The following is a 72,089-nucleotide window of genomic DNA, read 5'->3' as shown; positions in this document are numbered from 1 at the left end:
ATCAAGACGTCAATGTTATTCCCACAACAATCGATTCGATTCCACCACTACTATCACATGTAGTCTGTTCCTTTTTCTGCCTTTTATTGCTTTGACATGATTTAATTTATTTTATGCATACAATGAGGGTATTGTATGAAATAAGTTTGGGGTAGCAGGTCAAAATAGAATTTCAAGCATTTAAAAATTTTATTATAAAAAAATGATAGATTTTAAAAAATTTGAAAAATAATAGACTTCTAAAAATAGTCTAATTTAGAAAAAAAATCTAGTACATTTTAAAATTTTGAGAATATAGAGTTAGGACTAGTTTGATAGTGTTGTGCGATATGATTCATTAAGAACTCTAAAATTTAGTTGAGCCAATTTGTTATAATGTATTGTAGTTTCCCATTCCTAGTGAAATCATGAGACGAAAACGTAACCTTGTGTAGTTTGAGGGACATAAAAAATTAAGTTTTGCATCATGTACTTGAAATGTATCCAGGAGACAAAGTTGAGGGACCAATAAGGGTTGAGGTTAAGTTTCCTTGCTTAAGCATATGCTTTTACTTTTAGGTTTTTAGTTTAAAATAAAAAGTTGTCAAAGTTTAGAGAATAAAAGTTTACACAGTTTGAAGATCTTGTACATGTGAAGAAATAAGGCAAATTTCCATAAGCCATAAGCCATGGGCTATTGATTTATATTTTTTTCTTTATAGGTTATTTTTTCATATGTATGCTTGGGAAATTAACAAAAATTACCTCGAGGTTAAGAAAATGTCATGAGGATGTATTCGTAGGGATGCAGAAGTGAGTGTTGTTCAAAATAGATGACGATCGTTTATGAGGATTATTATTATTTACGATTTTGGAAATACTTAGGTAAAATTAGACACAAATGCATGCATTGAGGCAAGGCGTAATGAGTGAGTTCAAGTTGGATTGTTTTGTATAATGTTGGTGAGCAATGTTTTTGAAATAAGTTTTGCTTGGAGGCAAGCAAAAGACAAATGTAAGGTATTTTGATATTACTATATTTATACATATATTTATGCATTATTTTAATATATTTTAGCTATATTTTGGTTAAATACAAAGATATTTGGTGCTTATATTGTATAAATTCTTTTTTGTAGCCAAAGACGACATTCTTAAGAAAAAGGACCAAAGCTAGACAAAGTTGGAAACTTGGAGGTTGGAACATGCATCAAGAGGAGAAGAAGAATAGTAAACGTGCATAAGTTGTATGCCACATCGTGGCCATATGATTTCCACGACGTGGTTACATGTCAGATCCAATACCTTCCTCGGTGCTTGCATGAAGATTTGAGGCCCGCACGTTGTAAGTGTCTTCCACGACGTGGCAACCCTATTGCCACAACATGGAACCTGACATTTAGCAAGTATTTATATCGATTATTAGGTCAAATTTTACAGGGAGCTACTGATTTCATCGACCAAAAGCAACCAAAAACCTCTGAGAAACCCTTAGATGGCCTGATTTCGATTAGAGAATAAGGAAGAAATACATCAACATTAATCATTCGGTTTTCCTTGTTTTTACAATGTTTAATATAGCTTACTCTTCGATGATGTGTGTTTTAGGTACAAACATGAGCTAATACCTCTTTACTTCTGTTTAGATTAGATGAACCCTTTAACCATGTGTTGATTTCTTATTTTGTGAATTTATTACATGTCCTTCATGTTCTGTGTAATTGTATGATAATTCCTTTTGCATGAAGTTGTTACCTACTAGTTTATGATCATTAAATTGCTAGAGCCAGTGATAGAACATATCCGAGAATTAGGTGGTAAAAGTTATTTGTTATACTTGTGCTAGAGAGCATTAATGACTTATAATATGTTATTAATTTACTTGTCTTGATCATAGATAGGTAATTCTTAGATCTTATCATTCATAGTCCAAATAATCCTTAAAATCAATTTGGTGTTCTTAATTTGCTTTACCATAGAAATTGAAGTTCATAAATTGATATATGCTAGTTAATTGAATCATGATATCTAGTAAATTCTAATTTGGTAACCAATGTAATTAATCCATTAACTTGAAATCAATCATAGGAAAATGGCGGATTCGAAGCTAAACAAAAGTATATTTTTATTCTTGATTAAATATCTTTTTCTAGTTCTTTGTTTTTCATTTAAGTTTTATTAGTTGAGTGCTTAATTTAAGATTTTATGACCTTGAAAAATCAGATAAAAATCCCCTTTGAAAGTTTATTTCTTTAGTTTAAATTTTAGCATTTATTTTCTTAATTAGAATATTGTTCCCTATGTTCGATACATGACTTACTCTATTTTACTATTTCACGACTATATACACTGTCTATTGTGGTTTAGCTGGATAAAATAATTAGATTAATAAATTTAAAGCTTCTAAGTGATATATATATATATATATATATATATATATATATATATATATATATATATATATATATAGAGAGAGAGAGAGAGAGAGAGAGAGAGATCATTATTACTATTCATTTGTTTAGACTATTTCTAAACCATAAATCACAAATTCTAAATCAAATTACAACATTCAGAACATATTATACAAGATACTAAATAAAATCTCTATGAAAATAATATTATGTCCCTAACTATAGCACATTTTCATATTGATATCATCCTCCACAATTTTTTTTATCTAGTAGTTTTCATCGGTATAATTTTAAAGTTAAATAATAGTTATTTTATAGGTTGTGATTTTTGTTCCTTATTATATTTTTATATTTTTGGTCTTTTAGATATAAAAAATTTGGTTCGCTAAAAAAATATGTTGAAAAAATTTCTTACATTCTTACCTAAAATTATATATATATATATATATATATATATATATATATATATATATATATATATATATATATATATATATATATATATATATATGAGTTTAAAAATGATGGTATTAATTATATAATCAAAATAAATAATTATATCACGTGTAACTTATATATATATGTAGGAAGGATCATTTAAGAACTCAAAATTTTCCGAAAACCCAAGAACTAAAAGTGGAGCGTTGGCTCAAATTTTTGAACGAATTAGATGATTAGTGGCAAATTTTGTAAATATGACTAAATTTAATGGTATATTAGGTTCTTAGCAATAGACTACAGGGCAAAATCTGGTATAAAAAAATTAAAAAGATGAAATTAACTGTTAATTGAAATATCAATTACTCTCTCTTTCTCAATGTATTGTATATCGTGTTCTTCACCAAAATCCTCCCTCTTCGTTGACCGCTCCCTCCTCCCTCCAATATCCACCTTACCTCCGTCAACAACCACCACCTTCATTGAAGATCCCCGATTGATAGATTGAACAAAGAAGTGGCTGTGTCATTCTTCCCCCTCGAAGTTCTGTGCCCTAAAAAACAGTTAGAGGTCTGATCGCCTTGAACCTCCCGATTCTCCTTCGCCTCTGAGCTTCCGGTCTCCGATCCAGAGGACGACTCAATGTTCGGAAGCAGCAACACCGTCCGTTTAATAGTTACCGAGAATGAATCAATCAATCTGCAGCAACTGCCAACGGATAAAATTCTGGTTGCAAACAATGTTTTATGTCTTACTTTTACCAAGGTATTTATCTCTCTGATTATTTTTCTATATTATCTTCTTACTTTCATTTTCTTTTCACTCGTTACCCTACCCAATTAGTTAGTCCGTTGGATTTGAACTATTGTGTTTCTATGCCTCTGTAAATTGCTGCTTAAGAGACTTATTCGTTCGATTTCAAGAACAGAAGGTGATGATTCGAGTTGTGATGTTTACTTTGGAAGTAGGGTTTTAGGTTCTTTTGAGGTCAGAAGAAGTGACATCACATGGAGATCATTCTTTTGCGTGAATACATAAAGTGAGATTTGCTATAACTGATGTTGCCGATGTGAAAGCTTATCCTACCATTCTAGGATCAAAGGTGTGGTTGAGATTGTAGTGATCTAGCAGTTTACTTTTCTTACTAACTTTCAATTCGATAAGGGGAATTGGTGTCAAAATCTGATTTTTTTACAACCTTTTGAGGATAATGAAGTGATATATTTCAGTTTTGCTAATCATTCTTACATATCTATGCTGGTTATTTTGTATATCTAGGGCCAAAACTATGAATGGATGAATGTGTACATCAACAATTTGAACCCATCAAATGATGAATGGATTCGATTTTCTCCCCTGCCAATTTCAGGTTCTTATCATTTGTATTTTCTACAATATTTATCCATCCTGGGACAAAAAGTTGCAGCCTGCTTCCCTGAAAACTCATGAGTCAACCCTCCGTATTTGTGCACTGCACCTATTAAGGTTTGTTCTTTAATTTATGACATGGGTCCTAGATAGCTTTTGGATGTGCATTTTAAAAATGATTAATCATTTGCTAAAAGATAGGGATGGTTAGGAAATTTTACATATATCTCAATAATTAGTTATCTAGCAACAACTCGTTACATTATTATCCAAATTTAATTATTTTGACTCGAAATAATCTAAAAACCATAATCATAACCAGTTTACAAAATCACAACAATCAATTTAAAAGCCCATCCAAACACCTCCTTAATTAAATTTTCTTTTAACATTTTCAATAGTTTTGTAATATTTATTTGATGATGTTGATATTATGTAGATTCTGATAAGGATAGATCATCTGAAGATGTATTTGATGTATATGCAGATGCGGGTCATTCACAGCATGTCATTCACCTACAAGTTGAATACCATAGATTATGGTAAGCCAAACATGTATTAGCTAATGAATTCTGTAGGATGCACATGCTTTTGTGTCACAAGGTAATATATTGCTATTTCCTACTGTTTGATAACCTTCGTTCCTGATATAGGCTCATTTTGACTTTTGTTGTTGCTGTAATATTGTTATTTGAAACCTTATTAATATCATTCGTTTGAAGGTTATTCTTGATATTCTGGAAATGCTAAAAAATCCTGATGTCAATGCAATGCTTCATTAATTTGGATTCCAGGTGTGTAGTCTTAATTAATTTTAGATTTCTTAGGTTTTTTTTAATGTTTTTTATGAACACGTTTAATGTTATCCTACAGGTGTTTTATGAATTGTATTTGGATCTCCTCACATTAATTTGGATTCCAGGTATGTAGTCTCAATTATTGTCTTTTTTGTCGTATATAATATCCATTGTATTAATTTAGATGTGATTCATATATTTACATGTGAATTACATGTGACTCACATGTAAATCGCATGAGATTCACATGTAAATCATATGTGACTGACATGTAAATCTCATGTGATTAACATATTAATCACATGTAAATCATATATGAATGATATGTGATTCACATGTAAATCACAAGTGAATTACGTATATATGCACACATTCATATGTTAATCACATATAATTCACATATTAATCACATTTGATTCACATGTAATTCATATTTGATTGACATGTAATTCGTATTTGATTCACATATAATTAACATGTGATTCACATGTAAATCATATGCGGTTCACATGTAAATCACATGTGAATCACATATGATTCGTATGTGAATCGCATGTGATTCGTATGTGAATTGCATGTGATTCATATGTTAATCACATGAAAATCACAAATGTATTTTTGTGAGTGTTTTTGCATTAATCAAATTTTTTTTTCAATTTTCTTGTAGATTTTGGAAGAAATTGTGGTGAATATTGAAGAGGTGAAAAAAGATAAATTGTAGAAAATAAGGAAATATTAACACAAAGACATGAAAACGCTTTGAAATTTGTAGCGTTTTTTATTTTTTATATTTTATTTTGTATTGAATAAAATACTTATACTATTATGTTTATAGATTAATTAATAAAAATAAGATTTTTATGATTTATTTACGAATATTATAGTATTTTAATTGATTTTTAAAAATTTACTTTTTTTTGAAATAATTATAGTTTTTTTTAAATGGAGTTTTTTTTAAATGCAGTTTTATTTAAAAATGCAGCTTTTTTTTTTTAAATTGCTATTTTTTTTTGAAAAAATGCAGTTTTCTTTAAAAAATTGTAGTTTTTTTTTTTTTTTTTTTTTTTTTTTTTTTTAAAAAAAAGAATTGTAGTTTTTCGAATAAAAATAAAGATTTAAAAAATGAGAATTGCATTTTTTTAAAAAAAATATTTTTTTCATTTTTTTTAAATTCATGTTTTCTGAAAAAAATTAAAATATGTATATTTTTTTTAAATCCGAAATTTGATTTATTATGTTAATTTTTAGAACTTTTTATTAATATTTCCAATAGAAATAAAATTTAAACATTAAATAAGATCAGTAAGATGACGGTCATGCCCTTTATGAGTTAATTTTGATTTAACACTCCACTTTTACTTCTTGGGTTCTCGGAAACTATGAGTTCTCAACCGATCTCACATATATATTTCACACTTTTAGTTCTTTGATTAAACATTAAATAAGATCAGTAAGATGACGATGACATTTATTTAGATAATAGGTAGTGACTAGTTAATTAAAGATAGCTTGAACTTTTGACGTTTATAAGAGTATATATTTCACTATGGATACTTGGAGTTTAATGGAGAAAATGGTTCAAACTCCCTACTTGCTTCATTTATATGGCAAAACATACAGTTTGGTAACAAAAAAATAGGATTCTACGAAAGAAGTGACCGTTTAATGACTTTAAGCCAACCCACCATCTTGAGGACCCACGCCAAAACTGTCTATGGTGATCATGTAGAAGGTAAATTGTCAATATTTTTTGCGCATGGTTAACTTGGTTTGAAGTTTGAGCATTCGCTATGAAATTAAGTTAACATTGCAGGGACACTTTCTACTTCTTAAAAACGCTAGTCTAATGGAGTCCGATTTTCAGGAAACTATAATTCCCTCCATATTGATATCAAGTTATATAGTTGGATGTGCCGTGTGCGTTGTATTAAGTACTTTGTAGTAGTGATATGCTACAAGCCTACGACTGCCAACCATTGACTAATGATATTAACCTCGACTTGTATTAACTGATTATATTATTTCCCATTGTGGATGATAATGACATCCAAATTAAAGGTATATGTTTTGACGTCACGGAAGACAGAGATGAAACATGCAGAGTACATCATCATCAATTGTTGTACGTGTATCATGAATGGTATGGAAACATCCCTTAGTAACCACAAGTTCTAAAATATCTTGTCTCAATAAATTATTAAGAGGACAGCATTGCAATTTACACATCCAAAGAATCATCGTTCACGTGATTCTTTTATGTGTAGTTGTGTACCATGGATGGTATTGGTAGGGAACTTTACTAGGTGATACTATTAATTGAGGAAAACATGGAAATTGACTTCCTAGATATTCGAGATATTTAGATATTGAATCAAATTAGACCACACAAACATGGACGGACACTACTGGACTCAAACCATCTAAACCACAACTCTTATAAAAAAAAAAAAAAAAACTGCAACTTTATGTCGTTTTAACGTTAAAATCAACATATGAAAGCAAAATGGCAGATAGTTTTCATATGAATAATATCTCAAACCAGAAATATTATGACTTAGTCGTTAATACTGAATTTTTGTAACATCAAATCCTTTTCAATTCCAACCGTATAACAATACGAATAAATAAGTTACTCTTTTTATTTTGATACTAATATGTAGTATATAGCAATAATACTTTATATATCTATATTAAATAATACAAAAAAGGATATACAGCTTTAAAATATTTTAATATTCTCTGAAGATATATAGAAAAAAAAATTTATTAACTAAATTTGTGCAAGTGTTGAAGCCTATAGCAACACCATAGACTCTTGACCGAGACACCCACCATTTTGTTGTAGTGAATCGAGCGACTGAAATTTGCATTGGTTACCGTAGCTAAACTGCATTAGCCAATAGTTGGGCTTCATTTTCACGGTGAAACTCCATTTTGCAGGATGATTGGATTCGCCTTTTCAGCAAAATAGCATTTCCTTATGCTCTTTTGCTATTTTGCATAATAGAATTTTATCCATCAATTACGTTAAATAAAACCTCACACATAGGCTTAGCCCAAACAGAGCGCAGTGGAAAGGAGGGTGCAGGAACCGGAAACGCAGCTAGAACACTTATCGCCGGTACGTTTACGAGTGAAGGAGGCTACCAGCCTCCTCTCTCTTCACCCCATTAGCCAATTTTATTATTATTATTATTACTTTTATGTCCCTCCTCTTAAATTTTATATTTAAAAAAAATATATATATTTTTAAATTTAATGGCTAGAATTTGAATATATATATATATATAGTTAGGATCTTTTGCGAGCGGATATTTTTCCGTGAACTCCACAAACTTTCTTTTATGAATTTTTTTCTTAAAAAGGTGACTTAGGATATTAAGTTTGTCATATAGTAGTTAGTACATTCGCAAAAATAAAATATATAATAATAATAATAATAATAATAATTATTGAACAAAATGTGCACATATATCAAGTTATTTTTTATGAAGAAATGTACTTTTGACTTTCATGAATATATGCGCTTTTTATGTGTGCATATTTTTTTTCAAGATCTTTTTTTACGAACACAGTTTTATATGATTGATTTTATGCCCTAAGTCATCTTTTTAAGAAAAAAAATCATATGGAAAAGTTCGTACGAAAATATCAGTTTACAAAAGATCCTGACCTTATATATATATATATATATATATATATATATATATATATATATATATATATATATATATATATATATATATATATATATATATATATATATATATATATATATATATATATATATCTGTGTGTGTGAAAAGTGAATACACCCTTAAGGGTATATAAGATTAGGAACCAATAATCAAAACTATGTCGTTTGGTTTTGCTAAGTGAATATTTTCGTTCCTAGAAACACTGATAACTACCATTTCCTTCCTAAAAACACTAAGGTTCGATAGCGATTAACCTAAAAACACGAAGGTTCCATCGTTTCTTGGTTTCTTGATGTTGCTGATTCGTCATCGATCAATGTTAGAGCTTTACCGATATGATCTGGATTTTTGGTTTGGGAAATATTTGTACATGGTGTAATAGATAGGGTTAATGTTTACGAGATTGTTCTCTTCGCATTTTGGAAACAAAGAAGCTTGGATCCTCGTTCTCGGTCTTGACAATGCTGGCAAAAGCACTATACTTCATAGAGTAAATTACACAAATGGTCCCTATGGTTTGGGGTAATTTGCATGTTTGGTCCCTAACTTATTTTTTTAACGTGGAAGGTCCCTATAGTTTGTTTTTGTTGCGCGCTTGGTCTTTGTCTTACCTAAGAAGACTATTTTGCCCTTGATTTTTTAATCTATTTAAATAAAGTAGGGTATATAAGATAAGAGAAGGTGATGTGGAAGTAGGGTTGGGGTGTGTTTATTTAAATAAAGAAAAAAAAATCAAGGGCAAGTAGTCTTTTTAGGTAAGACATGGACTAAGCGCACAACAAAAACAAACAATAGGGACCTTCCGAATCAAAAAAATAAGTTAGGGACCAAACATGCAAGTTACCCAAAACCATAGAAACCATTTGTGTTATTTACTTTACTTTGTATGATCCTGTCTATTTCATTATCCCTAATCTTTTCTACAAGTTCGGTATTATATTGATTGTTAATTGGTGGATGATTTGGTGTTTAGATCTGCTGCTGATGGGTAAAGTTGTTTCTATTATTCCAAGTTGGTTCTCTTTCTTCATCCCAACTTTCTTATTAGCTTAATAACTCAAATTCCTAGTTTTAAAATAGGTTACATTATTGCATTATTGAAGCTAAATTATGGATTTAATTGTTTTTATCCGATGTGGAGACTTATGTACACCTTTTGTGCAAGTTCATGTTTGATCTATATGCCCAAGAATCATTATGAAGTGATACTGCTAATAAATATATGATCATATAAGGTCACATATTTATCAAGTTGGCACATTTTGTACATTTATTATTAATATGATTATTAATAAATAATATCAATTCTTGTATTTTAATTAGGGAATAATTATTTTTTTGTGAAAATAATAATTATAAGAGAGTATTAGTAGTTATTATTTCTGAATTAATAAGCCATTCAAAATATTTTGGACTAGTTGGATTCTGTTGTCTTTTGCCTAAAGATAAAGTTTATATTTTATAAACTTGGAGTCTATAAAAAAATAAAGAATCTTTCTTTTTAAAAGGCATAATGATGGTGTGGGTGGTTGCTTTTCAACCTTCCACCTTTTGTCTTCTATGCTTCTAAAGGCTACCATTACTTTAAATTATTTTAATGGTTAGGCCTTACTCTTCATGGGTTATGTAATAGATGCGCATGAGGCTTGCATTTTTGCATGAGTGAAGCTCTTCTTCTTACTCTCTTTTCTCTCTAGAACCGTGGGTTCTTCTTCTCTTCTTCCTCTCTCTCTCTCTCTCTTGAAGTTAGTTTGGTGTTTAGAAGACCTCTTGAGTTGTTCCATTTAGTGCTTATTTGATTTAAGCACTTAAAGGCTTTATATAGTCAAGAATACAAGAATGAACTAGCATTCCAAGTGTCTTACTCTAGATGGTGGATACTTATAAAGAAATCATACACTTTGATTTTTGCTATCTTCATCAACACCCCAAAACCAAGTGGGTTCACAGGCTTCAAAGGTTATCTCTAAAACATCCTATGATTGTTTTTATTTCATTCTAACCTCTAGAAATGGATCTAGGATGGTTTGATTTTGTTATGAACTAAATCTAAACTTCTTATTTTTAAAGTCTTCCGTTGCTAGTTTTTGTGAAAAACAAACTTATATTTCGTATCAAAACCCAACAGTGGTATCAGAGCTATCTTTTATATGTTAGAATGATTTTTTATGTTTGATAATCTTTGGTTTTTGTAAAAAAAGAACATGGATTTTTTTATTAAGAAAAATTCATATTTGTTTTCTTTGGCAACTTCTTGGTTAAAATTGTTTACTTTATATGTAACAATTTTTCATGCATTTTTGTTATATAAAAGTTTCCTAAGGAAAACAAAGAGTTTTTTTTTTATTATAATATTTGATATGTTGTTGTATATAAACAAGAAGGAAAGACTTAATAATTCTTGTGATGGCTAACAAAAATTATTACTAGATATGGCTTGGTTTATACACATTATAATGCATGCTTGTGATGTTTATTTTATGTTAAATGTATGTTATATTTTATTATGAAAATGGTTTTTACATGTCAAATAACATTTTTCCATAAGATAATATCACTTGGAGTTTGAGTAAAAAATATTTAAAAAAGAACATAAGATGTTTATAAATGGATATTTATAAAAACGTTTTACCGGTTACCGGTTAAAACTCAATTTTTTGAAAAAAGTTTTATTATAAAACTTATAAATACCCAACTTTAAAATATTTGAAATGGTTTAAAAGATGTTTAAACTTTATATAAACTCCATGTCTTTATGATAAATAACGATATATAATAAAACTAGTGATTATTTTTACGTCGAAACTTAATATATGATATTGGTGTTTTAAACATAACGCAACATGTTGATATTATGTTTTATGCATGTTAAATGAGATTTAAAACATAAGTATCATCACTCAAGTTTTGGTTTATCAAAACATGACTTTTATCATAAGATGCATTAAGTTGAGTTTATAAAATAAAATGAGTTTATTTTATAAATTCATGAAGTCATAAGTTTTTTGATTGTTAAAAGGAGATTTAAAATAGTGATTTTATAACTCATCCAAAAATATAGTTCTTAAGTATAAAATATAGTTTTCTTAAAACTATTATCGATTCTTAAAACTGATCTACGACTAAACTTTAAAATACCGGATTTTAGTTTATAATTGATTGCGGTTAATGGCAAATAAAATAAAATTATATTTTGCACCTAAAGAACCTCATAACAAGTGATATTGCTTTTACAAAAGGGTACATGAATTGTTGGATGCATGCAATATTCATAAGAACATGTTTTTACAAACTATAATAGTAAAACATATATAAACCCTTATTTACAAAACTTCAAATCTATGCAATCCATTTAAAATTCACTTGCCGTTTTTGTGCAGTTCATATGGATTTTAAGGTCATCTTATTCATTTGAGTTATCAAAAATAGTCAAGGTGTTTTTGTATTTTCTTATGGGATAAATGTCACCTAACCATTTGTGAAATAAAACTCACATGTTTTTTAAATGGATGATTTGATCAATTTCTTATGTGATAAAGGTCACCTAAGCATAAGAGCTTTGACGTGTAGATGGGATAAACATGCCAAACTAAACAATAGTTGTTTAGGATCCCATGATCTAGGAGTTACATATTGTATGAAATTAGTAATCGCTACCAACCGAGTTTGATTAAGTTTATGATATAAAGGTCGCCTAACCATTTACTTGTTTCGTTACATGGATCCTAGACTATAATAAATTAATGTTTTAAGAAACAATATAAGGTATTAATTTTTAAAGACTAAATATTGAAAATACTAAATGAAACTTTGTTAAATTCTGTTAATAACTGTTAATAATTTTACACCCTGCAAAACCTCTCTTGTTAAGTTTCAAGAGACAGTAACATTTGATGGTTATAATTTCTATAACCGGTATAATATTTTGAGGTTTACCTTTAATATAAATATAAATTATATATACTAAAAGCTCTCATACCAAAGTAACCTATGCAACTGGTTAGTTTGATCATGATAATGGAAGTATTATTATGATGATGTTGATGTGTCTCATATCATACTGGAGTGATTAACCATGACTTGCAGAAAGTCTTGGATAATTATGAAACACATCAGATGTCTTATCAAGTAAAGCAGATATTCAATCAGAACACTAGAAATAGCTTCAAGTTTGTTCAAGCATTTAATAAAAGGAAGTCTAATAGATTGTGCACTCATATAGACTTATAGTTCAGTTAAGGGAAATACAACATAAACCCGGAAATCAAGAAAGGACCAAATGATTAGTGTTGTTTCTATTGTGGAAGAAACCGGACACTAAAGGAGGAATTGCTCCTCTCATCTCATCGAGCTGAAGAAGTCCGACTTTGACAAGACTTCATACATCTATATGATAGAACTATTTATTTTTCCCATCAATCACTTGAGTATGTAATACTTCATGTGACACTAATAATTGATATTATGTGTTGATGATTGGAAGAAATAATCAACTGATTACAAACAAATGGCATTTCATGTTGAAGATATCACAAGTGTTGTTATAGTCTTTTATTTAAACAATAGATGTATTGTAAATATCGTTATAGGGACATGTAACAGTTGTAATTTATGAATAAATCTAGATTTACTTATCGTTTAATGGATGTTCACATTCAGGTTCTGAAACGATCTATTATGTGTTAAAGAGTATTTTCTCATAATGTTATATATGAAGTAAATCTATAATCTTTCATTAAATTAATAGTTCTGATCATAACACCTATATAATCAAATGATATTTGATTGAAACTTATGTATGTCTTAATCATCATGAAAATATAAATAAGAAATACATATATCAACTTCAAAATGATGGAATTTTGAAGGCAAATGATCTTGATTCATTTGATATATGTGAATCCTATTTATATGGGAAGATGATTCACAAGTGTCTTTGTATATTAGTAGTTAAAGAACAAAAGGATTGACAAAGAGTTATACATAAGTGATGTATGTAATCTTTTTTCAATCCATGAATAGATTTAGTGATAGATACTTAATCAATTTCACTGATGACTGTTATTCGTTATTGATGAAACCTTTTGATTTGATCAAATTTTTCATAGTGAAGATTGAAATACAACTTAATGAGACTATCATTAACCTTTCGATGAAATAAAGAAAATAAGTTTTGTCAACCAATACTTCTTGGAACATCTTTGGAATTGTGGAATCGATTCACAACTCATTCCGACAAAAACACTCACTCGTCATTAGTATGGTTTTTGGGGCACAAGATCACATGGTCAATTGAATCTATCTTTTGATATTCGAGTTAGCCTTCGTATTCTCTAGTGGGATAGGGTCACATGGAAACTAGCTAAATGCCGATAGTACAAGTTTTTAAAGAGGATAAAACATAGACCTTGCAGTCTATTGTATAATGTTTAAAAATAACTATTTACTTTATAAATTTTTTGGAATTATGCTCACTGCAACAAATATATATTGAATATATATTTCTAACCAAACAAGTTGATTGGATATTTGTATTAGACTGAGGATGAAATGGTTTATACTTATCTAAAAGGTATAGATTTATAGAGCTTATGTTAGACAATAAGCTTAACCACTCTAGCATCTACTAACTGCATTTACGTAGAATATCCTAAATGATTGTTTAGGATGAAGTTTCTACTAGTCCTACTAATTTTCATTCTATAAGACAAGTGATTAGAAATTGCTTTTTCTACGTGGGAGCAATTTGGAGATTTAAGAGCTAAAGATCCATAAGCTAAATGCATCATAGTGTGGAACTAGCAACTTTTCAACTATTGTTGAATCTGCTCAATGGTTGATCAGAAAATAATAAAACACATAGAGATGCATTCATGTATGTTTATCAAGTATGGGCTTGATTAATCTACCTCGATATAATTTGACTATAAAGAGTAAGTGAGTTTTCAAAGGAGAAAACATACATGGATAAAAATCTTTTTATATTTAAACTAACATCTCAAAGTAAGAATCTTCTTTCTTATAAGTTAATTACATGGTTTGATTTAATTATGAATCTAGATGACTCTTGTGTTTTCTACAAAGCTAGTGGGAGCGCAGTAACATTCCTAATGTTATATGTAGTTGACATATTAATTCATGGAATAAGGATCTATATAGATAGATCATGGCAACTTAACGGATTAAGTAAAATTGCATTAATTGTCAAGGATCTTAAAGGAGATTAAGATAAACGACTCTGAGAGAGTCATCTTGTCAAAAACCACATGACATAATTTTGAGCAAAATCCTAGTGCAAATGTTTTTGAACTAGATAACTTGATTGTATTCCATATGCTGCTACAATCAGAGAAATCATATATGTCATGATTATGCATAAAGGCCAAATAAGTCGTATGCTTAGAGCATGTCAAATGATACCAGTATAATCCGACAAGAAGTCATTGTGTGACTTATAGGAACATTCTAGAGTACTTACGAGAACTAGAGAAATATTCCTAATACACAGAGTATTTGAAAGACAGCTATGTTTAAAGTTGTTACACATGTGCTAAATTTTGAAATAGATTGACATGACTCTCAGTCACAATCGGGCATGTCCTCATTATGAATGAAGAGATAGTTACATCAATAGTGGCTCTATGTAGATTTTAATTACAGTTACACATCAGAGTTAGAGTACCTCGTGGTTTGGAGAACCACATATAAAGGTGCTTAATGTATAGTTCATTATGACTATGAGTAATCCCATTACGCAAGTATTGGTATCTAAGTCATATTCAAGCATTTAATTCATTCTCAATAGTTTTTCTTTATATATGAGTTATATATAAAACTGAAAATGATTGTATTCGCAAATTTTACACAAATCAAGTTTGTCAAATATACTTAACAAAGCTGCTTCATTAGCTAAAACATGAAAGTTAAGCTGGTTCTATAAAACATTGTTGATACAAGTAGATGTATTTGATTGAAATTTAGTATTTGGATATTGGAACAATAAAGCAACATATATTGTAATAAATGATAAATTGGATATGAGTATTTCATTAAATAATTGTTGTGTTCTATATTAGCATGTTTAAATCCTTGAATAACTAGGTAATTCTAAATGTCAATAGTCGTTCATAGTTGTGGGAGCATCTATGAAGTAAGACTAATATGATTGGATTGGTGGATTCTCATGGAGATGGGAATGGCAAAGAGCTGCTACTAACTTGATAGGTACTTGATTGGGATATATTGGACTTGACCCGCATCAAAACCACTTTATGGATCGTAGTCAAGAGTGATGTTTTGATCAAGGTTGTATCTTTTTAATCTTAGACCTGAGATACATATTTGGGACTTGATATATAGGGATAGTTGTGCTTAGACATGGTTTAACGTTGTTTCGTAAAAAGCAATCATAAGGGCCATCGTTGGGTATGACATGAACTACATTGATATGCGTATGTAGTCAAAATGATATTTGTATTCTTAGACCTGAGATACATATTTGGGACTTGAATTATAGGAATTATTATGCTTTGACATGGTTTAACGTTGTTTCGTAAAAGGCAGTCATAACGGCCATCGTTGGGTATGATATGAACTACATTGATGGGTGTATGTAGTCAAGATGCGATTTGTCCCTCTTATTCGTTGAGAGCATGACAACTAAGGCCTTAGTTAAAGTTGAACAGTAAATGAGATCGATCGCGATCCATATCTCATATTCGACATGATGTCTGAGATAAATGAGTAATTGATACCACACCTTTAGTAACAATTGTAGCTTAGAGCTCCTGGAACTGATTGTTGATGAAATGGAACCCTTTATATATTGTTACGGGCAGTAGCCCATTGCTAGACGTCAGCTACTATCTATGTTAGCCTATAATGAATCTTGTGCATGCAGGGGATTGTTGGATCTACATTGATGGGCGTATGTAGTCAAGATGTGATTTGTCCCTCTTATTCGTTGAGAGCATGACAACTAAGGCCTTAGTTAAAGTTGAACAGTAAATGAGATTGATCGCGATCCATATCTCATGTTCGACATGATGTCTGAGACAAATGAGTAATTGATACCACAACTTTAGTAAAAATTGTAGCTTAGAGCTCCTGGAATTGGTTGTTGATGAAATGGAACCCTTCATATGTTGTTACGGGTAGTAGCTGTGACATCCCCAAAATCTCGGCCAGAAAAGACCGATTTTCATTTATGCTTTTAAATATTTTCAGAGTAAATCCTTTTGATTTGAAAGAGTTGCGGAATTTGTTCCCAAAACAAAACATGATAAAATAATATTTATCAAAGCATTTCATCAAGAGATGCATTTCATTATATAATCAAAACTCGGGATGTCATGTTCCGATACAGACCATTAAGCATAAACGACAAACATTACAAGTCTTTCAACAAATATATACATATACAGACTTGTAAACAAAACAACAAGATGATCCATCCATCTTACGCCCTTGTGCCACTTCCTGTAATACAAATAAAACTGAGTGGGTCAGGCTTGGGAGCCTGGTGAGCATATAGGGTTTTCAACCCACAATAAATAAGTTATATTTAATTTCACCAACCAATCACTATCCCGATTACCCATTCCCGTTATCCTCACTTTACGTCCCTAAAACAACTATCTCAAGGGACCTAATCTAGGATTTTCATCGGGACGGACATCACTGCGAAGGGGTTTCCTCAACAATAGATATCCTAAAGGCAACCATGAGGGGGATAGAGTACACCGGTGAACACATCGTTCACAACACCTACAGGTTATGAACCTGCTAGCGTTCCACTGGACTGTCTAGAAAGAGTCCGTGGTCGTTATCCATACTCCGCTGAATAACTAGATCAACAACAACAACAACATCGAGGCCTCTCATCTGTTTATTACACACCAACTATCTACCCATGTTCTACCCAACATATTAGTAGATAAAAATATACATTTGTATACGTAGTTTAAAGAAACCCTGTATAGCATGCTTGAATCAACACATATATCACATAACAGATGAGGCACACACACACATAACACATATCTCATAAAGAAATAAGCAGATCTATAAGATAGAAGAGAGTGAATACTCATTCACACATAACACAACCAAATATATACACATAGCACATATTTTTATATAAAATACTTCGTATTATTGTATTAGAAGAAATAACTACACACTCACTTGATCAGAAGACGATCCGACAGCACTACGGCTTATAGAAGTAGTATTCCTCAGCAGATCTGGAAGATCTCCTCGAAAATCGAACTTCTCGCGGATAGAGCTTCGACTCGGGAACCGCGCTTCTCGGGATCTTCGGGATCTCGGGACTTGCCTCGGGGCTAGAGTATGATACCGGGGCTTCGGGGTAGCTTCGGCACGAAAAACGATGCAAAAGACTAGAGAGAAGAGAAGAAAATGAACAACAAATGAGGCTGCCTTCGGATCCTTTATATAGAGGCTGGAGCCTCGGAGTACGCGGGGCGTACAGGCGTACGCAGCGCGTACGCGTCCGAAATCGTCACTGCATGCGTCATCCGAAGTGTCGACACTATCAGAGTTATGCGATAGCGTAACCTCGTACGCGGTGCGTACTCCGGATTACACCGGTGACACGGCTTCGGATAATACCTTCGATTTATAATTAAATTTAATTATTAAATGATTAATAAACTTCGGAAATTCATAACTTCTTCATACGAACTCCGTTTTCGACGTTCTTTATATCCACGCGAAGGTGAGACTACGATCTACAACTTTCGTTTAGACTCCGTCGGCTAATTTTGAATTTATTTTTATTAATTATTTTTAATAGGCCGCGACAGAAACTTTCGTTATAAATTCATAACTTCTTCGTTTGACGTCCGTTCTCGCCTAACTTTTTATCGCTTTGATACCAACAATGAGATCTTCGATTCTCATTTAGATTGCTTCGGCTAACAACCGCTCGATCTCAAATCGAGTATTTCAGGCTGCACACCGCTAAGCCGGAACTTCGATAAATCATAACTTCCTCATACGAAGTCAGATTTGGGCGTTCTATATATATTCGGAAACCTCGTTTCGACTACTACAACATTAACCCAAGATATTAAGTTTATTTTACACTTAAATTTTGACGCTTATTTTTATTCTTAATTAATCAGACCACATAATTAAGCAATTAAGCACAAAACACATAATACTCAAATAATACATTCTTATTATTTCAAAACGGGTTACAAAGGTTAACCTAGACTATTATATTGCTAAAAACGGCAAGCCCGGAAACACAGGCGTTACAATTCTCTCCACCTTAGAATGATTCCGTCCCCGGAATCACACATCAACAAACAAATGCGGATAGCGACCCATCATGTCACTCTCCGTCTCCCAGGTGAGATTCGGCCCATTCGTGTGTTTCCATCGGACAAGCACTAACCCAACCATCTTGCGTCGCAATTTCTTAGTCTTTCGGTCAACAATTGCCTCTGGTTCTTCAATCAACCTTTTGTTCTCATCAATTCTCAATTCAGAAATTGGAATTATGTCGGGAACTTCTCCCGTGAACTTCCTCAAATAACACACATGAAAAGTGTTATGAATTCCATTCAGTTCTTCTGGTAGTTCGAGCTTGTAAGCTTGGTTCCCAATCCTCTGAAGAACTTTAAACGGTCCAATAAACCTTGGACTCAACTTTCCCCTTTTACCAAATCTTATAAGTCCCTTCCACGGCGAGACTTTAAGCAAAACCGAATCCCCAACCTCAAAAGTCATCTGTCTTCGCTTCTTGTCAGCATAGCTCTTTTGACGATCTTGAGCCGCTAACATTCTTTCCCTAATTATTTTCAACTTTTCAGCAGTTTGATGAACCAACTCCGGTCCCATAAACTGCTTTTCCCCAGCCTCAAGCCAACAAGACGGCGTACGACACTTCTGTCCATACAAAGCTTGGTAAGGTGCCATCTTAATGCTCGAGTGGAAACTATTATTATAGGAAAATTCTACCAACGGTAAATGTTCATCCCAATTACCTAGGAATTCCAGAGTACATGCTCTCAGCATATCTTCAAGTGTTTGTATCGTTCGTTCGCTCTGACCATCAGTCTGCGGATGGTAAGCTGTACTTAAACACAACTTGGTACCCAATTCCTCTTGTAGACTTTTCCAAAACCTCGATGTGAAACGGCTATCACGATCCGACACAATCGTTAACGGAACACCGTGAAGCCTCACAATTTCCTTCACGCAAGAATTCGCAAGCTTCTCCATAGACCATTTCTCCCTGGCCGCTATGAAATGCGCACTCTTAGTGAATCGATCAACGACCACCCAAATCATGTCGTGACCATTCTTTGTTCTGGGCAGTTTAGTGACAAAATCCATAGCAATGTCTTCCCACTTACCCATAGGCACAGGCAAAGGTTCTAAACTCCCGTACGGTTTCTGATGTTGTGTCTTGACTCTCGCACAAGTCACACACTCGGCCACATACTTTGCAACATCAAGCTTCATCGTCGGCCACCAATAGTAGGGTTTCAGGTCCCTATACATTTTAGTGCTACCCGGATGAATCGAGTACATGGTCTTGTGAGCTTCTTCCATCAGAAGATCTCTGACTCCTCCTGTCTTAGGTATCCAAATCCGATCTTGGAACACCTTCAGTCCATGACTGTTTACACCGAACACCAACGTTTTGCCCAAACGTTCCTCCTTTCTGTCATTCTTCTCAGAAGCTTCCCTCTGAGCTTTCTTTATACTTTCCAAAATAGTTGACACAACTTGAATTCTCAACGCTCTTGGCCTCTTCCTTTCGGGATTGACTTTCCGACTGAGAGCATCAGCAACAACATTAGCTTTACCGGGGTGGTAAAGTATCTCGCAGTCATAGTCTTTAAGTAATTCTAGCCAGCGTCGTTGCCTCATATTCAATTCTTTCTGATTAAAGAGGTATTGGAGACTCTTATGATCAGTGAAAAGTTTGCACTTCGTGCCAAAGAGGTAATGCCTCCATATTTTCAGAGCGAAAACTACCGCTGCCAACTCCAAATCATGAGTCGGGTAGTTCTTTTCATGCTCTTTCAGCTGTCGAGACGCATATGCTATCACCTTTTCTCTTTGGGTCAAAACACAACCCAACCCAACACCAGACGCATCGCTATAGACAGCGAAGTCTTCAACTCCATCGGGTAGAGAAAGTATCGGTGCCTCGCATAGCTTCTCCTTTAGCTTCTCAAATGCTTCCTTATGCTTCTCACCCCAAGCATAAGTAGCTCCTTTGTGGGTCAAAGCTGACAATGGACTAGCGATCGAAGAAAAGCCTTGGATAAACCTTCGGTAATATCCGGCTAATCCTAAAAAGCTTCGAATCTCCGTGGGACTTTTCGGTTGTTCCCACTTCGTCACAGCTTCGATCTTCGCTGGATCAACCATTATCCCTTCTTGGTTGACCACGTGACCCAAGAATTGGACTTCACGAATCCAAAAATCACATTTGGAGAACTTAGCATACAGCTTCTCCTTCTTCAAGACTTCTAACACTTCTCGCAAGTGTCTGCCATGCTCCTCCTGGCTTTTCGAGTAAATCAGAATGTCGTCTATGAACACTATCACGGATTTATCAAGGAACGGGTTACAAACCCTATTCATCAAATCCATGAACGCTGCTGGAGCATTGGTTAGTCCAAACGACATAACCAAGAACTCGTAGTGTCCATATCTAGTTCTGAATGCAGTCTTCTCGATATCTTGCTCTCTTACTTTTAGCTGATGATATCCTGACCTAAGATCGATCTTCGAGAAATAGCTCGAACCTTGCAATTGATCAAACAGGTCATCAATCCTCGGCAACGGATATCTATTCTTTATTGTTGCCTTGTTCAGCTCTCTGTAATCGATGCACATTCTCATACTTCCATCTTTCTTCTTTACAAATAACACCGGAGCTCCCCAGGGCGATGAACTAGGTCTAATGAAACCGTTGTCCAATAACTCCTGAAGTTGCATCATTAGCTCCTTCATCTCCGTCGGTGCTAATCGATAAGGTGCTTTTGCAATTGGCGTCGTTCCTGGCAACAAGTCAATACGGAATTCCACTTGTCGATCAGGCGGTAATCCAGGAAGATCTTCGGGAAATACTTCCGGATAATCACACACAACTGGAATATCCTGCATCACCTTCTTTTCCTTCTTAGCATCAATCACGAATGCTAAAAACGATGTACACCCCTTGGTCAAACATTTTCTGGCTTTCATTAATGAAATGATTCCAGAATTCACTCTGCGTTTATCTCCATACACCATAAACGAATCTTTCCCAGGCGGGTTTACTTTGACTATTTTCTTCTTGCATAAAATTTCAGCATCATTGGCGCTAAGCCAATCCATTCCCAATACGATGTCGAAACCATTAAGTTCGATAGGCAATAATTCCTCGTGGAACTTATTCCCATTCAGATCAATTAAGATGTTTTTCATGCGATAGCTAACAGGTACAAACTTGCCACTAGCAACTTCGACTAATAAAGCATTATCTAGTCTAACAACAGGCAAAGCTAGCTTTCTACCAAATTCATGCGATATAAAGGAGTAGTTGGCTCCAGAATCAAATAAAATTTGGGCAGGCAATTCGTTAACGAGAAAGGTACCTGAAGCGACATCAGCTTCATCTTTAGCAGCTTCCAGTGTCATCTGGAATGCTCTCGCCTTTGGCTTTGGCGGAATGTTGGGTCTAGCTGCCTCCTTCTTCTTCGGGCAGTCCCTCGACATATGACCCTCCTCACCACAACCATAGCAAACTTTCTTTGTGAGGTTACACTCATTGGCATAGTGCCCTGGCTTTCCACACTTGTAGCATGTGTTCGCCACCTCACATCTTCCATGATGCTTCTTCTTACATTTGTCGCACCATTTCGCTTCACCTCCACCTCCCCTCGAACCAGACTTCGAGAACTTGATTTTCTTGTTGGACCCTGAAGTTCCATCGAACTTCCTCTTCTCACCAACATCTATTCTTTCCAGACCCTTTTCCTTCTGCTGGGCCTCCACATTCTTAGCTGCACGAACAGCCGTTTTTAGAGTGGTTGCCATCTTGACTGTCGGACCAAAGTCAGCAGGCAGTCCGTTAGCAAACCTCTCAATCTTGGAGAGTTCCGTCGGCACTAGGTACGGAAACAACTTCATCTTCTCAGTAAATGCAGTAGCATAGTCATCTATGCTCATCTTCCCTTTCTTCAAGTTTTGAAACTCATTGTTCAGATCAATCAGATCTATCTCCGAACAATACTGCACCCTTAACTGTTCCAAGAACTCCTCCCATGACATTTTCAGGGCTTCTCCTCGTGGCATAGTATCTGCCAACAACTTCCACCAACTCAAGACCCCGGTCTTCAGTTGTCTAACTGCAAAGACGGTCTTCTGCTTGTTGCTACAGTCGCAACTTTCAAATACCATCTCCATTTCGGAGATCCAATCCATTATCTCAACAGGCTTTGGGCTCCCAGAAAGACTTGGCGGTTTGGCGCCCAAGAAATTCTTGTACATACGCCCATCCTTGTTGTTTCTCCTTTCCGGATCGTTCCTTCGTTCCTCTCGAGTCCCAACTTGACTCACCATGCGACTATTGTTCCCTTCCTCCGATTGCTCGGGAATCAATTCCGGTTCCTCAATAGGTATGATAGGTTCATCCCTATTATTATGCAACATTTGTCGCATCTCCTCCCTTTGTTCGGCTAGCATAGCCCGAATCATGGCTTGCACCGCAGCCATTGTTATTGGTTCTGGTGCTGCTGCTACAACAGGTGTTTGCTCAATCACTGGCGGTTGATTCCTGTTTTCATCTGCGTTTCCAACGCCACTCCTTGTTCTCACCATTTTTGATCTACACACCGAATAATTTCACCTTATTACTCCAAACGATTACATGCTAGTTCTAATATCGTATACATACGCTTAGAATCCTAAACACATAAACCTTCAGATCCGGTTGGCAACAAACCGTAGATCCGAACAAATAATATCATATATGGCAACATATATCATTTAGCACATAAAAGCATTTTGGGCAACTTTCCTAAAATAAACTAGTGCTCGTGTCTAAAATCCAACAGACACACATCTCATCATTCCATTTAGCATTCTAAGTTTAAGTCTAGAAATCCTACAAATTCCTAGTTCGCTTAAACTAATGCTCTGATACCAACTGTGACATCCCCAAAATCTCGGCCAGAAAAGACCGATTTTCATTTATGCTTTTAAATATTTTCAGAGTAAATCCTTTTGATTTGAAAGAGTTGCGGAATTTGTTCCCAAAACAAAACATGATAAAATAATATTTATCAAAGCATTTCATCAAGAGATGCATTTCATTATATAATCAAAACTCGGGATGTCATGTTCCGATACAGACCATTAAGCATAAACGACAAACATTACAAGTCTTTCAACAAATATATACATATACAGACTTGTAAACAAAACAACAAGATGATCCATCCATCTTACGCCCTTGTGCCACTTCCTGTAATACAAATAAAACTGAGTGGGTCAGGCTTGGGAGCCTGGTGAGCATATAGGGTTTTCAACCCACAATAAATAAGTTATATTTAATTTCACCAACCAATCACTATCCCGATTACCCATTCCCGTTATCCTCACTTTACGTCCCTAAAACAACTATCTCAAGGGACCTAATCTAGGATTTTCATCGGGACGGACATCACTGCGAAGGGGTTTCCTCAACAATAGATATCCTAAAGGCAACCATGAGGGGGATAGAGTACACCGGTGAACACATCGTTCACAACACCTACAGGTTATGAACCTGCTAGCGTTCCACTGGACTGTCTAGAAAGAGTCCGTGGTCGTTATCCATACTCCGCTGAATAACTAGATCAACAACAACAACAACATCGAGGCCTCTCATCTGTTTATTACACACCAACTATCTACCCATGTTCTACCCAACATATTAGTAGATAAAAATATACATTTGTATACGTAGTTTAAAGAAACCCTGTATAGCATGCTTGAATCAACACATATATCACATAACAGATGAGGCACACACACACATAACACATATCTCATAAAGAAATAAGCAGATCTATAAGATAGAAGAGAGTGAATACTCATTCACACATAACACAACCAAATATATACACATAGCACGTATTTTTATATAAAATACTTCGTATTATTGTATTAGAAGAAATAACTACACACTCACTTGATCAGAAGACGATCCGACAGCACTACGGCTTATAGAAGTAGTATTCCTCAGCAGATCTGGAAGATCTCCTCGAAAATCGAACTTCTCGCGGGTAGAGCTTCGACTCGGGAACCGCGCTTCTCGGGATCTTCGGGATCTCGGGACTTGCCTCGGGGCTAGAGTATGATACCGGGGCTTCGGGGTAGCTTCGGCACGAAAAACGATGCAAAAGACTAGAGAGAAGAGAAGAAAATGAACAACAAATGAGGCTGCCTTCGGATCCTTTATATAGAGGCTGGAGCCTCGGAGTACGCGGGGGGTACAGGCGTACGCAGCGCGTACGCGTCCGAAATCGTCACTGCATGCGTCATCCGAAGTGTCGACACTATCAGAGTTACGCGATAGCGTAACCTCGTACGCGGGGCGTACTCCGGATTACACCGGTGACACGGCTTCGGATAATACCTTCGATTTATAATTAAATTTAATTATTAAATGATTAATAAACTTCGGAAATTCATAACTTCTTCATACGAACTCCGTTTTCGACGTTCTTTATATCCACGCGAAGGTGAGACTACGATCTACAACTTTCGTTTAGACTCCGTCGGCTAATTTTGAATTTATTTTTATTAATTATTTTTAATAGGCCGCGACAGAAACTTTCGTTATAAATTCATAACTTCTTCGTTTGACGTCCGTTCTCGCCTAACTTTTTATCGCTTTGATACCAACAATGAGATCTTCGATTCTCATTTAGATTGCTTCGGCTAACAACCGCTCGATCTCAAATCGAGTATTTCAGGCTGCACACCGCTAAGCCGGAACTTCGATAAATCATAACTTCCTCATACGAAGTCAGATTTGGGCGTTCTATATATATTCGGAAACCTCGTTTCGACTACTACAACATTAACCCAAGATATTAAGTTTATTTTACACTTAAATTTTGACGCTTATTTTTATTCTTAATTAATCAGACCACATAATTAAGCAATTAAGCACAAAACACATAATACTCAAATAATACATTCTTATTATTTCAAAACGGGTTACAAAGGTTAACCTAGACTATTATATTGCTAAAAACGGCAAGCCCGGAAACACAGGCGTTACAGTAGCCCATTGCTAGACGTCAACTACTGTCTATGTCAGCCTATAATGAATCTTGTGAATGCGGGGGATTGTTGGATCTATATGCCCAAGAATCATCATCGAATGATATTGCTAATAATATATGATCCTATAGAGTCACACATTTATCAAGTTGTCACATTTTGTATATTTATTATTAATATGATTATTAATAAATAATATCAATTATTGTATTTTGGATATGGAATAATTATTGTTTTGTGAAAATAATAATCATAAGATAGTATTACTAGTTATTATTTCATGTGGTACGAATTATTAAGTCATGCACAACATTTTGGACTACATGGATTCTTTTGTATTTTACCTAAAGACAAAGTTTATATTTTATAAACTTGGAGTTTATAAAAAATAAAGAATCTTGCTTTTTTAAAAGGCATAATGATGGTATGGGAGATTGTTTTTCAACCTTCCACCTTTTGTCTCCCACGCTTATAACTGCTACCACTACTTTAGATTATTTTAGTGGTTAGACCTTACTTTTCATGGGCTATATAAGAGATGCATGAGACTTGCATTTTTGCAAGAGTGAAGTTCTTCTTCTTCCTCTCTTTTCTCACTAGGACCGTGGGTTCTTATCTTCTTCCTCTCTCTCTCTCTTTTGAAGTTAGTTTGGTGTTTAGAAGACCTCTTGAGTTGTTCCCTTTGGTGCTTATTTGATTTAAGCACTTAAAGGATTTAGACACTAAAAAATACAAGAAGGAACTAGCATTCCAAGTGCCTTATTCTTGATGGTGGATACTTGTAGAGAAATCATACACTTTGAATTTTGCTATCTTCATCAACACCGTAAAACCAAGTGGGTTTAAAGGCTTCAAAGGTTATCTCTAAAACATCCTATGATTGTTTTTATTTCATTCTAACCTCTAGAAATGGATCCATGATGGTTTGGTTATGCTATGGACTAAAAATAAACTTGTTATTTTTAAATTCTTCCGTTACCGGTTTTTGTGAAAAACAAACTTATATTTCGTATAAAAACCCAACAATTCCTGTTTGTGATTTTGACATCAATTCTTCGATCAATGTTAGAGCTTTACTGATTTTTGACCGCTTCCATGATTCTGTGTATGTATTAATTCTTCCTAATTAGATTTATATTAATTTCACATGACAAGTTGAGGCGTTTTTCGATGACAACTTCTTCACTTTGTTCTTTGCAATAACACGATATTTTCAAGTCAATGTAACAATCTAAAGTCAAGTAATGTAACCTATTTTTGAAATAATAAGAATAGCGTCAAAAATGAAATGTTTAAAAATCTGAATTGGGATATATAAAGTGATAGATATCGTAACAAGGTTTTCAGAAAATATAAAGAACACTAAAATCCGAGTTATAACGATGGAGTTATGACCAACCAAGGATCCGCAACAAAACCAGTAAAACACTATTAAGCACAAAACACGAAATTTCAATAAAATACTTTTTAGCCTTAGGTATCTAAATGAAAGTCGTAGATATCATTAAACTGTAAACGTACGTCAAAAATGTCCAAATCTGACACACAGTTAGCTAAAGGACGAATTCCTGACAACACTCTCACAGGTCCGGAGAAGATATGGGAAATGACAGAGAAGATCGTTCAGATTCGTGAACGATTGTAAGCCTCTAGGGACCGACAAAAAAGCTACACATACAAGAGAAGGAAACCTTTGGAATTCCAGGTTGGTGACCGAGTTCTTTTGAAGGTCTCAACCTGGAAGTGCTTGATACGCTTCAGAAAGCATGGAAATCTAAATCCAAGATACGTAGGGCCTTTTGAGATTATCGCTAGAATCGGCCTTGTAGCTTACAAACTTAAACTACCTCACGAACTTAGTAACGTACACCCTACTTTCCACGTTTCGAACTTGAAAAAGTGTATGCCCAACGAGACTTGTAATCCCACTCGACGAGGTCGAGATCAATGAGAGCCTCCACTTTGTGGAAGAACCCGTTGAAATTATGGATAGGGAAATAAAATGAACAAAGCAAAGTCGCATACCAATAGTGAAGGTTCGCTGCAATGCCAAGCGGGGACCTGAATTCACTTGGGAACGAGAAGATCAGATGCAACAGAAGTACCCGCATCTCTTCCCTAGTCCATTAATACTTATTCTAGAAATAAATTCAGGACGAAACTCCCTCTAACAAGGGGATTATGTAACAACCCGATATTTTCAAGTCAATGTAACGATCTAAAGTCAAGTATTGTAACCTATTTTTGAAATAATAAGAATAACATCAAAAATGAAATGTTCAAAAATCTCAATTAGGATATATAAAGTGATAGATATCGTAACAAGGTTTTCAGAAATATAAAGAACACTAAAATCTGAGTTATAACGAAGAAGTTATAACCAACCAAAGATCCGCCACAAAACTGGTAAAACACTGTTAAGCTTAAAACGCGAAATTTCAATAATATACTTTTTAGCCTTAGGTATCTAAATGAAAGTCCTAGATATCATCAAATCTTAAACGTACATAAAAAGGATGTCCAAATCTGACTTCGTATGAGGAAGTTATGAGTTTTCTAAGTTTTGGGTATAGCAGTAGACAACTAAAAACTCGAAATGGAGATCGAGCAACTTTTAGCCGACGCAACCTTAACAAGAATCGAAGATGTCAACAATAGTAGTACAAAGGTAAAAAGACAAACGAAAACGGACGTTAGATGAGGAAGTTATGAATTTTTAACGGACATTTCCTGTCCCAGCCTGTTAAAAATATAATATTTAAAAATAAATTCAAAATTAGCCGATGGAGTCTAAACAAAAGTTGTAGAGTATAACCTCACCTACGCATGGATATAAAGAACGTCGAAATCGGGACTCGTATGCGAAAGATATGAATTTCTGAAGTTCGGGGCACGAAACCCAACACTGTCAGAAGACTCACGACGTGAGCCAGTGACTGATGTGTGCCAGAGACGGGCTATCAGACGTCGTGTCTACGGAAGGGATAAGAACCAAACTCACGACGTGAACCATCCCATGTTCACGACGTGAATCCTAAAAATGCACCCTATAAATAGAAACTGAGGGCTTCGGTTTTGGCTGCTCATTTCTATCCTCTCTCCCACTTTTACTCTGTGTTAAGCATCCCGAGATTACCCCGACGCCCCGGTTACGTGTCCAAGCCTTGACGGAATCCTGAAGTCCTGAAGTTCCCCAGAAACTTGCTTCTTTCCATTCGAATTGCTGCTCGAGTTAAACATTGTCTTCATCAAACCGTCACTCTTACCAGGTGAGTTCATACCCCTAACTTATCTTTAAAATGATTTTAAATGCTTTTATGGGGGGGGGGATACAAGTAGAAAACATTATAGTTGTTGAATCAATCACATGTGATTAATAACTATCAAACAAGTGGATTTCTTATACTTCAAACTGTGTTATCAAGCAAACTATTTCAAAACATTTTATAAACTGACATCAAGTCATTTATAAACATTCAAATGGTTAAAACTATTTTATATTTTAAATTCTTTTATCAAACTCTTTTAAACTTTGTGACAACCCAAATTTTATTCCATCGTTATAACCTGTTTCCGTTAATAGAATATTCTATTTTATAAAGGTTCCGTTAATTTTGCAGTAGACAAATCAATAAATGTCTTATTTTATTTTATTTTATGTTATTAATGTCGTAATGAAATAAATAAAAACACGTGAATTACCCTCCCGTTTAGTTGGAAAAAGTTTTTAATTTCGACCATTTAATCGGGTAAAAATTTAAACCCCGTTTAATGTCAGTATAGGGTAGGTTCCCACCTGGCCACAAACCCAAGCCCTATATAAGAGGGGGTAGATAGCATTTGGATCATTTACCACCCTAGTCACTCTCTCTCTACTCTCTCTCTTCAAGGCTCGATTTCTTACAAAATCCGCAAGTTTAGCTTCCAAACTGTAAGTACTCTCACCCTAGATTGTTCTAAAACTCATTACATGTCAATATAGCTTGAAAACCGTCCAAGAAGGCCAAGAATAAGGAGTTTACGGCCCAAGAACACTCTAGGGCCATAAACCCCTAAAAGTGTGTCAAGATGCCCCCAAATCTATTCCTTAGGCTTAGAGGCTAACTTAGAACATACCCTAGAAGTGTTTTAGATATTTAATCTTATGTTTAGAGGCTTGAAAGAGGGTTTACGGCCCAAGCACATTCTTAGGCCGTAAACTCCCTCAAACTATGCAAATCAAGCCCTAAAACCCATATTCAGCCTTGGACCTTTACTAAGAAGTTGTTAGGAGTAAACTAAGGACCAAAAAATCAAAGTATGAGAGGCATACAAGAGTTCACGGCCGTAAACCATGGGGTTGACGACCGTAAACTCCCAAGGAGTGGTCCTAGGACCGTAAACTCCAAGGGAGTGCCTCTTTTGAACCCTAAACACCCATTAAGCCTTGGAAATTACCTTGGAACCCTTCCTAGTGATGCAAGAGACTTGAAAACATGCAAATACACTCCTCCCATTAGTTTACGGCCGTAAACTCATGGGGGAAATGGTCCCTCGGCCGTAAACTCACTTAAGGTGAGTATTAGAAGAGTAAACTCCATGGTGAGGCCTTATACTCTTCCATTGCAACCTAATAGCCTCCTAGCACTTAACCAAAGAGTTTTTCTTCGCATTAGGGTGTCTATATGTGTTTAATTAGTGTCTTAATCACTAATTACTTGTAAACATATGTCTGCATATGTTATTAGGGTCTTAGGGTGTGTTCAAGTCTTTACTTGACACCAGACGCTCATCCGACACTTCCACCCAATCTACTTGCTTCAGGTGAGTTCATACCCCTTAATGAACCTTTTCAAATGTTTTTACATGTTTTAGGGGGGGGATACAAGTTAAATGCAACAAGTTTTAGTACCAAATCATATGTGATTCATAACTTAAAACCAAAAAAGGATTTTTCTATACTTTTAGCTACTTATCAATAAAACTGTTTTAAATAATTATCAAATGCATTTTCAAGGTTAAATTGTTGTTAAACTATTTTAAAACTGTGTTTAAACTACTTTTCTTTTAAACTATATCTACACTAATATATTTATATAAGTAAGACTTGAAGGACTTAGGACCGATAGCTCGCCTTATTTCCAGTTCTTGTTTGATTGTCGTCTTAGGGTATCTTGTTATCCGTCCGACTGTCGTTGATTTCTTAGTTATATATCATATATATTTGTGATTAGATATGAAAGTCTTCATCTTATTCAATACCTTTGTAAATCAACGGTATGATAGGTATAGTTAAGACTACTGCTCGTTACCTCTATTACTACTATACTCACTATAACTGCTACTATTACAAGTTAATGCACGTTAAAGAGAACACTTTATGTACCATACTAAAAGTTTACTATACTATAACACAAGAGAATACACTAATCCAGAGTATAACACACTATCCCTCTATACGGCACTCTACTGCGCTTATACCATGTGACCAGGGCTTCCCGGAAGGAAAGCAACACTACATGTATAGATCTATACAAGACGAACGCTATCACATCCCGACTGACAATTACAGTCCGAGCCGACTAGGCCCAGGGATGGCACTACATCACTACACTACGTATTACCGGGAAGGTCATCAGGCTCTCTACTATCGTTTATTTTTTTACATGAGGGGTTACATCCATATTCAAATTAATACTCTAGGACTTAAAGTCTAAGCTAACATCCCGAAGTAAATAAATATCTATTACTAATTGAAGTTTGCAACACTACTACTGCCAGCCGGCATAATTTTTCCTCATTTACGTTACTTGAATGAGATTTATTACTTTATTTTTATAACTGAAAGTTTCAATGAAAATACTTTTACCCACTCAAAGGATTTAACTTACAAATGTACATATCTGGAAAATATAGGATTTTCTAGGGATTTCTACTACTCACAAACATAAATTTCAACTTTTATATTACATGTTTGTAAACACTTTTATACAAACAACGACACTAAATTCTTATGAATTCACCAGCTTTATGCTGATACTCGTTTTCAAAATAACTTGTATCTTTAGGTCAAAGATAGACAGGTACTGGTGCAGCTTTTGAGAAGATGGAGCGTATACTAGATTCATCTTTTATTTTGTTTATACTTTTGGTGTCTATCAAAAACTATACAATTGACGCTTGTAATTAAATTTACTATATTAATGTAATGGTTGTTGATGCTTGTTTTTACTATTATGCAAATGTTATGATATTGTACATGACGTCCTCCACCCCAGAACGTATTCCACCGTTCTCGTTTTTGGGGTGTGACAGATTGGTATCAGAGCATTGTTTATAGTGAATCAAGTATATCAACCTATAAAAGATATACGAACTATAAACACTTCGGGACTAAAACACTCTTTCCAAGAATATATACTTTTAAATACTAAAATATTTAATTAAGTATATATATATATATATATATATATATATATATATATATATATATATATATATATATATACATACACCACTACAAAAGGGTCAGTATCATACTAGAACAGAACAAAAGTATTAAGATTGTTGAACAACACAATTAAGCTTAGAGACATATAGTGACATCTGGGTGGATGTAGCCTGATCAACTACATTTCTCCAGGAGTGACTAGCATGTGCCTAAGCGTGATTGTGGTGTTGCAACAAGTCTAAAAACTTACCAACACTACCACCAGAACATTAGAACAAGAATACTATAGGAGTATTCTGTATTCTACTAACTACATATGTGATAACTAAAAGGGTCGTTACTAGTAGGGCAATAGTTGCTAAGTGGACACGCCACAATTACATGTGACTAGGGCGCTATAGACTTAGAATCTGTGACCTTTGCTTCATTTCCTGTTCTTGTTTGATTGGGGATCTGGATTTAGGGTCGCTTATTCGAAGGACTATCTTGCTTCGGTTACATGTAATTGGTATGCACTATGCAAGTATTGGGTCGACTAATAACGATCATCTTATAAGTATCCTAGATTAGTACGTCTAATAACCTTTCTTTCCCCATTCTCGCGTAGATAGCATGGCTGGCTTCCACCATCCCGGCGATCCATATTATCCAAACCAAGGCAATGGAGGATGGCTCGATGAGGAACCAGAAGATGATCACCCGATCCCTTTGGATGATCACCATGCAGAAGGTTTTTCGGATAGCTCCAACTCCGAGCCAGAAGTTAACAACCTACTCCCTGTAGCTCCAAACCCCAACCTCCGTCCGGCATTCAAGGTCCCACTCCCATGTGGGCAATAACCTTGAACCGATGGAGCAATGAGCAGGGTCAGCCCTTACCTTTCAATGGAGACCAAAGCTTCTACAACATAAGCGAAGGAGGATCAGCGGATCGAGTCTTGCCCATCATGGTCCGAAGGATTGCCAGGAACATCGAGCATGGTCAAGCAACTATTGGCCGAGTTGTAGAAGTGGATGCCAACTCTAATCTCAACACCGTTCGCATCCGCCAACTAGAAGAAGCTGTGGATAGGACGAGGAGGACCAATGAGGCTCTGCAACAACAACTAGCTGCGTCCCGAGCCGAAGTTAGGGAACTCCGAGCACATCAGAGGGCTCATGAACAACATCTTCAGGAAGTTATGCGCCAACTAGCTGATCTGAGGGTTCGCCCAATGGATACCCGTCGCCAGTAGAAGATGTCAAAACATCTCACTCTTTTGTTTAAGGACTAGCCTTTTCTTTTCTACGCTCGGTAGAGCACTTGTCTGTAAACATTCCTAACTTTGAAAGTACTCTAATTAGGCCTCTAGACTGCCAACATTTTTCCTTCTGGTTTGATGTAAGACCTACTGTTAGGTCACATTTCGCGAACTCATATTATATCATTAATACCAGTAAAATTGGCAGTTAACTACTCTGTTGCTATGACTCTCTCTAATTATCGGGCTATGTTGATTTAGTCCATGAAACACTCTTATCATACTTACAATAGACTCTTACTATTGTCATCATCTCTATGAACTTTCAGTGAAAGATGCCTCCTCGCAAGCGCCCGAACAGAGGCAGAACTGCAACTTAAACCCCACCTCCTCCACCTCCTCCTCCACAGTTCAATCCAATGCTGTTTCAGACAGCTGTGATGGAAGCCATGGCCCAAATGAATTCTGGCAATGCTAGTGGAGCCAGAATGGGCACTAACTCCAGACATGGTGAAATCCATCCACGTGCACAGGGGTATACTTATAAGGATTTCATGAACTGCAAACCAACATTTTTCAATGGGACTGGAGGAATCCTTGCTCTGTCCCAATGGATCGAAAGAGCCGAAGCCGTTTTCGAAATGTGCTCATGCCCCAAAGAAAGCAAAATAAAGTTTGCTGCTGCCACCTTCACTGAAAGGGCCCTGACCTGGTGGAATGGCCATGTCAATTCACTCTCTTTAGTAACAGCCAATGCCATGGGCTGGGACACACTAAAGGACCTACTGAGAAGGGAGTACTGCCCTAGAGGTGAGATTCAGAAGCTTGAGAAGGAACTCTGGAACCTCAAGATGAAGGGGACAGACATAGTGGCTTATACCGTTAGGTTCTGCGACCTGGTAGCTATGTGCCCTAACATGATCCCTTCCGAAAGCAAGAAAATCGAACGGTACATCTGGGGTTTAGTGCCCCCGTATCGAGGAAATGTTCTGTCTTCAAATCCTGCAACATTTGACAGCGCCAAGGAGTTGGCCCACATGTTGATTGATCATGAAACTCCTTCCATTCCATCATCAACAACAACTGCCACTGCACAACCCAAGACATCCGACAACAAAAGGAAGCGGTGGGACAAAAAGAAGGATAAGAAAGCTCAACCCTCTTCCAAAAACCAACAGATAGTGGCTGTCCATGCTGCCACCACTCCTGTTACCCCAGAACCAGCAAAAACCTATGTTGGAAACCTACCCAAGTGTCCCAAGTGCCCCTTCCATCACAACGGCCCATGCCGTGAATTGTACTGCACCAACTGCGACCGGAAGGGCCATACCGTCCGGTTTTGCAGATCCCAACCCAAACCTATCTCTCAAGTCCCCAGCGCGGGAGTGAGCCAGGCCTATTATGGCTGTGGAGAGGTAAGTCATTTCAAGCAAAACTGTCTGAAGGCTGGGAATACAGGAGGAACGGGAAGGCTACTCGCTATTAGCCATAATGAAGCAGCAGCGGACCCCACAGTAATCACGGGTACGTTCCTTCTCAACAACTCTTATGCTTGTGTTTTATTCGATAGTGGTGCAGAAAGACGCTTCATAAACCAAAACTTTAAACACTTACTTAAGCAATCCCCACAACCACTAAAAGAAACATTCGTCGTAGAAATGGATAACGGAAAGACAGAAAGCTCTAACGAAATTTACATTGGTTGTACCCTCACACTAGATGATCATTCATTCCCAAGAGACCTCATACCAGTTTCGATCAAGAGTTTCGATGTCATTGTAGGCATGGACTGGTTGAGTCTCCATCGCGCTGATATCCTTTGCTTCGACATAGCAATCCGTTTAAATCTATCGAATAACGAAACTCTGTTAATCTACGGAGACAAACCCAATACGAGCCTTCACAAATTCTCGAATATTCAAGCCCTGAAGTATTTGCGTAAGGAACATCGCGCGTTCCTTGCACACGTCGTTGAACCGAGCCAAAAAATGAAAGATCTAAAAGATTCCCCGTCGTATGCGATTTCCCCGACGTCTTTCCAAAGGAACTCCCAGGTTTACCTCCCAAACGTCAGGTTGAGTTCAGAATCGACCTAGTCCCAGGAGCTACCCCCGTAGCTAAATCGCCTTATCGTTTAGCGCCTGTAGAGATGCAAGAACTGTCCGGTCAACTTAACGAGCTGCTCAACAAGGGCTTTATAAGACCGAACATCTCACCCTGGGGAGCTCTGGTCTTGTTCGTGAAGAAGAAGGACGGATCGTTACGTATGTGCATCGATTATAGGGAGCTCAACAAACTCACAGTCAAAAATCGCTACCCTCTTCCCCGTATAGACGACCTATTCGACCAACTGCAAGGGGCGAGTTATTTTTCAAAAATTAATCTTAGGTTCGGGTATCACCAGTTACGAGTGCTTGAGGAGGATGTTCCGAAAACAGCCTTCCGAAGTCGTTACGGGCACTACGAGTTCGTAGTGATGCCGTTCGGACTGACCAACGCGCCCGCAGTATTCATGGATTTAATGAATAGGGTGTGCTGTCCTTACTTGGATCAGTTCGTCATCGTCTTCATTGATGACATACTCATCTAGTCTCGAAGCGAGGTAGAGCACAGTGATCACCTACGGCAAGTCCTAGAAACCCTACGATCGGAGAAGTTATATGCGAAGTTCTCTAAGTGCAAGTTTTGGATCCAAAGAGTCGAATTCTTAGGACACGTGGTTAGTGAGGAAGGGATCCACGTGGACCCATTGAAGATTAAAGCTATCGAGAACTGGTCAGCACCGAAGACGCCTTCAGAAAGTCGTCAATTTCTAGGCCTCGCTGGCTACTACCGTAGATTCATTCAGAACTTCTCTCGGATTGAGAAACCTCTCATCACATTGACTCAGAAAGGCGTGGCATTGACTGGGAAGAGAAACAGGAGAAGGCATTCCAAACCCTGAAGCGAGCCCTAGTCACCGCACCGGTATTATCCCTTCCCGAAGGGACATAAGATTTTGTGGTATACTGCGATGCAACGAACCAAGGGCTCGGTTGTGTCCTGATGCAACGAGGTAAGGTCATCGTCTATGCCTCGAGGCAGCTGAAGACACATGAGGTTAACTACACCACACACGACCTCGAATTAGGAGCAGTCGTATTCGCTCTGAAGATCTGGAGACATTAACTGTATGGAACGAAGAGCACGATATACACTGACCACAAAAGCCTCCAACACATATTGAACCAGAAGGAGCTCAATATGAGACAACGACGGTGGGTCGAGCTACTCAATGATTATGATTGCGAGATTCGTTATCACTCGGGAAAAGCCAATGTAGTAGCCGACGCCCTAAGTAGAAAAGAGTATTCTGGTCGAAGAGTCAAGTCGTTAACAATGACTATCCATTCGCATCTATCCGCACAGATTAAGGAGGCTCAGCTCGAAGCTTTGAAGCCTGAGAATGTGGCAGGAGAATCCTTACAAGGAATGGATAAGAACTTGGAGGCCAAGGGTGACAGAGCCTTATATCTCATGGACCGAATCTGGACGTCGCGTCACGGTGGTTTCAGATACTTGGTCATGAAGGAAGCACACAACACTTGATATTCCGTTCACCCAGGTTCATATAAGATGTATCTGGATCTCAAAAAGTTATATTGGTGGCCTAACATGAAAGCATAGATTGCTACCTTCGTGAGTAAATGCCTTACTTGCGCGAAGGTCAAGGTCGAATACCAGAAGCCATCAGGTCTTCTTCAGCAACCTGAGATACCTGAATGGAAGTGGGAGCGAATTACTATGGATTTCATAACCAAGCTACCCAAGACAACAGGTGGGATTGATACCATATGGGTCATCGTCGACAGATTGACAAAGTCCGCACACTTCCTACCCATCAAAGAGACAGACAAGATGGAGAAACTCACGAGAACATACATTAAGGAGATCGTACGGCTGCACGGTGTCCCTATATCTATTATCTCCAATAGAGATAGTAGGTTCACTTCAAGATTTTGGCAATCGCTGCAAAGCGCCTTAGGGATGAGGTTGGACATGAGTACAGCCTACCATCCGCAGACCGACGGGAAAAGTAAGAGGACTACCCAAACCCTGGAGGACATGCTGCGGGCCTGTGTGATCAATTTTGGTAAGGCATGGGATACCCACTTACCCTTGTAAAGTTTTCTCACAATAACAGTTATCACACGAGCATCAAGGCCACTCTGTTCGAAGCCCTCTACGGCCGGAAGTGCAGATCCCCTCTGTGCTGGGCTGAGGTGGGTGACACTCAGTTAGCTAAAGGACGAGTTCCTGACAACGCTCTCACGGGTCCAGAGATCATTCGAGAAACGACCGAGAAGATTGTACATATTCGCGAACGATTACAAGCCACTATGGATCGACAGAAAAGCTACGCAGAAAAACGAAAAAAACCTTTGGAATTCCAGGTGGGAGACCGAGTCCTTTTGAAAGTCTCACCCTGGAATGGCACGATACACTTTGGAAAGAGTGGAAAGCTGAACCCAAGGTACATAGGGCCTTTCGAGATTCTCGCCAGAATCGGCCCCATAGCTTACAAACTCAACCTACCCCGCGAGCTCAGTAACATACATCCTACCTTCCATGTCTCAAACCTAAAGAATTGCCTATCTGACGAGGCTCTTGTAATCCCACTCAACGAGATCGAGGTCAATGAGAGCCTCAACTTCGTGGAAGAGCCTGCGGAGATTATGGACCGAGAGGTCAAATGAACGAAACAAAGCCACATCCCAATTATGAAGGTTCGCTGGAACGCTAAATGAGGACCGGAGTTCACTTGGGAGTGCGAGAATCAAATGAATCTCAAGTATCCCCATCTTTTTGCTTAGTAGTACTGTAATAACTTAGCTGCTTGAATTCTAAATTTCGGGACGAAATTTCCTCTAATGGGGGGATGATGTGACAACCCAAAATTTATTCCATCGTTATAACCCATTTTCGTTAATAGAATATTCTATTTTATAAAGGTTCCGTTAATTTTGGGGTAGAAAAATCAATAAATGTCTTATTTTATTTTATTTAATGTTATTAATGTCGTAATGAAATAAATAAAAACACATGAATTACGCTCCTGTTTAGTTGGAAAAAGTTTTTAATTTCGACCATTTAATCGGGTAAAAATTTAAACCCCGTTTAATATCAGTATCGGGTTGGTTCCCACCTAGCCACAAACCCAACCCCTATATAAGAGGGGGTAGACATCATTTGGATCTTTTACCACCCTAGTCACTCTCTCTCTCTCTACTCTCTCTCTTCCAGGCACAATTTCTTCCAAAATCCGCTAGTTTAGCTTCCAAGCTGTGAGTACTCTCACCCTAGATTGTTCTAAAACTCATTACATGTCGATATAGCTTGAAAATCGTCAAAGAAGGCCAAGAATAAGGAGTTTACGGCCCAAGAACACTCTAGGGCCGTAAACCCCTAAAAGTGTGCCAAGATGCCCCCAAATCTATTCCTTAGGCTTAGAGGCTAACTTAGAACATACCATAGAAGTGTTTTAGACATTTAGTCTTATGTTTAGAGGCTTGAAAGAGGGTTTACGGCCCAAGCATATTCTTAGGCCGTAAACTCCTTCAAACTATGAAAATCAAGCCCTAAAACCCCTATTTAGCCATGGACCTTTACTATGAAGTTGTTAAGAGTAAACTAAGGACCACAAAATCGAAGTATGAGAGGCGTCCAAGAGTTCATGGCCGTAAACCATGGGGTTTACGACCGTAAACTCCCAAGGAGTGGTCCTAGGACCGTAAACTCCAAGGGAGTGCCTCTTTTAAACCCAAAACACCCATTAAGCCTTGGAAATTACCTTGGAATCCTTGCTAGTGATGCAAGAGACTTGAAAATATGCAAATACAATCCTCCCATTAGTTTACGGCCATAAACTCATGGGGGGAAATGGTCCCTCAGCCGTAAACTCACTTAAGGTGAGTATTAGAAGAGTAAACTCCATGGTGAGGCCTTATACTCTTCCATTGCAACCTAATAGCCTCCTAGCACTTAACCAAAGAGTTTTTCTTCGCATTAGGGTGTCTATATGTGTTTAATTAGTGTCTTAATCACTAATTACTTTTAAACATATGTCTGCATATGTTATTAGGGTCTTAGGGTGTGTTTAAGTCTTTACTTGACACCAGACGCTCATCCGACACTTCCACCCGATCTACTCGCTTCAGGTGAGTTCATACCCCTTAATGAACCTTTTCAAACGTTTTTACATGTTTTAGGGGGAGGGATACAAGTTAAATGCAACAAGTTTTAGTACCAAATCATATTTGATTCATAACTTAAAACCAAAAAGGGTTTTTACTATACTTTTAGCTACTTATCAATAAAACTGTTTTAAATAATTATCAAATGCATTTTCAAGGTTAAATTGTTGTTAAAATATTTTCAAACTATGTTTAAACTACTTTTCTTTTAAACTATATCTACACTAATATATTTATATAAGTAAGACTTGAAGGACTTAGGACCGATAGCTCGCCTTATTTCCAGTTCTTGTTTGATTGTCGTCTTAGGGTATCTTGTTATCCGTCCGACTGTCGTTGATTTCTTAGTTATATATCATATATATTTGTGATTAGATATGAAAGTCTTCATCTTATTCAATACCTTTGTAAATCAGAGGCATGATAGGTATAGTTAAGACTACTACTCGTTACCTCTATTACTACTATACTCACTATAACTGCTACTATTACAAGTTAATGCACGTTAAAGAGAACACTCTATGTACCATACTAAAAGTTTACTATACTATAACACAAGAGAATACACTAATCCAGAGTATAACACATTATCCCTCTATATGGCACTCTACTGCGCTTATACCATGTGACCAGGGCTTCCCGGAAGGTAAGCAACACTACATGTATAGATCTATACAGGACGGACGCTATCACATCCCGACTGTCAATTACAGTGTGAGCCGACTAGGCCCAGGGATGGCACTACATCACTACACTACGTATGACCGGGAAGGTCATCGGGCTCTCTACTATCGTTTAGTTTTGTTACATGAGGGGTTACATCCATATTCAAATTAATACTCTAGGACTTAAAGTCTAATCTAACATCCCGAAGTAAATAAATATCTATTACTAATTGAAGTTTGCAACACTACTACTGCCAGCCGGCATAATTTTTCCTCATTTACGTTACTTGAATGAGATTTATTACTTTATTTTTATAACTGAAAGTTTCAATGAAAATACTTATACCCACTCAAAGGATTTAACTTACAAATGTACATTTCTGGAAAATATAGGATTTTCTAGGGATTTCTACTAATCACAAACATAAATTTCAACTTTTATATTACATGTTTGTAAACACTTTTATACAAACAACGACACTAAATTCTTATGAATTCACCAGCTTTATGCTGATACTCGTTTTCAAAATAACTTGTATCTTTAGGTCAAAGATAGACAGGTACTGGTGCAACTTTTGAGAAGATGGAGCGTATACTAGATTCATCTTTTATTTGTTTATACTTTTGGTGTCTATCAAAAACTATACAGAACATGCTTGTAATTAAATTTACTATATTAATGTAATGGTTTTTGACGCTTGTTTTTACTATTATGCAAATGTTATGATACTATACATGACGTCCTCCACCCTAGAACGTATTTCGCCGTTTTCGGTTTTGGGGTGTGACAAACTTATATATTGTCAAAATCATGTCTATATAGATATAGTTATATAAATGAGGTTGAAAGGGCTTTTGAATGATAAATAACTTTATTTCATGTTCCTTGTTTGGTTGTGGACTTAGGGTATCGGTTGTTTGTCCAAGTGTCGTTTGAATATTAGTTATATATTATGTATACGTGTATAAATATAAAAGTTCTTACATCTGTTCAACACCTTTGGGCAGCAAAGGTGTACAAACATACTTAGTCATTCAAACAACATTACTAGTAAACTATAATAGGTATAGTTTAGAGGACTACTACTCACTATTTCTAGTACAAGAGTCAGTTCAAACCTATTATAGTGAGAAACAGAAAGAACATACTATAACGAGAAACAGAAAGAACTTACTATAATGAGAAACATGGAGAACCATACTATATAAAGAGAACATACAATACACTAGAACAAATAGAACACACTATACAAATACAAGAATACTATAATATTAATGTGAGCCACTACTTCATGGCATGGCAATATACTGTTGTGTAACGTTTTGTAACCAGATTCTCTTGGAGGGAGAGCGTGAATTTGTGTATAGATCTATACGGGATTGACCATCCCACATTTTCCTACTAGCTATAGTGGGACCTGCAGGTCTACGGGTGACAAATGTCATACCATTTCGGCGTGTCCAAACGTCGTGTTTTACTAGTCAATTGAGTATGCTTATAATCTCATCACATTTTACCTTAATTAAATAATTGGTTTAAGTTAGTTAGTACAACGGTAGTTACTATATACAATACTACAGTACATCTTCATTTTTCCATTACATTCATATTGTGATCTTCTCACATAAACGGTAATGTAAACTATATTTTTGGTAATGATAGTCATACTTGGGCAAAACACTCACTTTTACAAAAGAACAAACGTTCAGAATAGTCAGGCCTTGGTAGAAAGCTACATTTCTTTATAAGTAAAAAATATAGGATTTTCTAGGAGATACAAACATTTACATCAAATATTTACAAAAACTTTCATCAAACTTATACAAACATTGACACTAAAATACTTATGAACTCACCAGCCTAAATGCTGATCTACTCTTTCAAAATAACTTGTATTATTAGGTCAGCAGTAGACAGGTACTCTGGACCAGGTTTTTGAGAAGACGGAGCTTGTTCAAGACTCGTCTTTTATTTTGATTCATATTTTAGTGTCTTTCAAACTTTACACAGACCACACTTGTATTAAATTATTCTATTAATGAAATGGATGTTGTTCGTTGTTTACTATTATGCATTAATATGATACTGTGCATGATGTCCTCCGCCCACAAACGTTTCCGCCGTTCAGGTTTGGGGGTGTGACATTCATGGTGTGAATAGATAAAATTAAATTTGATTCATACTAATTTCATTAGATTGAGGCGTGTGAACGAAGCCAGGTTCATTCTATGGTAATTTCTATGCATTTTTCTTTACAAATATAATATTTTTGGTATTGTACACCATGTGTTTGATTAAATGCATTTGTGAAGTTTTGTCTCAATATGGCTTATCAGGCATTGGATTTTATCCATAAAGGGTGTTATTCATAATTTTTTTTGATTTCATTAAAAAAGGTTTGTACGATTAAGAACATGTTACCCTTGTTTGTATAATGGTTGTTTTTCATAATATTTTCTGGTTTCTCTTGGATCTTCTAGAGCTGCTGGTTTATTTTTCTCATTTTCCCTAGTTTTCAGGGTGCTCATGGTTGGTACTTTTCTTCCTAGATTGTTGGTGGGTGGCTCATTAGTTTTGGCTTGCCTAGTTCTAAATATAGTTTCAATTTTAGCATAAATATTGTTTAATCTATGAAGTCAAGTTCTATTACTATGGTTTCAATTGTTTCTGTTACTTTGCACTTAAAAAATTCAATTCATTTTGAATAGGGCACAACAATATTCTAACACCCAATTTTCACATTTCTATAGTGTTCGATATAAACTTTCATTTATAAAATTTGAAATAGAAATATATTACTTTTTATTGAAATAGTCGTCATAAACATGTAGGAAACATCAATATGATTTCCGTAGATATATAGAATGCCCGAATCCGACTTTGTATGAAGATGTTATGCTTCTTTGAAGTTTCGCAATAAAACCGACACAGCTCGGCGTATCGTAAAAAGTGAATTTTTGAGAGGTTGCTTATTAGCCTAATCAATCTAAACAAAATTCGTAGTAGTCATAAAACCGAGAGCGTGCATATAAAGAGCGTCCAAATCTGACTTCATATGAAAACATTATGATTTTTCCAAGTTTCAGCGTAGCGGTGTGGGCATTGAAATCGAAATTTAAATTGGTTGATTGTTAGCCAAAACCATCTAAATGAGAGTTGAAGATATCGTAAATATGAGCCCGTCGATATATAGACATTCATGAATGGAGCTTGTATGAAGGAGTTATGAATTTCACACGGACTATAACAGTAAAAGCCTTCTAAAAGTATTAAATAAAAAACTAAATTGAGATTTAGCCGATAGAGTCTAAATGAAAGTTGTATCCCTCGTCCATAGGTACATGTGGATACAAAGAACGTCTAAAACAGAGCTCGTATGAAGAAGATATGATTTTGTAAAAAACAACTGAAAACATTCGCATGCGGGGCGCGCTTTGATGCACCACCAGCTTTCTGACACGTGTCACTACCCAGAAAATACCACTTGCACCCTCCGGTACCACCCAAGAGAACGACATGCATGGTAGGTATACGTGGCACGCTTCCCTAAAATTTGGCTATAAAATCCAGTTTAGAGCCCATTCCTTCCCACACCATCTCTTACTTCTCTCTCAACTTTTAGGCTCAAATTTTGAGGTCTTTTCTTGGGATTTCTGAGTATTTTTTAGCTTAGCAAATCTCTAGGCATCCAGGCTCAATTAGGAGAAGCTTTCGGGTCGAAGATATGCCAGTGCAATCTCCCAGTTTTTTCCAGAAACTCTTTGTAAGTTAAGCTACACTCGTATTTTTTAAGTGTAACTTATATTTATTTTCATACTTGTTGTTATGGATATAGAAATAAGATTCGTCAATAATTCCAGTTACAATGTTGATTCATCTTGTTATGGGAGAGGTGTCTAGAATGGTCATGTTGGCTTGGTTTTTGGACTTCAGAAAGGCTATACGTCGAAATGATATTTCCTCCCATGTATCCGGCCTAGCTGATCCTTATTTGATAGAACTCTCAGTATTCATTGGGATTAGGGAAAGATATAGTTTCTTTACCAGATCATCATAGAAATAAATAGGTTAAAGTATTATAGGTTAATACTCGTTAGGCGTGTTGACTATCATTGCGATCGCCCGAAAGCTGTTAATCTTCTAAGAAAATGTTCAGGTGAGTCATCTCACAATATGTCACACCCCCAAACTAGGATGGCGGAAACGTTCGGGGGTGGATGACATTCATGTATTATATCATAACATGATGAATAATAGTGATCAAAGCAAACACAACCATCATAAATATAAATGAAAAAGTTACACTGTTGTAAGAGTTGCATGTTTCAAAATCAATTACAATATGATGATAAAAAGATTTTTCTGACGTCTAAGCGTCCCATCCTCAAAAGCTTGTAGTTACCTGCTTTAGTGATTTCCTGAGAATACTAGTTTTGAAAAAGTGTCAACAATTAAGTTGGTGAGTTCATAAGAGTTTGTATAAATAATTTGTAAGCCTTTCCTTGTAAAATGATAATGTTGGTTTCCAGAAAAATCCAATATTTTCCTTTAAATGAATTGTAATCTCAAACCCTAAGACCGAAATGTACAAGTATTTCCATACTTAAAATAGTGATATGCAATTTGATTTTATATAAAACCGTTTGAATGCATGTTTCCCCGAAAACTAAATGTATCATTGTTTCCCCATGTGAGTTATTATAACCGTGCTAAAGACATAGATGGCCTGTTACGACTTTCTTCAGGCGTCAAAATATTATGACATTTGTCACCCCAGACCTACCGGTCTAGCTTTTGCAAGCAGCTTATGTGTGTGATTGTCAGTCGCGCTTAGATCTTTACACAAGTATCACGCTCTCTTACGGGAGATTCTGGTAATAATATTGAACTTTTGTCGGTACACTGGTAGGTACAATAAAGACTTTAACTCACAAAAATTGATTCAACGAGTTTACGTTTTGTTGTAATGAAAACCTTTGTATGTGTAATCATCACTTTTCTATTACAATAAAATAGTATTATATATATATATATATATATATATATATATATATATATATATATATATATATATATATATATATATATATATATATATACTAAACTGCATAAATGGTCCCTGTGGTTTGCTCAAAATTGCCACTTTGGTCCAAAAAAGTTTGGAATAGCACTAGAGGTCTAAAGTTCTCATTTTGTTTCTTGTTTGGTTCAATCTGTTTTGATATTTTTCAAAATGGCGGATTTGCCCGTGTTAATATGATTTTCTCTTTTTTCTTAATTGTTTATCTGATTTTCAAATTTAAAAAAATAAAATTAAATCTCTCTCTCTCTCTCTCTCTCTCTCTCTCAACACACACAATCTGAACATGAACTTCATCTTCTTCTTAACACCTAACCATCATCTATTCTTCCCAACCCCATCTTCTTCCCCACCCATTCTGACCATCGACGAACCAGTAGAAAATTCGTCAAAATGAAACATTGTTCTCCCTTGTTCTTCGTATCTTCCATGAAAAATGATAAACCACAAATTCTTTCTAAATTCAATTGAATATCATAACTCAAGACTGGAATTGATCAATACATAAAGAATGAAGCAGATTACTTGACCTGGTTGGACCAACAGGGTGTCTAATTTCCTGTGATTCACCATATTTAGGAACATTCATGTCCTAATTATTGACTTTTTCTTACTTCTCGTTACCATATCTTTCTAAGGGTATTTTTTCACTAATGAATTTACTAATTGGAGTAGAAAATAAACCAATAAATCTGATGCATATGCATTGGTTACAGGGTTGCTATCCTTTTCTGTCTCATTATCTACTTCATCAACCACAACGATTCACACACTTTCATGAAAATTTCTTCAAATAATTTCTACAAATCGAGTCAGAGAGCCATTTTTAATCCCAATTCCATATGTAAATGTTGTAGTTTTTGTTGGTCTTTTTGCCTCTTGATTACTTTCGTTATCCTCCTTCTGATCATCATCGTTGCCATCGTCGATGGTGTATTTTATGTCCTCTACCTCCCTCGCTGCCGTTTGTTCGTCATTTCATCACTCTAGGCTTCTTAGTTTAACCTAACCTCATCAAATCAGTTAAACTCTAAATTCAATTTCACCATGACTGCTCATAATCCTAACAAGAAGATTGTAGTTCAGGATACACAAAGAAGAGTTTATCCATGTTCATCAAAATCCACCCCCATCACGATTCTTCTCTAATCAATCAGATGCACAACTATTGTTCTTTTTTTCCATGGGTTCAAAGTAGAAAGGTGGGTCTAGAGGGTTTGCGGATTTGGGAGAGAGGGAAAGAAAGGTTAGCATATCTGAAAGAGAGGAAAAGAAGGACGACGGTAGCTTCCAACATTTGGAAGAAGATGAAGATTCATTTTTCAAATTGCAATTTAAGTTTTCATATCCAGTCTTGGAAAAGATGAAAAGAAGAGAGAGAGAGAGAGAGAGAGAGAGAGAGAGAGAGAGAGACTTAATTGTATTTTGTTTAATTGAAAAGTAATGGAGGAAATAAAAAGAAAAGAAAAAACAAATAACAAGGGAAAAAAGGTCATTTTAAATTCTTTTAATATTAAAACGGACTAAACTTGCAACAAAATGAAAAGTTTGGACCTCTAGTGCTAGTCCAAACATTTTTGGACAAAAGTGACAATTTTAAGCTAAACGGGCTAAACTCGCAACAAAATAAAAAGTATATTACATCTAGCACAAATAAGTGGGTCATTAGTATGAAAAATTTCTATTTTCTAGTTTTTGACTTTTAATATCACAAACGTTAAATAGTGAAATCTAGTTACTAAAAACTATTTTTGCCTTTTTGTGATTTTTAGGTCAAGTTAACTTCATATGTTTTAAAAAACATGTTTTTGGTCAAAACCCAAAAAAATTGTGTCATAACCTAGTTATGACCATTTTTGCTAGTTTTTTTTTTTTTTTTTTTTTTTTTTTTTTTTTTTTTTTTTTTTTTTTTTGCATAAGATGATAGATTTTGAAGTTTTTCTTTTTGTAAAACTAAAACCTTAGTATTTTTAACTAGTTTCAAGACATATATCCAAAGTAAAATATTTTGGTTTAGATCTCACAAAAATTGTGTAATAACTTGGTTATAACCATTTTTGCTAGAATAATCATATGGTGCTCTTAAAAACCATAATTTTTATAATTTTGTGTTATTGACTTTTTCAAAAGAACATCTTGCATGTGTATACTTGTTTTTCATAGTTTTGTATTTTAAACAAACTTTTACATCTAAATGTTCATAAAACTTGGTAATAACATTATTTCATGTATTTAGCACTTTTACACAACATGTAAGTAAGTATTCATAACATCTTGTATATATATACAAGTTTACTTGTATTCTCCCACAAAAACATAGAAATCTTGAAAATGAAGGGGTATGAACTCTCCTTTGGTGTGGTTTTCTTAATGAATGAAAGGTTGTAGATGGAAAGTTTCAAGTCAAGAATACTTGAAGAACACTTTGAAGATCTGAAGATCCTATGAATAGTAACACATGAAATGTGTGTAAATGGATTGAAACTAGTATATAAGTGTGTAGAATCACTTGGAAATGAAGAAAGTACTGAACAAAACTTCAAGAACACTTGGAAGAATCTAAGGTTGGAAGATTAGAGCTTTAACTTGGAGAAGAAGAGCGAAGAATGATGAAGATGGTAGTGGTAGAAATGGTCTCGGCCGAATTAAGAGGAGAGAGGGAGTAGGGGTTGGGGGTGGGTTAGGTGGGCATGCATGGGTAAGAGTGGGGGATGGGACTTGTTGGGAATATGGGGACCAAGTTGTCTCATTTTTGGGTTGTTAACCAAAAAAACAGCCAACTAGCCCATTTTTATAAAGTCGGCATGTTTTTTTTATAAAAAGTGATATTTTTATAAAAGGTGTGGTAAAGTAATGTATAATTACTTAATTTGAATCATAAAAATTCAAATTATTATAAAAGTCTTAATATCATCAAAGGTATTAGCACATTATTTTATAAATATTATTTATACCAAAGTAATATATACTTGAATTAATGAGTTTCACGTTGTTAGCCCTAATTAGGGTTTATATTTGATAACGACAATTCTAGAGAGATACTTAGTATTATGATTGTAAGTTGTACATTAGGAACATTAGGAAACATAGCGCTTATCTAAAAATCCTAATACTAGTTGAGTTAACTTGGTTGACTTTGTTTGACCCAAAATTTATAGTTATCACATCATCCCCCCATTAGAAGGAATTACGTCCCGAAACTAGCATTTTGAGTGGATCCTCAAGGGTTGGGAAAAAGATGTGGGTATTTTTGTTTCATCTGGTCCTCGCGTTCCCAAGTCAATTCAGGTCCTCGATTGGCGTTCCAACGGACCTTCACTATGGGTATGCAACTTTGCTTTGTTCTCTTAATTTCCCTATCCATGATTCCAAAGGTTCCTCGACGAAGTGGATACTCTCGTTTACTTCAATTTCGTCAAGCGAAATGAAGAGAATGGCATCAGACAGACACTTCTTCAAGTTGGACACATGGAAGGTGGGGTGTACGTTAGTAAGTTCCTGCGGTAGATGAAGTTTGTAAGCTACCGGGCCGATCCTGGCAAGGATCTTGAATGGCCCGATATACCTTGGATTCAATTTCCCATGTTTTCCAAAATGTATCATCCCCTTCCAGGGTGACACCTTCAATAGTACGCGGTCACCAACATGGAATTCCAAGGGCTTTCGTCTTTTATCCGCAAAACTCTTTTGTCGGTACCGAGATGCTTTCAGTCGTTCACGAATTTGAATGATCTTCTTTGTTGGCTATTGTATGATCTTTGGACTGGTGATAGTGCTGTTAGGTACTTCCGCTAGCTGAGTGTCACCCACGTCAGCCAATACAGAGGTGATCTGCACTTGCGCCCATAGAGGGCTTCAAATGGAGCAACTTTGATGCTAGTGTGATAATTGTTGTTGTATGAGAACTCGATGAGTGGTAAGTGGGTATCCCATGCTTTACCGAAGTCTATCATACAAGCTCTTAACATGTCTTTCAAATTTTGAATGGTTCTCTCACTCTTTCTGTCGGTTTGTAGGTGGTAGGTTGTACTCATGTCAAGCCTAGTTCCCAAGGACTTTTGTAGCGTTTGCCAAAATCATGAGGTAAACCTGCTATCTCTGTCCGAGATAATGGATATTGGCACACCATGCAGTCGTACGATCTCTTTGATGTACGTCATTGTTAGTTTTTCCATCATCTCTGTCTCTTTTATTGGCAGAAAGTACGCGGATTTGGTTAACCTATCGACAATCTCCCATATGGTATCGAGTCCACCAATTGTCTAGTTATGAAGTCCATGGTTATCCGCTCCCACTTCCATTCGGGTATATCCTGTTGTTGTAGAAAACCCGAGGGCTTTTGGTATTCTACCTTAACCTTGGCCCAAGTCAAGCACCTGCCCACATAGGTAGCGATTCTTGCCTTCATGTTTGACCACCAATATAGTTTCTTCAGGTCTAGATACATCTTATCAGACCCGGGGTGAACAAAGTATTTGGTCTTGTGAGCCTCGTTCATGATAACGTCTCTGTACCCACCAAATTTCGGTGTCCAGATTCGATTAAGGAGGTAATAAGCCACGTCACTCTTGACCTCAAGGTTTTTATCCATTCCTCGCAAGGCTTCACTGGCGACATTTGTCACACTCCCAAACCAGACGGTGGAAACGTCCGGGGGCTCGTTCGTGACTTCATCCTTGTAGTATCATCATATAGTATATAATTGAAACATAACATCATCATCATCACACATGTAATATAATAGGATACATTGTCTACATCGAGTATTGTGTTTGAATATTACATGCGAAAATAATTAAAGTATGATGAAACAAAATATAACAAAATATCCATTAGTTTGTTCAGCCCCACCTACTTCAACGGTTTCCTCATAATACAAGTTAATTTAAAAAGGTCAACATAAAAATATTGATGAGTTAATAAGCATGTTTGAGAAAATGATTTGTATAATTTTGTAATCACCAGAAAATCCTATATTTTCTAAAAATAGTTCAGTATGTTTGTGTCCGATCTTGTATTAATGCATGTGTTATATTGTTTACTAGTATGCAAAAGAAAATGAAGAAAATGAAAAAGAATGTACAGAGAATGCCCCCAGAGAACCCTTTGTTGTATGTAAAGGAGAATGCTGGTATACCAACCCTCGTGGTTGATTACCGGCGCGAGTAAGTTCCCGAGTAATACATTTAGTAAAGAGAATGCTCTCCCGTAAATTTGAAATGTTAATTCCTCTATGTGAGTCGCTATAACCATACTAGATAATGGAAATTTCGTCTGTCATGATGTTGTTGGATGCCGACGAAAATAGAACGAAGGTTTTCGTCACCCTAGATTGATTTAGTCTAACTGTAACGAACAACTCAAGTGTGGGTGTCATCCCCGTATAGATCTATACACAAATCCACACTCTCACTCCAAGAGACTCTGGTTATAACTACGAGCTACAATCGTACACTTAATAGGTGTCGACCAACACGTTTCACTAGATCCTTAATCGAAATTTACGCGAAGAGAAATATATAAAGCACACCCCAGGCCTAATGAATCATGTAAGCGAATAACTAAGGCTTACTAAACATGTAAGTCATTTCAAGCCTCGAAAGGAATGAGATTATATAACATGGGCCCAAAATATATGTAAAAGGACACTAAGGCCCATCTCACATGTGTGTTATTTACAGTTCCAAATAGCATGCAAAGAGTATCCAAGGTCCGTCGAACATGTTAGTGGATCAATAAGGCCTAACAAACATATAAAGAGTATTCAGGACCTATCAAGCATATAAATGGGCCACCAAGGGCCAATAACCATGAGAATTACATAATTAGCCTGTTTGTTATTATATTGCTAGTTTTAGCTCAATTATTTACCATAATGACATAAAAGGCCCACTTTTTGTAAAAAGGACAAATTTGGCCCAGTAAGCCAAAAAAATTTACATTTAAGGCTCCATTTTGGTAAAAATAACATTTTAGGCCCCTTTTTAGAACAAAACTTGCATTTTAGGCTAGTTTTTGTAAAAATAACATTTTTAACTCACTTTTGTCAAAAATATCATTTTTGGCTTGATTTTTATAAAAATATGTATTTTCGGCCCATTATAGATAATTTCATCTTTTTGGCCCAAATTTTTATAATTTCACATCTTTAACCCTTCTTATCAAAAATTTATATTTTTGGCACAACTTTGTTGAAAATGACATTTAAGCGCACTAAAGATCAAAAATTACAAAATTTGGCCCAAAATCGTGAGAAGCCCAAATAAGGCCCATTTATGAAAATGTTTACATTTTCAATCCTTATAAGGTTTCAAATGTCGAAATTAACCATGTTTAGCAAATAAAATCCTTTTGAACCCCTTACTAGCTGTGAGTTACATAAATAATTCATTCTTTTGTCATTTTGTCACTTTTAGCCCCTTTTATGAAGTTTTTCTTAGCTTTAAGTAACTTATATGTATTTTAAAACCCTTTTCTTGTAAGATAAGTTGAAATAAGTGTTATGTTAGACCAATATCATCATATTTTAGTAGATCTTGAAGTTCATGAAGTTTACAACACATAAACACATATATAACTAGAAAAATACACAAATTCATGCATAAACACATAGATCTACACAAAACAACTTGTATTCTCCCCCCAAAACAAAGTGAAAACCGAGAATAGGGGTACGAACTCACATTGCTTTGAAGCTTTCAGTTTTGGTGAGGGAATGAGAAGATCTCGGCTTTAACAAGCTTTCTTGAAGTGATTTTCGAGATATATGAAGTTCTAAAAGCATGGATCATGAAATGAAGTGTCAAAGAGTGAAGATTATCATAAAATGAAGTGAATCATCAAGCTTAAAGAGTAGCTTCCCAAATAAGTGATGATCTTTGAAGAAAATCTTGGTGAACACCTTAGCTCACGAATTTATGGAAGAAGAACTGGTGAAATTTTCCTTGGGTTTTTTGGGAGGTATGAGAGGAATGAAGAAAGTGTTCTAAGTTTGAAATGAGAAAAGGTAGTGGGAAAGGCCTTATGGCCGAGAGTTAGAAGAAGAGGGAGGGAAGAGAGAATTTCGATGTGATGGTTGCATGGATGAATGGGATTTTCTTGAAACATGAGGGGTAATTACTTGGAAGTCCTCTAGTTAATAATGAGGTGGCTCTTGCCTAATATTCCATTTATTATTATTATTATTATTATTATTATTATTATTATTATTATTATTATTATTATTATTATTTTTATTATTGTAGAAATAAGTGGGTCGAGAATAAGGGAAGGGAAAACTTTGGGCCATACTAGCTCATATTTAACATTATGAGGCCCAAGTTGAGGTTTTTCAGCCCATTGGGCCCTTCTTAAAGATTTACGTCCCAAAGGTGGTGAGGGGATGGGGCTTACGAACCAATGAAGTCCAAGAAGTTAGTTCACGGGCCAATAGGGCTTATGAAACCATCTACGGCCTAATAAGGCCCATGATTACAAGATGAGTGATTTTAGGCCTACATGATCCAAAATAATTTAGTTTCATGAATGTGGGTCCAATTAAAGCCCAATTAGGGTTCCAAGACCCAAAGTAATTAAATTGAGAGTTTATTGTCCCATTAGGCGCAATAAGAGGGTCCTGGTCCATTCTGAGGTGAACCGGGATATTTAGGGTTTCAGAGCCATAGTTAAGTATAGGAGATGTATTGCATTAGGTTTTGGAACTTCACTCAGGAGTTTTGATTCAAATGGATAATTTTAATTGAGCATAGAGTATGATATCCGCTTATAGTACAAGTATTACAATAGTTGATGGTTACATGAAAACAGAATTTCCTAGCTAATTAAAATGATAGCTGTGACATCATCCCCCCGTTTGAGGGAATTTCGTCTCGAAATTCTTTTGAAAGATAACATCACGAACGAGAGAATAGGTGAGGGTACTTCTGCTTCATCTGGTCTTCGCGTTCCCATGTAAATTCCGATCCACGCTTAGCGTTCCATCGAACCTTCAAAATCGGAATGCGTCTCTATTTCGTACGCTTCACCTCCCTATCCATTATCTCGATTGACTCTTCGACGAATAGGAGATTGTCGTTTATTTTGAACTCTTCCATAGGAATGAGAATAGTTTCATCTGCTAAGCACTTTTTCAAGTTCAAGAAGTGGAACATGGGGTGTACATTATTGAGCTCTGCAGTTAGCTACAACTTATAAGCCACCAGACCAATTCGGGCAAGAATCTCAAATGGCCCGATGTATCGCGAGTTTAGTTTTCCTCGTTTCCTAAAACGAATAATCCCTTTCCAGGGAGATACATTAATAACACTCGATCTCCGACTTGAAATTCCAGAGGTTTTCGTTGTTTGTCAGCGTAAATTTTTTGTCGGTCACGCGATGCTTGGAGTTGGGCTTTGATTTGGATTATCTTCTCTATAGTCTCTCGAATGATTTCTGGTCCTGTAAGGGTGCTGTCTGGAGATTGCCCTTTTGCCAGTTATGTGTCACCCACCTCAGCCCAACAGAGAGGTGATCTGCGTTTGCGACCATATAATACCTCAAAAGGAGCAACCTTTATGCTTGTGTGATAGTTGTTGTTGTACGAGAATTCAATCAAGGGAAAGTGGGCATCCCATTACTTGTCGAAATTGATCACATAGGCTCGGAGCATGTCCTCGAGTGTTTGGATGGTTCGTTCGCTTTGGCCATCGGTTTGAGGGTGGTAAGCAGTGCTCATGTCTAGCTGTGTTCCCATAGCCTTCTGGAGTGACTGCCAAAACTATGAAGTAAATATACTATCATGATCCGAGATAACAGATACTGGCACTCCATGGAGTCTCACAATCTCTTTGACATAGATTCGGGTTAATCTTTCCATCTTGTAAGATTCTTTTATTGGCAGGAAATGAGCGGATTTAGTTAACATATCGACAATCACCCAGATAGCATCCAATCCGTTTGCCGTCTTAGGTAATTTGGTTACGAAGTCCATAGTAATCCTTTCCTATTTGCACTCGGGTATCACTGGTTGTTGTAATAGTCCCAAGCGATTTTGATACTCCACTTTCATCTTGGCACAAGTGAGACACTTGCCCACGTAAGTGGTGATCTTTGCCTTCATATTTAGCCACCAATAATGTTGCTTAATGTCCAGGTACATCTTGTCCGAACCTAGATGGATAGAATATCATGTTATGTGAGCTTTGTTCATAAGTATCTCTCTGAATCCCCCAAGATTAGGGACCCAAATTCTATTCATGAAGTAATAAGTTATGTCCTCTCTGGCTTCAAGGTTCTTATCCATCCCATGTAGTGTTTGATTTGTGACGTTCTCTAGCTTCAATGCATCTCATTAGGCTCCCTTAATCTGCAAGGTTAGGTGGGAGTGGATGGTTATTGATAAGGTTTTCACCCGACGACCTGATTTTTCTTTCCTGCTCAGGGCATCGACTACCACGTTAGCCTTGCCTAGGTGGTACTTGGTCTGGCATTCGTAATCATTTAGTAGCTCAACCTACCTTCTCTGCCTCATGTTCAACTCATTTTGGTTTAGAATGTGCTGGAGGCTTTTATGATCGGTGAAGATGGTGCACTTTGTACCGTAGAGGTAGTGCCTCCAAATCTTTAGGGCGAAGACCATAGCTCCCAACTCGAGATCATGGGTGGTGTAATTTACTTCATGCGTTTTCAATTGCATGGATGCGTAATCTATCACCTTTACATGCTTCATGAGGACACAACCTAAGCCTTGGTTTGAAGCATTGCAATAGACTACAAAGTCCTCAGTTCCCTCCGATAAGGATAGCACTGGTGCACTGTAGAGGGCTCGTTTCAAGGTTTGGAAGACAGCTTCTTGCTTTTCCGTCCAGTTGAAACATATGTTTTTTGCGTCGTGGTGGTGAGGGGTTTGGCTATTTTGTAAAAATTCTGGATAAACCTTCGGTAGTAGCCCGCGAGACCCAAGAATTGTCGGATTTCTGTTGGTGTTTTCGGGATCCCCCAGTCTTCAATGGCCTTGATCTTGGACGGATCTACATGAATCCCTTCCTCGCTGACTACGTAACCCAAAAAGTTTACACTGTGGATCTAGAACTCGCATTTGGAGAGCTTCACATATAATCTTTCAGCTCTTAGGGTTTCCAAGATTTGACGGAGATGTTGCCCATGCTCTTCTTCGCTTCGAGAGTATATAAGAATATCGTCGATGAAGATGATCACGAAATTATCAAGGAATGGGCGGCAGACTTGATTCATGAGGTCCATAAATGCAGCGGGGTCATTTGTTATACCGAAGGGGATTACAACTAATTTATAATGATCGTATCGAGTTCGGAAAGCAATTTTTGGAATATCCTCTTCTTGGACTCGAAGTTGATGATAACCGGATCTTGGGTCTATTTTGGAGAAGTAACTTGCTCCTTGAAACTGGTCAAATAGATCGTCAATCCGAGGGAGTAGGTATCAGTTTTTTATAGTAAGCTTATTCAATTCTCTGTAATCAATGCACATTTTGAAAGATCCGTCCTTTTTCTTGACAAATAAGACCGGAGCTCCCCAGGGTGAGAAGCTTGATCTGATGAATCCTTTGCTCAACAACTCGCTTATTTGACTAGATAGCTCCTGCATTTCGGTGGGAGTTAACCTGTAGGGTGATTTGGAAATTGATGTGGCTCCTGTATTAGGTTGATTTGGAATTTGACCTGCCTTTCTGGGGGTATTCCTGAAAGGACTTCTGGAAATACATCTGGGAAGTCACATGCCACCGGGATGTCTTTAATGTTTACTTCTTCTTTGGTTTTATCCACAACATGAGCGAGGAAAGAATAGTTTTTCTTATGCAGGCACTTTTGTGCTTTGATGCACGAGATAAGACGAAGATTGGCACCAGGTTTATCATCATAGATTATTCGAGTTTCGTGATTGGGGAGATGAAGGCGAACGGCCTTCTCGCGACACATAATATCAGCATGATAGGGTCTTAACCAATCCATGTCATTTATTACATCAAAACTCCTAATATTTACTAGCATCAAGTCTATTTGAAACGAATGGTTGTTTAGTGTTAACATGTAACTTACGTAAACATCTTTGGTTGTTTCGGTTTTCCCATTAGCCATTTCCACCATGAAGGCTTCGCTGAGCTTCTGGGGTTGTTGATTTAGTAAGTGTTTGAATTTGTCACTAACGAAGCTTCTCTCGGCTCCGCTATTGAATAAAGTGCATGAGAAAGTGTTGTTAAGTAGGAACATACCAGTAACAACCGTTGGGTCCTCAACTACTTCACCTTGACCCAATGTGAATACTCTTCCTAATACTCTTGCTCCCTGGTTGTTGGCTTTGGGGCAATTGTGTTTGAAATGACCAGTTCCTCCACACCCATAACAAGTGTAACTGGCCCCATCATTGTTGTTGTTGTTAATGTTGTTGTTGTTGTTGTTTGACTGTTGGTTCTGTTGAGGATGAGTTCTACAATATCTTGCGGTATGACCCTTTAGATTGCAACTTGTTCAATGCATCTCCCTGCATTCCCCATGGTGGTGAAAACTGCATTTGCTACACTTGGGTAGGGTTCCTGAGTATTGTCTAGGAGCAGTTGGTGCAGATGAGACTGGAGCATATGGTGTTGAGGTAACCTGAGCAGAAGCAGCGTGGACTGCTACTTTTTGTTGCTTCTTTGATGACTCTGAGTTTTGTCTCCCTTTTAGCTTGTTGTTCTTGCCTTTCTTGTCATCACTTTCCTTTTTAACTTCAGCTTCTCCTACTTTGGCACCCTTCTTGTTTCCATGGTTGTATAACTTCTTGGCTAGCCTTTTAGCACTGTCAGATGTTCCGGGGTTTGCTGCGATTACATTTCCTTGAATTGGAGAGGTCAATCCCCAAATGAATCCTTCGATAATTTTCCCTTCGGATGTGATCATCCCTGGGAACAAGAGCAACAATTCACTATACCTTGAGATGTATGCATCAATGTCAGAGTTTTGGACTGTGAGATTCCACAGTTCTTGCTCCAACTTTTGGATTTCTCCCCTTGGGCAGTATTCGGCCATCAGCATTTCCTTGAGCTCCTCCCATGGCATAGCATTTTCCACAGGGAGTGTCATGGCCTCCATGTGACCATTCCGCCAAGAGAGAGCTTGACCGATGAATTTGCAAGCCACATACTTCACCTTGCACTCCTTGGGACATCCGCAGATCTCGAATACCGATTCCACTTTTTCTAACCACCTTTTCAGAGTTATCACGCCTTCCATTTTGTTGAAGGTTCGAGGCTTGCTGTTCGTGAAGTCTTTGTAGGTACAGGTTCTGGTAGGTCCTTGGTTCATCCAAATGGAGGTCGCACCCCTTGTTGGCGGCTCCACCTCCAGATCTCGTGTACCCATGGGAGCGTAGGACCATTGGGGCCCATCCTATATGGAGGCACCCTGGCCATGTAGGGTGGATTGATGACTTCAGACCCCGCATGTGAGTCATCTGCGTCGCTCCCATCAGCCTGCTCTTCATCTGAGTCAGCTACCGGTTTTGTCGGTCCTCCTATAGGTTCTTCCTCGGGCTCCAACCATCCACCATTCCCCGGTTGGGGAAGTAAGGATCTCCTGGATGGTGGGATCCGGCCATAGTGTCTGTACGAGGGGTGAGAAACATGTAAAGAGAGTATGTGTAAATAGGTTTCCAAAATACTCCTATAGTATTTTAATTGTTTAATTTTGAGTTCCTTAGAGTTCTTGGATGTGAGGTAAGCTTCTAGATTCATTTCCAACCATTCTTACTCCCAAACACATGTTGGTCATATTTTGAAAAAATATAGTTGATCAGGATATATTTATCCCCAATACGACTACATAACTGTCCGGGTTTAACCACGGTGTTCAATTTCCTCCAAAGTCTTTTGTGTTATAGTTTTAATGCATACTTAGGTATTATCTTATTCAGAGTGTTTTAGTCCCATTGTATTTATAGTTGCATATCCTATATGATTAGATATGTCGGTTTACTATAAACAATGCTCTGATACCAATCTGTCACACCCCCGAACCAGACGATGAAAACATTCGGAGGCTCGTTCGTGACTTCATCCTTGTAGTATCATCACATAGTATATAATTGAAACATAACATCAGCATCATAACACATGTAATATAACGACATACATTGTTTACATCAAGTATTGTGTTTGGATATTACATGCCAAAATAATTAAAGTATGATGAAACAAAATATAACAATATATCCATTAGTTTGTTCAGCCCAACCTGCTTCAACGGATTCCTGAGAATACAAGTTAATTTAAAAAGGTCAACATAAAAATGTTGGTGAGTTCATAAGCATGTTTGAGAAAATGATTTGTATAATTTTGTAATCACCAGAATATCCTATATTTTCTGAAAACAGTTCAGTATGTTTGTGTTCGATCTTGCATTAATGCATGTGTGTTATTGTTTACTAGAATGAAAAAGAAAATGAAGAAAATGAAAGAGAATGTACAGAGAATGCCCCCAGACAACCCTATGTTGTCTATAAAAGAGAATGCTGGTATACCAACCCCCAAGGTTGATTACCGGCGCGAGTATGTTACCCAGTAATCAACTTAGAAAAGAGAATGGTCTCCCATAAATTTGAAATGTTAATTACTCTAAGTGAATCGCTATAACCATACTAGATAATGACAATTTTGCATGTCATGGCGTGGTTGGACGCCGAAGGAAATAGAATAAGGTTTTCGTCACCCTAGATTGATTTAGTCTAACTGTAGCGAACAACTCAGGTGTGGGGTGTCATCTCCGTATAGATCTATACACGAATCCCCGCTCTCCCTCTAAGAGACTCTGGTTATAACTACAGGCTATGATCATACACTCAATCGGTGTCGACCGACATGTCTCCCTAGATTCTTAATCAAAATTTACGTTAAGAGAAAACATATAAAGCACACTCCAGGCCAAATGAATCATGTAAGCGAACAACTATGGCTCACTAAACATGTAAGTCATTTCAAGGCTCGAAAGGAATGAGATTATATAACATGGGCCCAAAATATGTAGAATGACACTAAGGCCCATCTCACATGTGTGTTATTTACAGGTCCAAATAGCACGCAAAGAGTATCCAAGGTCCGTCCAACATGTTAGTGGGTTAATAAGGCCCAATAAGCATATAAAGAGTATTAAGGACCAATCAAACATATAAATGGGTCACCAAGGCCCAATAACCATGAGAATTACATAATTAGCCCGTTTGTTATTATATTGCTAGTTTTAGATCAATTATTTACCAGAGTGACATAAAAGCCTCACTTTTTGTAAAAATGACATTCTTGGCCCATTAAGCAAAAATTTCCATTTAAGGCCCGATTTTAGTAAAAATAACATTTTAGGCCCATTTTTAGAACAAAACTTGCATTTTAGGCTAGTTTTTGTAAAAATAACATTTTAACTCGCTTTTGTCAAAAATATCATTTGTGGCTTGATTTTTATAAAACTATGTACTTTCGACCCATTATAGACAATTTCATCTTTTTGGCCCAAATTTTTATAATTTCACATCTTTAACCCTTCTTATAAAAAATTTACATTTTTGACACAACTTTGTTGAAAATGACATTTAAGCACACAAAAAATCAAAAATTACAATTTTGGCCCAAAACCGTGAGAAGTCCAAATAAGGCCCATTTATGAAAATGTTTACATTTTTAGTCCTTGTAAGGTTTCAAATGTCGAAATTAACCATGTTTAGAAAAAAATCCTTTTAAACCCCTTACTAGCCGTGAGTTACATAAATAACTCATTCTTTTGTCATTTTGTCACATTTAGTGTGACATCCCCATTTTCATGCCCAGAAAAGACCGATTTTGTTTATGCTTTATAAAAATCAGAGTACTTCTTTTAATAAAAAATGTTGCGGAATTTATACCCAGTAAAACATGATAAATTCTTTATCAAAGCATTTCTGAAGAAATGTATTTTTATTCATTTAAAACATTGGGATGTCATCGTCAATACAGAAACATAAGCATAAACAAAACTTACATTCGTTATCACTACTGATCTATATCTGCTTAATCTCTCAGTGTAATGTGACTTCATATCAACACCTGTGATATAAATAAACTGAGTGGGTCAAGTTGGGAAACCTGGTGAGTACATAGGGTTTTCAACCCACAATCATATAATTATTATGTTTAATCATCAAACAGTTAACCCAATTATTCATCCCCATTATCTTCTTTACTCTTAATGATCTACCTTAAGAATCAGCTATTTATCGTTCATTCATTCCTAAGGATCTTCCTAAGGAATAGGTACGAAGTCCATCGTTGTCAATGACACAGCTATCAAGCACAGCTTCTAGCTCTATCACTTAGGCGCAACTGCCATAATTGTGACATTCTATATGAGGCTCAGCTGGCAGTATTGTCCTTTGAGCACAGTTGCTAGGGTTATCTTGTTTATTGAGAGTATCGTTTTCGAGAGTCCACTCGCAATACATGTCAACGGGTTTTTTTTAAGAGTACACCGGTGAACACATCGTTCACAACACCTACAGGTTGCGAGCCTGCTAGTGTTCCACTGGACTATCTAGAATAGTCTGTGGTTGTCATCCATACTCTGCTAGATGACAGGTCCAACATTTGGGAACAAGGCTTCTCACATCGTGCACCTATCACCCTTACCTCATGGTCTATATCACCTCTCAACTCATCATCCAACACATATTTCATCTACCCATGTTTTACCCAACATATTATGTAGATATAAATACATATACATTTTGAATCATATAAAACTTGTATAAAATCATTCATCCAGCATAGATAGCAAGTATACAGATAATATGCACACATAGCACGTAGTTTATATAAATACTTCATATCTATGTGTAAGATGAAAGGGACCATGCACTAACTTGAAAAGGTGGTGATTCCGAACTCAAACAGCGCTTCGCTTCTTAAAAATAATTTCCTTCGACGAAACCTAGTATTATTACCACTAGAGTTTTGTCTATTATTCTCTGAGACTAATTAATAGTCTACCTATTATTATTATTATATAAGCGTTAAAAATACCTATATAACCCATAATAATAGCCCAAGTACTTATTATAAGTTCCTAATAACGTTACTATAATTAAATAAAAGCTATATTAAAAAAGAGCGTAAGCGTAGCTCACTTACAGCGGGTTTTATAGAAAACCGGGCTTCTCTTGGAGCAGCGTTCCTGATCCGAAAATCTCTTCTTCTCATAGCCATCGAGCACTTCGGGGCTTCCGCCTCTTGCTAGCAAGGTTCCCTAGGCTTTTCGGGGGGTTTCAGGGCTAGAGAGAGGTTCTAGATAGAGAGTAAAGAGAAGAAAGAATGGGAAAGGTGTGAAGAAAATGAGGGTGGGAGAGGTTCTATTTATAGGGTGAAATATGGCTGAACTTGGTGCCACATCTCACTATCTAGTGGCAAGAGTTGGGGAGAAAGCAATGGCCAAGATTGTGCCATGTCATCCATTTTCGCACAACACACTTCCGACTTCTAAAATCCGTAACTTTCACATACCAGCTCCATTTTTGATGTTCTTTATATCCACGAATAGGTAAAAATAAGATCTACAACTTTCATTTTGACTCCGTTGGCTAATTCTCGACCGATCTTAAATTTAACAGTATGAGAATATTATATTGTTAAATGTCAACATAAAATTCATAACTTCTGCATACGGACTCTGTTTTCGTCTGTCTTTTTACCGTTGAGTTCCTATTAATGATATATTCAATTCTTATTTAGGTCGCGTCGGCCAAAAACCGCTCGATCTAAAATTCGAGTTTTGGGTTGTGTACTGCTAAGCCAAATCTTAGAAAATTCATAACTTCCTCATACGAAGTCAGATTTGGGCGTTATTTTTTTTGTATGTTCTTGGTTTAACGTATACTAAAGATTCTGTGTATATTACTAAGGCTAAAAATTCCTCCATCGTAAATTCACTATTTACGTCTCCCGGTGTCGTGCTGGTTTTGCCGTAAAACCTCGACGTACCATAACTTTTTTGTTATAACTTGGATTTCGGCGTTCTTTATATACACGGAACCCTTGAGACGTATTCTACAACTTGGTTCAGATTATTTATTCTGAATAATCTTTTTTTGAAAAGTCATTTTCGACCCCTATTATCTCTAAATTGACTAGCCCGGATCTACGAGCTTAATAATTATCTCCCCCTTAGGATGATTACGTCTCGGAATCATCAACCAAACAGGGCTCACATGTTATCTCTTCATCCTAAGTAATATCTATAACTTTGATGTTTCTTCGAATGAGTATCTAACTCTAAGACTTCCTGATTGCAGGTGATGCTCGATCTTGCACTTGCTCCCTATCTCACGTTAGACTCCAAATTATGACCTTCATGTCACAATCTCGATCCTTACTGGAGACAGATTCTTCTTCTTAACAAACTTAAGATAAGTTATTTTATTACTACAATGGACTGATGTATCATATTCTAATGACTTATCATCGTATGTTCCCACGCTTAGACTCAGGTCTCTTAGAGTCTTCTAGAACAGACTATACATTTCTTCATGTTCTAATCACATCTTAAAAGGTAGAATTTCTAGCTACAAGCAAGTATCGTGATACCTCTACCGATCGCTTTGATTATCTTTTATTTCAATCTTCCGGATTAAGTCAGATGCTACATCAAACTTGGTTCTCTGAACCACGTAACATACTTATCGTAGTCGGACTCAATTTGATATGCCCACTAGGGTCAGAATAACAATCATTCTCTTAGTCATTACCGAAACGATGGTAACGACATATTTGAATAAAACGGTATCAATTACTAGCTTCTTGGTAACCTTGTGACTTTCCCTGATCCAAGCGTGAGTCGTGTGCTTCCGGTAGTATAGGCCTCTACTACCATTCACACCTACTCATACTCGTCCCAAGTATTATTTCGCAGTTTTTCCAAGTCACCAAACAAGAAAATCATGTAACAACTTAACACATCAGATAGCAAAACGAAGGTTTTATATTATTCCTTGAAACGATTACATAGGTGTTCAAGTTCACCCTAGACTATGCCTCTATTAGGCTACATCATATGATTCTATCCCTTTGGCTACTTCATAACTTGATCTTCGGGTATGAATTCATCATCCTTGATTCCTTGCATAGTTTTCTGCTTAGTCAAGGATCATGTGGAATGCTCTTGCTTTCGGTTTTGGCGGCACATTTGGCCCTGTAGCCCCTTCTCTCTTTGGGCAGTCTTTCTTGAAGTGCCCTTCCTCATTACATTCATAACATACCCTTTTGTTGAATGTACATTTATTGGCGTAATGCCCATGTTTTCCACACTTGAAACAAGTTACCTCTTCGCCACATTTTCCTAAGTGTTTCTTCTCGCACTTATCACACCATCTTGCTTTGCCTCTTCCTCCTCCTCCAAACTTCGAGGATTTTCTCTCCTTGTTGGGCCTTGAAGATCCTTCAAACTTCCTCTTTTCTCCTACCTTATCTTTTTCTAGACCCCTTTCTCTTATCTGGGTCTCTATATTGTTAGCTGCTCTAACGGCTGTTTTTAAAGTAGCTGTCATTTTGACCATTGGGCCAAAGTCTACAGGCAGTCCGTTAGCGAACCTATCTATCCTGGAGAGTTCAGTAGGAACCAAGTAGGGAAATAGCTTCATCTTCTTAGTGAATGCGGTGGCAAACTCATCAACACTCATATTCCCTTTCTTCAGGTTCTGAAACTCGTTGTTTAGGTCTATCAGATCTATCTCTGAGCAGTACTACATTTTTAACTGCTGCGTGAATGCTTCCCAAGAAATTTGTATGGCTTCTCCTTGTGGAATTGTATCTGCTAGCAACATCTACCAACTTAACACTTCGGTCGTTGTCTGACTGCAAAGACTGTCTTTTGCTTATCGCTGCAGTCACAACTCTCAAATACCATCTCCATCTCGTAGACCCAGTCCATAATCTCAACTAGCTTCGGGCTTTCGGAAAGGATTGGTGGCTTGGCACCCAAGAAGTTCTTATATATTCGTCCATCCTTATCGTTTCCCCTCTCTGGGCCATTCCTTCATTCTCCTTGAGTCCCAACTTGAGTTACAGGGCGGCTATAGTTCCCTTCCTCCGATTGCTCGGGAATCAGCTCATGTTGCTCAATAGGCATGGTAGGTTCGTCCCTATTTTCATGCAACATCCTCCTCGTTTCTTCCCTTTTTTCAGCTAACATAGCTCGAATCATGGCTTGTACTCCAGCCATGGTGATTGGTTCTGGTGCAGCTTCTATTACAACATGTATTTGTTTAATCACTAGGGGCTGTTGATTCATATTTCCATTTGCGTTCCCAACTCCACTTTGAGTTCCTGCCATTTCAATCTATACACCAATTCATACGTTCGGTGTGTAATGATGAGAATTAAGATAGGAAAGATTTTATTTACGATCAACGTGTAAAGCCCCTTATTACTCCGAAAAGTTACATGCCAGTTCTAATACCGTAATTAAACGCTTAGAAGTATGAACACGTAAAGTTTCCAGATCCGGTCGGCAATAGACAATAGATCTGATCATGCATTTAGCATCATAAAGCATCATAAATCATTTAGCACATAAAAGCATGTTAGGAATTTTCCCTAAATAAGCTAGTGCTTGTGTCTATTCAGGTGTATTACCTAAGCCACACTCCTCACAATCATTGCTTAGCATTCTAAGTTTAAGTCTAGAAATAAATATATATTCCTAGTTCGCTTAAACTAATGCTCTGATACAAACTGTGACATCCCCATTTTCACGGCCAGAAAAGACCGATTTTGTTTATGCTTTATAAAAATCAGAGTACTTTTTTTAATAAAAAATTTTGCAGAATTTGTACCCAGTAAAACATGATAAATTCTTTATCAAAGCATTTCTGAAGAAATGTATTTTTATTCATTTAAAACATTGGGATGTCATCGTCAATACAGAAACATAAGCATAAGCAGAACTTACATTCGTTATCACTAGTGATCTATATCTCCTTAATCTCTTAGTGTAATGTGACTTCATATCAACACTTGTGATATAAATAAACTGAGTGGATCAGGTTGGGAAACCTGGCAAGTACACAGGGTTTTCAGCCCACAATAATAAAATTATTATGTTTAATCATCAAACAGTTAACCCAATTACCCATCCCCATTATCTTCTTTACTCTTAAGGATCTACCCTAAGAATCAGCTATTTATCGTTCATTCATTCCTAAGGATTTTATTAAGGAATAGGTACGAAGTCCATAGTTGTCAATGACACAGCTGTCAAGCACAGCTGCTAGTTCTATCACTTAGGCGAAACTGCCATAATTGTGACACTCTATATGAGGCGCAGCTACCAGTATTGTCCTTTGAGCACAGCTTCTAGGGTTATCTTGTTTATTGACAGTATTGTTTTCGAGACTCCACTCGAAATACATGTCAACGGGTTTTTTTAGAGTACACCGATGAACACATCGTTCACAACACCTACAAGTTGCGAGTCTGTTAGTGTTCCACTGGACTGTCTAGAATAGTCTGTGGTTGTCATCCACAGTCTGCTAGATGACGGGGCCAGCATTTGGGAACAAGGCTTCTCACATCGTCCACCTATCACCCTTACCTCATGGTCTATATCACCTCTCAACTCATCATCCAACTCATATTTCATCTAACCATGTTTTACCCAACATATTATGTAGATATAAATACATATACATTTTAAATCATATAAAACTTGTATAAAATCATTCATCCAGCATAGATAGCAAGTATACAGATAATATGCACACATAGCACGTAGTTTATACAAATACTTCATATCTATGTGTAAGATGAAAGGGACCAAGCACTCACTTGAAAAGGTGGTGATTCCGAACTCAAACAGCGCTTCGCTTCTTAAAAATAATTTCCTCTGACGAAACCTAGTATTATTACCACTAGAGTTTAGTCTATTATTCTCTGAGACTAATTAATAGTCTGGCTATTATTATTATTATTATTATTATTATTATTATTATTATTATTATTATTATTATTATTATATAAGCGTTAAACAATACTTATATAACCCATAACAATAGCCCAAGTACTTATTATAAGTTCCTAATAATGTTACTATAATTAAATAAAAACTATATTAAAAATAGCGTACGTGTAGCTCATTTACAACGGGTTTTATTGAAAGCTGGGCTTTACTTGCAGCAGCGTTCCCGAGTCGAAAATCTCTTCTTGTCGTAGCCATCGAGCACTTCGGGGCTTCCGCCTCGTGCTAGTGAGGTTCCCTAGGCTTTTCGGGGGGTTTCGGGGCTAGAGAGAGGTTCTAGAGAGAGAGTAAAGAGAAGAAATAATGCGAAAGGTGTGAAGAAAATGAGGGTGGGAGAGGTTCTATTTATAGGGTGAAATATGGTTGAACTTGGTGCCACATGTCACCATCTGGTGGCAAGAGTTGGGGAGAAAGCAATGGCCAAGATTGTGCCACGTCACCTATTTTCGCACAACACACTTCCGACTTCTAAAATCCATAAGTTTCACATACGAGCTTCATTTTTGACGTTCTCTATATCCACGCGTAGGTAAAAATAAGATCTATAACTTTCATTTTGACTCCGTCGGCTAATTCTTGACCGATATTATATTTAACAGTACGAGAATATTATGCTGTTAAATGTCTGCGTAAAATTCATAACTTCTACATACGGAATCTGTTTTCATTCTTCTTTTTACCGCTGAGTTCCTATTAATGAGATCTTCAATTCTCATTTAGGTCGTGTAGGCCAAAAACCGCTCGATCTAAAATTTGAGTTTCGGGCTGTGCACTGCTAAGCCAAATCTTAGAAAATTCATAACTTCCTCATACGAAGTCACATCTTCAATAAAAAAGAATTCAACATGAGATAACAACTATGGGTAGAACTACTAAATGGTTACGAATGCGAAATTCGCTATCATCCGGGCAAAGCCAATGTAGTTCTACCCATAGTCGTTATCTCAAGATTGTGCACTTCGTACCATAGAGATAGTGTCTCCAGATCTTTAAATCAAACACCACTGCTCCTAATTCAAGGTCGTGTGTGGTATATTTGACTTCATGAGTCTTAATTTGTCTTGAGGCATATGCAATAACCTTCCCTAGTTGCATGAGCACACAACCTAGACCCTGCTTGGACGCATCGCAATAGACCACAAAGTCTTCTGTCCCTTTTGGAAGAGACAAGATCGGAGCACTACATAGGGCTTGTTTTAGCATTTGGAAGGTAGTTTCTTGTTTATCCTCCCAGTTGAAGGTCACTCCTTTTTGGGTCAAGGTAGTGAGTGGCTTTGAGATCTTGGAAAAATTTTGTATGAACTTCCTGTAGTAGCCAGCAAGGCCTAAGAACTGGCAGATTTCCATCCGTGTCCTTGGTGCTTGCCAGTTCTCGATTGCTTTGATTTTGGAGGTATCCACATGTATCCCTTCCTGGTTGACCATGTGTCCCAAGAAGTTCACCTTTCGGATCCAGAATTTGTATTTCAAAAACTATGCATATAGTTTCTCCGTCCTTAATGTCTCCAATACTTGTCGTAGGTGTTGGCCATGTTCTTCCTTACTTTGTGAATACATTAGTATGTCATCGATCAATATTATCACGAATTTATCTAGGTAAGGTCGGCATACACGGTTCATTAGGTCCATTAAGACCGCGGGCACATTAGTCAATCTGATGGGTACCACCACGAACTCATAGTGACCGTAGCGAGTTCTAAACACCGTTTTAGGGATATATTCCTCCTGGACTCACAACTAATGGTACCCTGATCTCAGGTTGATTTTTGAGAAGTAGCTCGTTCCTGAATTTGGTTGAACAGTTCGTCGATTTGGGGTAGGAGATATTGGTTTTTGATGGTGAGTTTGTTCAACTCTCGATAGTCAGTGCACATACCAAATGATCCGCCCTTCTTCTATACCAACAGAACTAGTGCTCCCTAAGGTGAGAAGCTTGGTCTGATGATTCCTTTCCTCACTAGTTCGTTTAGTTGACTTGAAAATTTCTGCATTTCGGCTGGGGCCAATCGGTACGGTGATTTGGCTATGGGGGTGGCTTTTGGAATCAAATCGATTCTGAACTAGACTTGTCACACCGGTGGTACTCCCGGAAGGTCTTCTGTGAATAGATTGAGAAAGTTACAGACCTCTTTCATTTCTCTCTTCTCATCAACAATGTGAGCTAGGAACGCATGGTACTTCTTATTTAGGTATTTTCGAGCCTTGATGCAGGAGGCGATTCGGAGGTTTGTGTCGGGTTTGTCACCGTAGATGACAAGGGTTTTGTTACTCGGTAGGTTAAGGCGAACGCCCTTGTCGTAACACAAGATATTGGCATGGTGAGTACTTAACCAATCCATGCCAATGATAATGTCAAAACTCCTTATCGTAACCGATATTAGGTCAATTTAAAAGGAATGGTTGTTTAGAGTTAGGGTGCATCCTACGTATATGTCGCTTGTAGTTTCCGTTTTCCCGTTAGCAATTTCTATGGTAAACCTTTTGTTAAGTGTATGAGGTTTTTCTTTGAGGAAATGTTCGAACTTACGACTCATGAAACTCATTTCCCCACCGCTATCAGAATGTATGCATGCATATCTGTTATGGAGAATGAACGTACCGGTAACCACCGTAGGGTCTTTCATCTCCTCTTTGTGTCCAATCGTTAGGAATCTTCCCATGCCTCTGACATTTTTATTATTGGCTTTTGGGCACTCTCTCCTGAAATGCCCCGTTTCCTTGCATCCGTAACATGCTTGGCTCACCCCAACGTTTGTGGCTGGGGCATCCTGTTGAGCTGGTGCCCTACAGAAACCGGCGGTATGCCCTTTTCTGTTGCAGTTGTTGCAATGCATTTACCGGCAAGCTCCAGTGTGGTGGAAGTTTCACTTGCCGCATTTGGGTAGGTTCCCAACATATTGTCTTGTTGGTGCTAGAGCGGAAGGGAAAGTGGCATCGTGGACTACGACGATCTGTTGTTTGTTTGTGGGCTCTTGCAGCGGTTGGCCCTTCCTTTTGTTCTAGACTGTTCTTTTGTTGACTCCCCCTTTTGTTTGTTCGGGGGTGGCTGTCATAGTGCCCTGACGGACTCCATGATCCACAAGGCTTTGTGACAAGCGTTTGGCACTGTCAAAAGTGGATGGGTTTGTAGATACCACATTGCCTTGAATCGGGAAGGGGGGGGGGACAGTCCCCAGATATAATGCTCCACCTTTTTGATTTCCGGGGTGACCATCCCGGGACATAGCACCGCTACGTCGCTGAACATGGTAGTATAGGCTGCTACATCGGAGCTCATGATTGTGAGGCTCCAGAGTTCTTGCTCCGGTTTCTATACTGCGCCCCTTGGGCAGTATTCCTCCAACATCATGGTTTTTAAATTCTCCCAGCTTATAGAGTTGGCCACTGGGAGAGTTAATGATTTGACGTGGCCATTCCACCAGGAGAGGGCCCCGTTAGCGAATGTCCAGGCCGCGAATTGAACTTGCTTTCTTTCGGGCATGCAAAAATCTCGAATATTAACTCTGTCTTCTCGAACCATCTCGTCAGGGCAATGAGGCCTCCGCTGCCATAGAAGGTCATGGGCTTGCAATTTGATAAGTCCTTGTATGAGCATCCTCATGGGCGTCCATGGATTTTAACCCTGATTAGAACTATTTGTACCGTGTCCAGTCCTATTGGTACCATTTGTATTGATTTGTGCCATGGCGGCTGCCACATCGGCTGTTATAGCAGCTTGGAAAATGGCAGAGTCCATCTGTAGAGGTGGTGGCGATAGTGGTGGAGCTGCTGATGTATTGCCAACCAGCCTTATAATTCCACGTGGTGACATCCTTCTGCCGTAAAGTTCAAAGATGGAATGATGATAACTCTTCAATAGTGGTTATAAGTTGTGTATTATCGAAATGGAATATCTCAATTATATATGTGTTATGTCCTGTCTTTATTGTAACTTGTAAGAATTTCATAAATAGAAATCTACCATAACAAGTAAATAATTGTATAACCATTTATGAATTTAATAGTACTATCCAATGAAATAAAATGAACGCAAATTTCATTCGTAACATATGTTAGTACATGGTTTTGGAAAATTTTCCTTGCTAAAGGTCTACAATACATCAAAGTAAAGGAAAATTTGACATCATAACGACCCCTTAAATAGTGTAATCATTTAATCATAGGGTCGAGTCTACATACAATAGGAGTAGCACCAACGCTTACTCATAAACCTAATCTATAACAAAATTTAAGTAGTAAAAGCACTACTTCTAGTATTTGGTATCCTCGGGTCCTTGTAGAGCGGCCACATCTACACGCATCCCTCTAGCCTCCTCTCTGGTTCCACCGCTTGGCGCCCAACCTCAATCACACAACTCTCCATCACGGCCTAACGTTCCTGGAACTCCCTAATTTCGGCTCGGGTGGTGGTAACCTCCTGCTGAAGGGCGTCGAATTGATCCTGGGTCCGATCATGATCTTCGTCTAGACGACGAAGACAGGTGGGTTGACCTCGGCGGTGGCGCCTACATCTAAGATCCGGCTGGTGGAAACCCTACCCTACTCATCGTGGCGTGCGATACGATGAACCATGACATGGAGAGTACTGTCAACCGAACCCCCATTGTGGAAGTTGTAAAAGCCTCGATCCATGCCATAAGGGGAGCGTTGAACTTGTTCCTGACTCCAACTCCTCAAGTCCTCTTCCTATTATGGTTTCGGGCCATGGAAGCTTGGCCTGAGTGCAGGATTGTGGATGGCAAGGGTGGGTTGTAGACTTCGGACTCCGCGTCGGAGTCTTCCTCTATCTCCTCCTCGTCTTCCTCCTCTTTCGGATCCTTCTCGAGATCCTCTTTAGGGTCTTCCTCAACCATCTCCTCGGGGTCCTCCTCGGGGTCCTCCTCAATCCAACCATTGTTTCCCTTGTTAGGAAAGTAAGGTTCTCTTGGGTAATGAAAACCTGCCATGTCGACTGTACAATGATAAAGAGAGACACATAATGAATCTAGATGTATGGTTCTATAGTATCATAAAACACTCCTATATTATTTTAAACTTTATGTTTAGTTCTTAGTGTTTCTTTGTATGGAGTGTTGGTAAGTTTTAGACTTGTCGTTCACTACGACTATTCCCAAACACATCTTAGTCATATCTCGCATAAATATAGTTGATCATGCTATATTTATTCCATATATGATTACATAACTTTCTAGACTTAATCGTAATGTTCAACTTATCTTTTTTACTTTGTTTTGTTCTTGTTATGACTCCGTTCTAGTATGTATGAATGTACTTATACTTTTATAAAATATCATTATATTTTAAAAGTACAATTGTGCAAAAATATTTAGTCTGAGAGTTTTTATCTGATTGTATTTATAGTTGCATATCTTACATGGCTTGATATATTTAGCTTGCTATAAACAATGCTCTGATACCAAT

The sequence above is a fragment of the Lactuca sativa genome, chromosome 4, assembly GCF_002870075.4.
Source record: "Lactuca sativa cultivar Salinas chromosome 4, Lsat_Salinas_v11, whole genome shotgun sequence".
NCBI lineage: Eukaryota > Viridiplantae > Streptophyta > Magnoliopsida > Asterales > Asteraceae > Lactuca > Lactuca sativa.
Note: the sequence above shows the minus strand (reverse complement) of the source record.